This window comes from Cryptomeria japonica, chromosome 9 (genome assembly GCF_030272615.1).
Source record: "Cryptomeria japonica chromosome 9, Sugi_1.0, whole genome shotgun sequence".
In the NCBI taxonomy this organism is placed as follows: Eukaryota; Viridiplantae; Streptophyta; class Pinopsida; order Cupressales; family Cupressaceae; genus Cryptomeria; species Cryptomeria japonica.
In genome coordinates, this window is record NC_081413.1 from 389665369 (window position 1) to 389737457 (window position 72089).

The 72089-nt window shown below is 37.8% G+C and overlaps 1 protein-coding gene across 1 annotated transcript; it reads left to right on the top strand.

Annotated features, from left to right (window-relative positions):
* Positions 1-6525: 6525 nt before the first annotated feature.
* On the top strand, positions 6526-56983 carry LOC131858109 (peptidyl-prolyl cis-trans isomerase CYP37, chloroplastic-like). The gene is made up of 3 exons (XM_059211103.1): positions 6526-6648; positions 56247-56296; positions 56540-56983. The coding sequence occupies exons 1-3, from the start codon at positions 6574-6576 to the stop codon at positions 56652-56654; spliced, it is 240 nt and encodes a 79-aa protein (XP_059067086.1). The 5' UTR covers positions 6526-6573; the 3' UTR covers positions 56655-56983.
* The last annotated feature ends 15106 nt before the right edge of the window (positions 56984-72089 follow it).

Genomic DNA, 72089 nt, shown 5'->3' on the forward strand with positions numbered 1-72089 from the left:
AGGCTGAAAAGGAGTTAAGTTGGCAAATCGCCTTTCTAGACCGCAAATGTAATCACCTGAAAATCGCGCAATATGTGTGATATGAGCCGAAATCATTCAAGGAGGAAAATCGTGCAATATATGTGATATGAGTCAAAATCATTCAAGGGGAGCTAAAATCACGACTTTCCTTTCAATGCCGAATTTGGACCAGAGAAACCCAATGTCAAATTGAGTTGAAGGCGCGCGTTTTGCTTCAGATACCTGATTTTCAGAGGGCAAGCAAAAGACCGAATTCGTGAAATCTCACCAAATAAATCAGGAGGCCGAAAGGTAAAACGTTTAACCTCCCCCATTCTGGCCGCGAATATCAAAGGAAAGAGGCTCACCATATTGGCTTGAAAGCCCTCATTCTAGCTAAGAGAGGAAGGTCAAAATCACATTTTAAGGGTGAAAATTCAGAGACCAAAGTCAAGACGCCCTCTAAAATTGTGCGGAGGAAGGACACCCAAGACAAGCTCAGCGCTGCCAGGTAAGTTTGATTTACTCCTTCGAAATGATCTAAATTATGTGGACTAATAGTGTTACTTGATCTAGGGTTTAAAAAATGCAAGGTAAAATTCAATTTAATTTTGAAGACTTAGCACCCAAGCAACAACATTCAACTACCGTAAACTATCAAAATCGACCCTCTGGCCACAAATTCAGACTTAGGCAAATTTAACAATTCTGGTCAAAAAACTGCAAACAAAGAGTTGTCTTTTCAAAGCGCACATTCAACACAATCAGAGCAATCATTGAAAATTTAAACGCTTATTCACAAAAGCCAATTGTATTGGCAACTTTCGATCGTCAGCAGCATAGGAAGCCGCATGTTGAAATTTTCTCAAACCAACTAACCAAAGAACCGACCAATTTTTAGTGTCTTGATCGTGTTTAAAACGCATAATTATAGTTATTTAGGAGGTATGTTCAAAACGCTTTCAAATTTCAAAATTGTTTGGCTGTTTAGCCATTTTTATACTAATGTCGTCTGTGGGCATTACTAACCCATATTTTCACATTAAGGCTTGCTTCGTAATCCGTGTCCGGGTGTGTGGGATAAATGCCTAAATCGGCGACAAAGTCTTCAAAGGAACCCGACATGCTAGGAGCATCATAGACCTCCAGAGTCGACATCCCCTGCAAGCTCGAGAAAATGAAATATCAGTACGAGGGGGGAGTAATCAAAGAGTCAAAGGTCCAAAGTGTGTGGGACAATATAGGAGATATAGACCTTGGGCATATCGACATTCAGGATTTCAGGGACAGGGTGTACTCACCTAACGCCTATGGCAAGCCCAGACGGATGTTGGAGAGTGGTATTGCTCAGGCTGCTAGTTTCCCACCGGCCGTGCAGAATTATGAGTTGGTGGTTGAAGCCGCTAAGCATTATTAGCCGAAAACTAGATTAGTGGTGGTAAAAGGAATGGTGATGGCTGATTTCACACCTGAGGCTATTGGGGAAACCTTCAATATCCCACTTCCTAAGCGCGCCACAGCAGTAACCATTGATGAAGCCCAAATTGCTTATGACACGAATCCTAGTCAGTGCAAAACACTGATAAATGAAGAGTGGTTTAAAGAAAGAAAAGCCCCGAGCACTAGGAATGGCAAAAAGACCCACAAAAGCGAGTTTAACAACGAATATGGGGACATGGTTACCTTGCTTAGCCGGCTCATGGGACTTCCACATTCCAACCTATTTGAGGAATGGATGTTTTACTTTACCGAGCAAGTCTTCGGTGGGAAGCTAAGTTTGATTGGGCTCAAATCATTAGTGATAACATTCATACACAGTTGGTTCAGCTCGAGGAGAAAAAGTACTTCACCATGACCTCCTACTTAGTCTATATGTTTGCTTGACACCAACTGCTACCAGGATTGATCAAAAGGGGTGAGATTGGGAACGGGCCAAATCAAGTGAAAGTATATGAGTGCTACCCCCAGCTGCATTACTATGACATAACTCAAAGAGAGAAGAACAACATTGCATATGTGATTGGTCAGTATGAGCGTATAAATGATGCTTTTACAATGTGCATGGTCAGGTTAATGCAAGGAGGGTTACATATAAAATTATCAGAGTAGGCTACCACCCTGATTTGGAAGTATGGTGCATGGTTCATTCAGTTCCCTAGATTCTCCTACATCAGAATATCAGGCTTTGAGGGAACATCGTATCGGCTTCCCCATTACCCATCAAACAGGTTGGTCCTCATGGAGGTTGCAAGATAGGCGCACCCAACAGGCAGCATACTTAGGTATAGAAAACGGTCGGGATTCACATTCCTAATGATTATGGGCAACCTTGATGTACTCTTCAAAAATTCGATGAAAGTCGAGGAATCATTCAACGAACTGGCGTCATATTGCTTACATGAGCACTTCGCTAGGAAATGCTTTGATCCTGCCGGATTGGGAAAGAAGGCCTACGACATGCATTACAGAGCCAAGGCATCCATAGAGGACTACTGGAGCAATTGTTTAGATGACTTTGAAGTCCGCCGGCAGGAATACTCAAGATTGAGTGTTCAACAAATGCGGCTTTATGAGTACCTCCAGGTCTTAGATCAGGTGGCTGACTATGGGAATTGCTTGCAAGTCCAGGAGTTTGGGGTAGTCAAAGACCTCCCGCCAGCCATCGATTGGGCTCAGGACCCAATCATGGACTTTGAAGCTGTCATGGAGGGCTCAAGAAGATAGACAGACTACTGGCTAGCCCAGCAAATAGAGAGGCTAACCCACGAGGGAACCCAATTTACGTATAATATGATGGGTAGTCTGGATTCCCAGTTTTCAGAAGATGAAGGGACATCAAGCGTGCCAAAAGAGGAGGTTGAGATACCTGAAAAAAAAGAGAAAGAAGGCAAGGGCCAATAGGGGAACCCGGACCTCAAAAAGGACAAGAAGAGAAAAGATACCAATCAGGCAGTCGGAAGTTACTACCTCATCCAAGGACCCCAGTTCAGAGGATGATGTGGTTGAGCTTGATCACCTACCAACTCCACCTCCACAAAATGATCCAATTGCATCAGAGGCAAATGATCCGCAAACTCAAAGTGAACATGAAATAGAGAGAAGGATCATTGGTTTGGAGGGACCTGAAAATCAGGTCGAGGACGGAGAGATTGCACCAGATCAAGGGGTTGACAAAGAAGAGTCCACCCAAGGGAGCAAACATGGGTTGCTGCAAGAGGAAGGTGGCAACAAGGATGATACCATAGTTGAGGGAGAAAAGGAAGAAGATAGAACCCAAGAACCCAGTAGAACTGAAGAGAAGCCACTACTAGAAGCTACCCAACAGTTGCTCAGTGAGGTGGGAGAAAACTCAACAGTGAGTAAAGGATTGGACACTGCACCCATTCCTCCTTCTATGTCCGATCAGTTGCAGATAGGCAGTGAATCGGCTGGGGCATCCAAAAAACAGAGTGGGGATTTGGTAGTCACATCTGGACAGACCATCCCTCATGACTGGTTGATAGCTCAAGCACAGCAGAAAGCGAATGTCAAGTCACCGATTAACCTGGAGGATATCTTCTCTCAGATAGGAGAAATAAAAGCTAACGGAAAGAAAAAGCCAAAGACTTACTCTAGGATTACCAAGGATGAGCAAAGGAATCGGACGATTCATATCGCTGCCCCACCTGTAGACAAACTGGCAGATCAGGTTGCATTGGCTGACTATAGCGTCACGTCCATCCCAATAGGGTGAGCAACCAAAGAGTAGGAGAGGGAAGAATTCAAGGATTTTGTGCAAAATGTGCTCAGACAGCTAGATGAAATAACTGCTGAAAGGGATATATACCGAGCTCGTGCTGAGCAAGCCGAGGGATACATAGATCACCTGTTAAGACCGCTGCAACATACTGCTGAGTCCCACATTCCTCCATTGGCGTTGGCACAAAAGACTACTGCTGAATTCGAAGGAGTGCGTGACACCGCCAAGGCCGTCAGAAAGTGGATCCAGGACATTAAAAGAAAAGGAGAGAAAATCATTATGGATGTGCAGGAAATGGTCGGCAACCGAGAGTCCATTCCCGTCAAAGTGGTTGAGGTAAAGAAAGAATGTTTCAATGTCCAGGAGATGGTTGGCATGGTTTTGCCCATCATGAGGGCCCTATTTTGGACCCAAACTCAAATTCCCACATTGCATACTATCCTAGATCCCCACGACATCAACACTTTCAAAGAGTGGTTTTGGATTGTCAACATGAAAAATGATATGACGGACATCATAAGAAAAGTGCAGGAGGAGTGTGAGGATGCTTTGGCTGGCATTGAGAGTATTGGTGAAAAGATCCTCAACGCGTTGGTTCCTGGTTGAAATAGTGGCATGAAAGATAACGATGTCAGATCACGGTGGGAGGATAAACAAAGAATTGATAAAACCACGTACTCCATAGAGGATCTCAAATTTGCCAGTGAGCTGCATGCAGACATACTGGGTTTTGAGGCTCATCGGTCAGTCTAGAGCGAAGAGCTAAAGAATGTGGATCGCCATCGAGAGGGTATGCAGTACAAAATACGTAATCCTCCTATGCCTCCTAGCAAGGAATTGTTCCAATTGTGCATAAGATTCCAGGATTATCTTTGGGTAGAACGTACAGTAGGTCGAGACATCTGGAAGGACTACTTGTAGGGGGAAGTTGAATTTTTGGAGAAAAGTCTGCCTCGGGGAAAGAAAAAGTGCTTTCTTAAAAGTATTTGTTTCCTTTAAATTTTAAATGCACTTTTTCCGGATAAAGTTTCTTTCCAACTACCCAATGTCATTGCAGATTTCAAGCTCCGTGCAGGTGCACTTTTTGGGGAGCAACTTTATGTTGGGTAGTTGGTAGTTATTAGTTAGTTGATAGTTAGTGGGGGATATTTTGTTCCTCATTAATAGGTATGGGTAGCCATATTTTGTAGGATGAATCTGGGCCACTTGTAAGAATAGATCTTGGCCATTCATCCATTTTTGAAAATCTATATAAGGGATGGTTTCTCCCTCATTTTGTAAGAAGTTTAAGATTGTTGCTTGAACTCTGGCAAAATTTATGCAGAATTAATGGATATTAAAGTTGTCTTGTTTCCTTGTGAGTGCATGGTCTCCTTCTTCACCTTTTACTTTTCCTATTTTTTAATTTTGATTTCAGATGGTATTTGTAGGATAATATTTGATAGAAACCTTAGCGTTCATACCATTAAGGATTGATTGATTGTCATTTCCTCTTGCATGGTTAGTTTGAACCAAATTTTATGCTTTTGTTCGTTTGTTAAACATCAAATGAATGGATGCCTGATTCAGTATTTATGTTTAATAACATGAAAATCCAACTCCCTTCGAAGATTGCACTAGATTTTACAGAATTGTGTTTTAATTAGCTGATAATGTTTAATTTGGTTTTTTCAAGGTTTCTGTCTATTTTTTTGAACATGCTATCTTAGGTAGATTACTTAGATTTTCTCTCTCTTTCCCTTTCCTTTTTTTTTTTTATCAAATTGGAGTTTAAACAGCATCATGTTAAGGTAAAAATCTGATGAAATCAAAACCGTAGAGTCCTAGGGAACTCGTACGAACAAAACCGATTTTGTCTAACTGTAAGTCCCCTTTGTGTATCCAGCAAAGCACATCATACCGTTGAGTTATCTTGCAGTCATGATCTGACAACCAAAACATTGAGGTCACGCCCAAATGATCAATCCAAACAACATTAGGGATCTCCTTATTTCAAGAGGATAGGATACTTAGCTAGTAAATTCTATTCTATGTTGGCCGATAGAGTTGTAGCGATACGCGACTTTAGCCACGTCAACAATATATATATATATATATATATATCACGTGCAAATACTATGCTTTTTTGCCATTTTGGTCATGGCTCACTTGTATATTTGGTGAACTTACACTACGAAACATTGTAAATCTGGAATTTGTTGTTAGTTTATTTATTGTAATGTTTTTTAAAGAAAAATCAATGCTACAGGATAAAAATAATTCTGAGAGATCACAAAACTTATGTATTTTGGGCAAAAGTATTGCACTAAAAAGGAATGATGTTATTTATACGCATAGTTTTCATCAGTAGAATGGAATTACATTTTCTTACCTCTTTTCTAGAAATATGATATAATAAATAAAATTTGCTAGTATCGTTCTTCGTTGAGAATGTAAAACAAAAAGAAAAAAAATATATTATTATTTAGTTTTACTCTTTAATTGTCATAAAATTAAAAAGAAATGATCATTTTTTTCCAGAGACTCAATATAAATAAAAAATTTAATTCATTGAGGAAATCATATGAATACAAGTTTAATGACTCTTCAAACACTCAAGGAACCACATTTCTGTGTTTTTAAGTTTCTCATGGAGCATGCGTCTTATGTTTCACAAAAGATCTGTAAGAGTATAATTATAAATGCATATTCATTTATCAGCTAATCAATCCTTTCTCAATATTAAAATGAGGAAACAGAGTTGACTATTTTTCTTCTAACATATTAAACTTGGGATTTTGTTGAAGGATGGTGAATTGCCCGTGCTTCCTTTATCTGTATATGGAGCAGTTGCAATGGCACACAACCCAACAGCAGAGGACTATTCAGCACCATCACAATTTTTCTTTTACCTATACGAAAAACGCAATGTAAGAACGATTGAACCTCAAAAGTTGACAACATTTCTCGAATATTTTCAATTACTCTATTTTTCTTAAAGGATTTGTTTTTTCTTGATTTTTTCCTTGTTGGCATAGTTGAGGGAACTAAACAGTCCTTTGAGTTAATGATTGTGTAATAATCAAATGGAATTACAAGAAAGCATTTCTAAGTGGAAACTATTAATTTTATGAAATTATGTCTAGAGTATGTTTTGAGGTTAAGTTATATTGCACCCCCATGAAACTTTTGCTATTTAATTATAAGGTAAAGTGGGTTTTGAAAGGACCCAAACCCTTTTGCAATGATCAAAGAATAAACATGAGAGCTTACATTCATCAAAAAAGCACAACTGACCAATGGATCAAACGATAAAACAAGGCTGAAAGCAAACAGTGAGAAACCAAATGACAACAAGCTAACAAAATCATGACAGTAGGTCCTCAAAGCTTACAGTTGGGCAGCAAAGAGATCCTTCAAGCAGATAATAGTGTCCTATGTTAATGATGATAGCTTCGGTCAGATAAATATAATCATGAATGAGACTTACATCATTGGAATGATTTATATATGTATACCAATATACATAATAATAATAATTGAGTTTATTATTATTATATATATTAATATACATACATTAATAATCATGTTATGAATAAGCATAAAATCGATTGAATGATCAAATGGCTGATCATACATCGATCATCATCACTAATGTTCTTCCAAGTATAAATCTGTGTTTACCAATCTGCATCGAATATCGTGCATGATCTAAACCCAGTCGATAGTGTGTATCGACTGCTTTCATTGATTCACTATAATCGATAATGTGTATCGATTTACCATAATCGATAATGTATGTTGATTAATGATTCATCATTTTAACATATCGATTATGAATCGGTTGTGTTAAATGAATTGCAAACTATCGATTTGAATCAGTTTTGTAAATGAATCGGTTTTGTAAATGAATCGGTTTTGTGTTAATGGATTATAAACTACCGATTATGAATTGGTATGATGTTTGTAATAAATAATGAATGGACATATTGGTGGAGAGACATGTCTCCACATGTGTGGAGACATGTCTATCCATCAATATGTCTTCTCATCCATATGTATAATCCACGAATAGATTGGTGAAAGGGTGTACAACAATCCATTAGTGCATGCCTTTGAAGATCTGTCCATTCTCAACACTCAGCAATATAATCATACTTGGTGAATCAGCTTATTGTGTGCATATACTATTTCCTCTTTATACTTGCAGCAACCTGCACAATTCGTAGGTTAGTAAGAGCATCATTTGTGAAAATTAAAAGATACCTCTATTTCTATCTATTAAGAAATCTAATCTACATTAACATGGTATCAGAGCAAGGTCAAGGAAGATCGGATTAGATTTGAGATAGTAGATTATCTAGACTATCATTTTGCTCTTAAGAAAAAAAAAATCACATTCCTTTCTTCATAATGGCAAGCGGAGTCAGATTCAAAGATCATCTTGAAGGATTTTCTAACTTTGTATCATGGAAGTTTAGGATCATGCTTACCTTGAAGGAAAATGAACTAGATTCATTTATAAAGGGAAACATACCTGAACCAGACAATGATGTTGAAAAATTCAATGGAACAGGACCAATGGAAAAGCCATGAAAGTGATCGTGGATGCAGTTAGAGACCATATAGTTCCAGTTATTTCAAAGTATGACACAGCATACTGCATGTTCAAATCACTTGAAGACATGTATGAAATAAACAATACCAGCAGAGCTCTCACATTGAAAAGACAACTCCATCATGTGAAGATGAATAAGGGAGAAAGTGTCACATCATATTTTATGAGGATCACTGAATTAAGGGACCAACTTTCTACAATTGGTCATCTAATTGAAAACAAGGAATTAACGTTGATGGCTCTAAATGGACTCCCAACATCATGGGAATCATTTATTCAAGGAATAAGTGCACGTTCAAAGCTCCCCAAGTTTGATCGGTTGAAGACGGATTGCATTCAAGAAGAATCCAGATTGATCACCAGGGGGATTGACCAAAATATCACCAATGAAGATATTCATGTGTTGAACTCTCACTCTCACAAGAAAGGGAAAAAGAGGAACTTCAAGAGGAAGAAGGACAAGGGCACCAATAGAAAAGGCTCTTCCAAGAAGAGGAGAGACATATCCCAAGTGCAGTGTTTCAGATGTGATAAGTATGGACATTATGCCGTGAAGTGTCCGGATAGGCCAAAACAAAAAGCCTCCATTGTTGAAATTGAAAAAGCTAGCATGGAGAATGAACCCGAGAAGTTTGTCTACTATTCAGCCTATCAAGCCAAGTCTCAACCAGCCTCAACACCTAGGTTATTGATAGTGGAGCCTCGCGTCATATCACCGGATACAGAGAACACCTAGACACTATGGTGGACAATTCTGATGAGGAAGTAACCATTGGGGACGATTCTAACTACCCAGTCAAAGGGATTGGAACCTCTAACATAAATCTGAAATCAGGCATATCTCTACAACTCACATGAGTATTATTTGTGCCAGGGATAAAGAGAAATCTAGTATCCATTTCTGCACTTGAAGACAAAGGGTATAGGATAACCTTTATGGAAGGCAAAGTTCTAGCATGGCCAAAGAACTCCACAATCAATAAGGCTCATACTATAGGAGTTAGACACGGATGCCTTTACAAACTATGCACTACTCCCACTCAAGCCCTAATTCATGAGACTTCAAATTCAAACGAGATTTGTTACAAAAGATTAGGGCATCTCCATTTTCGTGCTCTGCCCTCCATAGAGAAAATGGTGACTTGTTTGCCTAAGCTAAATCAAAATCATGAAGGAACATGCAAGGGTTGTGCCCTAGGAAAGAATACAAAAGGAACTTTCCACAATAGTAATAGCAAATCAAAAAATGTATTAGAACTAATTCATTCTGATTTATGTGGACCCATGTCTGTAACCTCTATAGGAGGATTCTTGTACTATGTAATATTTGTAGATGACTTCTCTAGGAAAACTTGGATATATTTTCTTAAATGTAAAGAGTCTGAAGAAATCCTTATGAGGTTCAAGGAATTCAAAGCTCTTGTATAAAACATATCAAGGAAGAAAATCAAAACATTAAGGATAGACAATGGGGGGGAATATACTTCAGACATTTTTAAGGAGTTTTGTGTAAATGCTGGGATTAGGAGGGAGTTTACTATATCTTATAATCCCCAACAAAATGGGGTGGCAAAAAGAAAGAATAGGACTATAGTAGAAGCTACTAGAGCTATGATGTATGATCAAAACACAGAAACTTTATTTTGGGCCGAAGCCTCTAGGACAACTGACTACATCCAAAATAGATGTCCTCATTCACTTCTAGACAACAAAACACCTGAAGAAGCATTCACTGGCATCAAACCTGATATAAGTCATCTAAGAATCTTTAGTTGTCCTGTCTACTTACATATACCTAAAGAAAAGAGGTCTAAGTTAGAACCCTCAAGCAGGAAATGAGTGCTTGTAGGCTATAGTGAAACATCTAAAGCCTATAGGATATACATACCTGGTCAAAGATTAATTGAACTTAGCAGAGATGTCATTTTTGAGGAAGACATCGCTTTCAGGAGATCCAAAAGCTCGCTTGAGATAGAAGATTAAGATCCTCCTAACAATATGGAAGAGGATCATGCTCCTAAGATTTAGAGGGAGACTCCTAAAGAAATTGATAGTGAAGATCAAATTGCTCCCTTAAATGAACCCAGTAATGAAAACTGAAAGAGACCTCTTTGGGCTAGGAAGATGATTCTAGAAGCCAAGAATTATACAGCACCAAAGGGAACCTTCAGGGAAAGCAAGAGACCACATAGATTCGCTAGTTATGTTGCCTTGATGAGTCAGATCATAAATTCAGAACCATCCTGTGTTGAAGAAGCTCTCAATCATCAAGTGTGGAAAGATGCTATGTCAGAAGAGTATCAGTCCATTATAAAAAATGATGTTTGGGACATCGTACCAAGACCTAAAGAAAAATCTGTTGTATCATCAAAATGGCTCTTCAAGATCAAACATGCTAAAGATGGTAGCATTGAAAAACACAAAGCCCGGTTTGTTGCCAGAGGTTTGTCTCAGAAAGAGGGAATTGATTATGAAGAGACTTTTGCCCCTGTTGCCTGATACACTTCAGTTAGAGCCATAATTGCTATTGCAACATCGAAGGAATGGAAGATCCATCAAATGGATGTGAAAACTGCATTCCTGAATGGCACGATTGAGGAGGAAGTCTATCTAGAGCAACCTGAAGGATTTGTTATACATAAGGCTGAATCACATGTTTGCAGATTGAAGAAAGCTTTGTATGGACTCAAACAGGCCCCTAGAGCTTGGTATGAAAGAATTGTTCACTACCTCTTGGGGTTAGGGTTTTCCAAGAATGATGCAGATCCAAACCTCTACTTTAAGGTAATTGATGGTGATATGTTAATTCTTATTTTATATGTCGATGACCTGTTAATCACAGGAGAAGATCACCTAATTACCCAGTGTAAAAAGGAGTTAGCTTCAGAATTTGATATGAAGGATTTGGGTATCCTACATTACTTCCTTGGATTAGAAGTTTGCCAGCAGGTAGATGGCATCACTTTGAATTAGGGAAAGTATACTATTGACATTTTGAAGAGGTTTGGAATGATGGAGTGCAGACCCATGTCTACACCTATGGAAACAAATCTGCACAAATTGAAGGAAGCAACAATAGACTCAGAATTTGCAGATCCCACTCTCTACAGACAGATAATTGGATCCTTGATGTATTTGGTCAACACTAGACCTGATATTTGTTATGCAGTGAATGAACTTAGCTAGTTTATGTGTGAACCAAAGGAGATACATCTTGTTGCAGCAAAACACATTCTGAGATACCTTCGAGGCTCAATTGGATATGGCCTTAGATACAAACATGTAGACCTAGATCTACATGGATACACTAACTCAGATTGGACTGGAAGTGTGGTTGACAGGAAGAGCACATTAGGATGTTGCTTCAGTTTAGGATCAGCAATGATCTCATGGATCAGTAGAAAACAATCCTAGTTGCACAGAGCTCTACAAAAGCTGAGTACATTGCAACCTCCATGGGAGCAAGAGAAGCAGTGTGGCTTAGGAAATTGCTTGTAGGACTGTTTGGTCAGCCCCTGAATCCTACTGTCATCCATTGTGACAACCAGAGTTGCATCAAACTTTTAGTGAATCCAGTGTTTCATGATAGATCAAAACACATTGAGATTCCTTATCACTATGTTAGAAACAGGGTAGAAAGGAATGTGATCCAATTGGAGTATATTAGTACAAGTGATCAAACAACTGACATCCTCACCAAGCCACTCTCCAAGATAAAGGTTGAACACTTTCGAGATAAACTTGGTATGGTTGAAAATGTAAATTAAATTTGAGATTGAGTCTCTCATTATTTTATTTGTACTAATATTTAAAGATGTTTAACGTGTAAACTCTTTTATTGTCATGTGTGTGACTCCATGACTTCATGGGCCCCTGCATTGTTGAAAGGTGACGATTTTTCAATAATGAACATTTGTATCTAATTGATGTTGTGAGGTGATGACTTTACAATGATCAATTTTACTATCATGATGGATATCATGTGACTTGATATCCGTGGACATATCAAGATAGTTAATATCTCTTATGGTAGATATCATGAGACTTGATGTCATTAAATAAACCATAAATAACTCTGCAAGAGATCATCATGGTGGATATTATGAGTCTTAATATCCGCGGATATGCCATGATCTGATATCCATTATGGTAGGCATCATGAGACGTGATGCCAAGTGCACATACCATAAAGATGGATATTTATGAGATATGGTAAATATAACATGACTTGATATTCTTGGTTATACCATATCTCCTGATATCTCGATAAGGTATCTCTCTTCCTACACAATTAATGGGTCTGTTGTGTTATACTCTTGGATAGACTTTATCCTCCCTAGCTAAGAGGGAGTGTTAATGATGATAGCTTCGGTCAGATAAATATAATCATGAATGAGACTTACATCATTGGAATGGTTTATATATATATACCAATATACATAATAATAATAATTGAGTTTATTATTATTAAATATATTAATATACATACATTAATAATCATGTTATGAATAAGCATAAAATCGATTGAATGATCAAATGGCTGATCATACATCGATCATCATCACTAATGTTCTTCCAAGTATAAATCTGTGTTTACCAATCTGCATTGAATATCGTGCATGATCTAAACGCAGTCGATAGTGTGTATCGATTGCTTTCATCGATTCACTATAATCGATAATGTGTATCTATTTACCATAATTGATAATGTATATCGATTAATCATTCATCATTTTAACACACTGATTATGAATCGGTTGTGTTTAATGAATTGCAAACTATTGATTTGAATCGGTTTTTTAAATGAATCGGTTTTGTGTTAATGGATTATAGACTACCGATTATGAATTGGTATGATGTTTGTAATAAATAATGAATGGACATATTCGGTGGAGAGACATGTCTCCACACGTGTGGAGACATGTCTATTCATCGATATGTCTTCTCACCCATATATATAATCCACAAATAGATCGGTGAAAGGGTGTACAGCAATCCATTAGTGCATGCCTTTGAAGATCGGTCTATTCTCAACACTCAGCAATATAATCATACTTGGCGAATCAGCTTACTGTTTGCATATACTATTTCCTATTTGTACTTGCAGCAACCTGCAAGATTCGTAGGTTAGTAAGAGCATCATTTGTGAAAATTAAAAGATACCTCTATTTCTATCTACTAAGAAATCTAATCTACATTAACATCCTATTCCTCCCTTAAGAATTCTAAGCAGTCTTCAATCATATCACTATCCAAATCAATCACCATGCCCTCATATTTCATGTGGCTCTTGGTTCTCTTGCATGGATTTGTTTTCCACTCATGTTTCTTTCTTTTCAACATATTATTTTAGAGCATGGCTATCCTAGCTGCTGAATTTTTAATAGTGGTTCTACGCAGGAGGATAATCTATTTAGAGACACCTTCAAATCCTTGTGGTATTTGTAATATCCCACCCTGTTCTGGATATTTTTTAAGGTTTTGTCTTTTCTGATTTTTTTGTATGTTTTTGAAATTTCTGATTTTTTTGTGCTTTTTTCATATATTGAAAATGAAAAGTAGGAGAATAACAAGGAACAACTTCTGAATGCTAACTAATAAATAACTTAACAAACTCGGGATTTTTAATTGCAACAAATGTAAATTTGGAACATACCCTATTTCCAACACTGACTCAGGCCAGGCAATATACATCAGCATATGATAGCAGGTCTGATTTCATTCTTTAACAGAAGCAATCAATATTTCATAATTCTAGAAATCCAGTACTAGCCCTGATTTTTCCAATGCCTAGTGTTGCCAAGCAACCCAAATCCAAACGCCTAACTAGAGGATGATAAATTGCTGATGTATAAGGTTATTGTTGATGGAACTGTATGATCTGATTTTTTTGTGAGAATCTGATCCGAACTTGCCGTAAGAACCCACACGACTCCCTGGAACAATTACCTTGCAGGCAAAAATGGTACGGCTAGTAAGAACCAACAATAAGTTCCTCAAAACTGCTGATAAATCTACTCTGAAAACCTGCCCTAAAATTCTCAACAAATCTCTTTCAAATCAACACCAGAATGTATCAATTGATGCACCAGCAAAACCCCTGAATGGAGTCTTTAGCAGAGTATTCTTGGGTGATCTTCCACACCTGCAAATACTGTTCTCTTCAGCAACCTACAAACCTTACTTTGTTCTTCTCTTCAAATTATCAAAAGCAATTGAATGATTGAAAAAGAAAATAAAATTCTTTTTATACTGCATCCTAAACCCCACAACCAAGTTGGCTTTTTTATCATTTAAATGAAGTTTGCTTTTAATTTTTTCCTTTTCTCATAGTTGGCGGCCACATGAGGAATAACAAAGTCACTTATGAATTTTAATGAAAAGTTACCCTTATAACTTCATTTCATAAAGTCACATAAAATAATATGAATAACATTAAATGACATAAAGTTAAAACATTGGTTTAACTACAAATATTTTGTTATTTATTATTAAATCGCATAACCATGATAAATGCCAAATAATAGATGATTGTGACAATCTGCCAATATTTCTCGATATAGAAGTCGCCAACTGAATGATTCCCCGTGACTTACTATAAATAGTAAGTATGAGCAACATAATCAAGTGGCTTACTAAAAATAGTAAGTGTGAATAAAGTGGTCTGAGAATGCTCAAGAAGGCCCACTGCAAAACCCTTGGGAATACTGAGCTAAGGAATACTGAATTAAGCACAAGATGGTTGATTGAAGAGCCATAGAACACCCTTAGAAGGGTCCCCTAACCACCATGTTAATCCACGGGGACCAAGTGATGGACTAACCTCTGTAATTGATAACTGCCTAGGAAAAGGGGACATTACAGTTTCTTTTTAGTCTACACAAGCAAGAGTCAAATTATTTTGAAGCATTTCTTAACCCGCAAATGTTCTTCAAATTGCTCGATTTATCCTCACTAAATTCCATTTCGACCTTAGCTCGAAAGGGATTGCCATTCACCTTTTAAGACAGCTAGTTCAATCTATTCTTCAATCTTTGATTTTCGTTTATGAACCACTTTAGTATGCCCTATTTGAGAAGATAGTCTTTCTCCAAGGAGTCCACTTTGCCAACAAGGTTCTTGATATAGAGCTCCTCCACTACAATATTAGCTCTATCCTCCACCTTATCCTTTTCTTAGTAAACTTTAATTTGTTGCCATCCATTAACACTACACTTATCCCAAGGTGGTTACTTTTCAAAGGCTGCACCTCCACTTTCCTCTAAAAAATGTGGGCCTTGATACTTTTTCTGTACTCATCAACTATTGGAGGGGTCTCCTTCCCATCTTCATCCTCGAGTTTCTCCATCTCATCCTTTCCAACTGCAACACATCCTTGTCCTTCCTAGCCCTAGTTCTAGGGCCTTGAACCTCCATCAAAACCTAGGGGATTTTATTGGTGATAGAATTAGGGATAAGATCTTTCTTGCACAACAAGGGTTTAGAGAGGCCAGCCTGCTACCATGAGGACTCCACAACCTTAATCTTCATGGAAGATTACCTAAGCACAACTTTGGCTTTGAAAATTGGTAAAGAAAGAAAATCAAGCCTTGATGTAGTGGCATTTCAGCCTTATTGAACCATACATCAACAAAAAACAGCTACAAGGTGATAAGCAAATATAATAGGAAGCTAACCAATCACCTATGTCTAAAATCAGTTAGGTAAAATGGTATGAAAAAACACATTGGTATCTACCTTCAAGTGTAATATATTTTATCAATTGTATGCTTACCTTGTCTTGGGCAGGAATTCCCTAAGTTATCCTGCTTGAAATCTCTCTAGTTTTTACTTCCTTTCAAGAATGCATTCATTTCTTCTTTCTTCTTGGTTTTTTGAGTCTTGAAGGTCTTCAACTCTACCATAGATAGCCCAGTAGCCGTTGGATTATTATCATTGATGTCAAAAGACAAATCAGTTTGCTGCCAAAAGACATGGATTGCTGAAGCAGATTGAAGGCCAAACGCCACAAATCATTCCACTCTAAGGACAGAACTTATCTTCACAAAGGCACAAATAAACAATGATAAAAATGGATTAAATTCATGCTGTCCAACCCATACTTTGCCTTGGGAAAGCCCTGGAATTAATTAATCAATTACTATGGTGGGTGGCCAACCCTAGAAGAAAATTTATCATATTTCGTTTTTAAATTATCTGCTGGCCGACCCATATGTTGGAGCCCACAACTGGATTAAGTTAAAATTAAATTAATATTTATAAAGTGGCCCAACTCATGTCTAGCAGCCATCTTTAGTTATGAAGAGGAACTCATATAAATAAGAGTTGTCACCTTTGTAAAATAGATGTCTTTGCAAGAAGACACCCCCTTCAAGCATTTATAAATTTAGTTTGTGAACTGAGGTATGCGGAAGAATTAGAGAGATATATCATTTAAACACATAGTAGATTATGTGAAGAAGTTATAGCAGATCTCAAGGAGGTTTGTGAGCAGATCCAAAATGGCTTTATGAGCAAATTTATGGGCAAGGAGGTTTGTTAGCAGATCCAAAATTGCTTTATGAGCAAATTTATGGGAAGAGTTAGAGCAGATTTATGAACAAAATTATAGTAGTTTATGAAAGAGATTTATTCTCAAGAAAACAAAGACATTGTTGTTACAGGTTGGTGCCTGTCATTAGAAGAGATTTGTGTCTCTTGTTGGGTTGGTGCTAAATAGTGGCAATTGGTGTCTCCAGTGGGTTGGTGCCTACAAAATAAGTGGGGATTGGTGTCTCCAAAAGGTTGATGCCTACAAAGTTTGTAAGAGAATGTAATGTCCCCTTCCCAAATTGCACTAATTTTTACCTAAAAGCATAAATTACACAAATTAGGGTTAGGTTTGAACTTGTCAATCAATGACTTGTTAAACAAATGAACTCTTGCATGTAGATCTTGCATATAAAGCATAAGAACAAATACAAATACATATTCATCTTATTGTTAGGGTTAAACAAACACTAAAACTATAATATATAAGAGTTGGAGAGAAAGAAACATGAAGGTTTGCTTTGTAATGTCCTGTTTTCTGCTCTAGTTTGTTTTGGGGACTGTTGGCCAATTCCGAGACCCATTGGTCAGTTAGAGGCAGAAATTAGGGTTTCGTTTTTTCTAGGAGGATGCTTTGGCAGTTTTGGTGGCTTGCATGCTGGAATTTTACAGTTCTAATTTTGGATTCCTTCTGGGTTTTCAGAGAGCTTCTCGATGGTGTGACATGCAATTAAATTTGAGGACTTTTCTGAACTTACTATTTTTAGTAAGTGGGGGCGAGGACAACTTATTATTCTGGGTTTTCAGAGAGCCTCGCGATGGTGTGACATGCAAACGAATCTGAAGACTTTTACGGACTTACTATTTTTAGTAAGTTGTGACGGCTTCTCAGAATGTGGTTAAAATTCATTTGGACACACTATTTTTAGTAGTATGCTATTTTTAGTAAGTACTATTTTTGGTAGGTTTCGGTGGTCCATTTCAGAGGCTATCTCTGGCAGTGCAGTTTTCAGTATTTTTGGGCCTTTAGTTCACTTTGGCAGTTGTTCAGCACACATGGAAAAAGCATTTTTAATATTTTTTAATGCCCCCCCCTTGGCCTAGGCATATGACTTATGTATTTTTGGTTATGACTTAAGGGGATGACTTGAGGTGATAAAGTATTATTTTATATCATAAGGTTTGGGTGATTTATTGTTGAGGGAAAACATTTTATAAAGTGAAATATTAATAAGGCAAGATGGATGCCTTATGGAGAAACAAGTTAATTTTTTAATATATTTCACTTATCTACCTTGGGTGCCACATTATTATTTTATTGTCATTTTTATAAAGTATATTGCTTCTATGTGAAGGTCGACTTGGAAAGGAAGGGAAATGAAATGTAATTTCAAAATAATGTGAAGTGAATGTGCATTTGGGTTTGGCGTCCATTTGGAGGGAATGTGAATTTGAATTTGGAGACACAGAGTCTATAAATAAAAGTGTTGGGCTCTTGTTTTTGGCATCCATGAATGTTTGATAACGAAGTGCTGCTGAATCGATTTCAGAGTCTTGGCTTCGGGGTTGCGCGCCCTCCTTGCTCATCTTCAATTTCCAGTTTGAAAGATAACTCCTAGCTGACAAAGTGATCTCATTCAGAGATTACCAGTGGATTTCAAGAAGTTTGGTGTGATAAATTGGTGAAGAAACCCTACAACTGATCCACTTTTTTGCTCATTTTGGTTGGAGCTTTCATTCGAATTTTGTGGGTACAGATTCAAAAGTTCATATGCTCTTGGTGCCCATTTGCTCAGACTTTGGTGGATTTTGGTGGAGTGGTTGATTTTATATTTCAAATCGAACTTGTTGCTGTTTGCCCTAGTTCAATTTTCTGTTTTGGAGAGTGTGCCCTTGCCAAGACCCCTTTGGTGGCGTGTTTCCTTGTCCCTCCTTGGCCTCCTAGATCTTGTGCTTCATCTGGAATTCACTGGAGCTCATTCGAAGGTGTTTTGATGGAGATATGGGCTTCACAGTGCTGCTGGTCTGATTTTTGGTAATGCTAATATGCTATATCAGATTTGGTAAAGTGTTCTTTTTGGCTTGTGTTTTCTAGTATTCTTGTTTGTGGCTTCTTGGAGTACTTTCTTGTATCCATTAGAGGTTGGAGCTTTAATGTATTGACAGTATCTTGCAGAGTTTTCTTATTGTAAGACTGTATTCAGTAGTACTAAAACGGTCCATTTTCATACTACATTATACTTATATTGCCCATTGCATAAGTGGAAGAGGCTAGCTTTGCCGCCTATCTCTATTTCATTTTGTACTCCTGTCCTCCCGCCGAATAAGTGTTTGAGTGATTGTCTTTATTCAATTTCAGTTTTCTTGGATTTGTAATTGGCTGGTTATACCGCCAAGTAGTTGTTAATTTCCAGCATTTCTTTATCCCGCTGAAAAGTGGAAGTGGCTGGTCTAACCGCCAATATGTATTGCTCTTAGTATTTCATCTTGCTAACGCTAATGGGTGAAATTATTGTGTTGAAAATTTGAAAAAAACTAAGGGGGACATTTCATGCTTGGAGCCATTTCTACACCAAGCCCAAGAGAGGTTGCCTTCTACAACCTTCTTGCTTCACTTGGCGGCTCACACTTGCTTGCCTATCAAGTCCGTTCCTCCCATATTATCATGTCTTGTGGGGAAATGGGTAGAGAATGTAACCGGGTTCCTTGACTCCTCTGTGTAAGGGCCCTCCAAGTTCTAGATGCCACTTTGGTCCTCCTAGAATGGCCTACTTACGAGCCCCCATTACCCCTTCATTACATTCCATACCCTTCCCCCACAAGGGTGCATTCCTATGATGTAAAATATTTGAATATTATCTAAGGAAGCATATATTATATTTATAATAATTATTCATATTTAATCATGCCTGATTCCCAATAAGGTATTGATTGATTCTAATGTGATACGTATAGTCTTTCCTAAGCACATTATACCCATTAGGCAGATATGATAGGAATATAATAGAATGCTGTAAATAAAGTAATGCATTTTCATTATATTACTAATATGACAGCAGAGATGTATCAACTAATACAGCATACCCATATTAATAACTGTTGGCGGATTCCTTGTTCTTTTTGCAATGGCTGTGATTAGACATGCAATTTCTTCTCCTTTATTTCTCGCTTAATGAGTGATGTCTTGAATGAATGATGGGCTGGTCTTCTTATATCTGCATCCTTGAATGAGGGGTTACATTGGATAAGACATGTCTCATATATTTTGGGTAATCGCACCATTCATAAACAATTCTAATCGTACCTCATTAAATAACTAAATAGCTTTCAGATCACACCTTTCTATTGTGATTAATCTCCAATCGTTAATTTCTTTTGTTAGTTTGCAGATTAATGACACTTAATGTAGTTTGGTTATTCCATCGATCAAGTTGCTTGTTAATCAATCTGATAATCGAATGCCTTAATCAATATTTGATTGGGAACTTACTTGAACTTTGATACGGATTATTGAGTCTTATTAGCGATCTGCTTTGTGAGGATAATGTTTCTCGATACTTAGATCATCTTGGAAATAGAGAATGGTTGATGTCAATGTGTACGTGGTGATCTACATTTACTTATTATTATAAGGATGGAACTGATATGCTTGAATTGATTGTTATCTCTTGATAGTCGAAGGGTATTCTACAATTCTATATTCTGAAATGATGTTACTTATTGGGCCCGACTACTCCTTCGTATGTAATGTTGATTGGTTGTTTGAATATGATGAGTAAATAATCAAATAACAATACAAATATTTATACTATTATTTTTATTAACAATAATAAAGTCAGCAAGATTAAAGAGATTTGGTCTCGTTAAACAGAGACATATTATTATTACAATATAAAGGATCCATTATACTTGATCAAAGGGAACGGGGCATGATAGAGAAGGATTTATATAAGAAAATATTTTTGCCATGTTTTTCTTTTGAAATGGTTTCCATGTAAATTTTGTGTTCCTTGTGTTCTTAATTGCTAGTGTTGTGCAATTGAAAGGGTTTCCATCTGAGACGACCTGACAGTGAACGATGCAATCATCCATCTTCTTTGAAGACTGCCAAGGCTGTTGGCATATAACTTCAATGACCTACAAGATCTTTGGGAGGAAAGGGACTAAGAGGAATATTGGCAACAAATATTATGATGGTGCGAGGAAAGGAACTGGAGGGAGGAAGAAGAGTGTGATACAAGTAGATGTCGTACCTCCAGCAATTAATGCCCCTAAGGCCAAATAAGGGGAGAAGACGTATTGCAAACATCTGAGAGGAGGGAGAGGGATCGGTAAGATCTCTTTGACTTAAATAGCAATTAGCAAAGTGAATGACGACGACGGTTATAGAAAATCATCGAGGAATCACGGAGTCTAACAAGAAGTTAAAGTAGAAGTGTCAGCCAAAGCCATAGTCGAGAGAGACAAAAACTGTCTAGTGATAGAGACACAACACCTCGTACATGGAATGAGTGGGAGGAAATTGCCAGAAACCTAGCACTCCCCAACGAAGTAGACGATGATCCTACCATCCAAGTAAACAACCAATCCGTACCATCAGTGTCGGACAAAGAAGACTTTGGGAGTGAGTCCACAGAGAGTAGTTCGTTTGTACAAGATGTGACGAAGAGGATGAAGGAAGGAACCTTGAGAACAAAGTTGCCGAAATATTTGAAAACAATTTGCATCTTATCGAGAACCTATATATAGAAGAGGAATCGAGAATAGGGGGCTTGAGTCGAAGACCCCAAGGAGGAGGGAGTCTAGAAATGAGGAAGGTAATCAAGGTGAAAAGATGCAAACGATGGACATGTAGAAGGCTCGCATGTGGCTGAGAGTGCAAGTGTAGCATCGGAATGCCAAGAGAAAAACAATCCAATCTGGTCTTGGACATGTTGTGACCTATTTCACACATCGCCCCATTGCAAATGGGGACCCCCTTTTTTTTGCTTTTAGGGTTTTGCTTTGGCGTCGCAACTGCTAATCACCAATTGTTTTGCAAATGAGGAGTTGGAGTTTTGGGGTCATTCCGGGCCAAATTGAGAATTTATGCTCAGAATTGAATTTGAGTGTTGTCAAAGTGTTCAGAAGGTCCGAAGGACGAGGATTGCAATTGCTTTGGGTCATTTCTGACAACCTGCTATTTTTAGAAATTTTTGTTTTCTCTGCTTTTTTCTACTTTTATGAAACTCGCATCTGGGTTTTGTTCTTTGAGCTATTTTATTACTACCCATTTTGTTAGAATTTGAAAATCTTGCCTCTAGATATAAAAAGTAGGGCTTCGAAAATTTTTCTTTTTTCTGAGATTAGGGTTTTGTTCTTTAGGTCATTTTGATCCTGCCCATGTCTTCAGATTCAAAAAATTTTGCTTCTAAGTGTAAAAAGCAAGGGTTTGAATTTTTTTCTTATTTCTAAGATTAGGGTTTTGATCCTGTTGTGACCTTTTCCACACATCGCCCCATTGCAAATGGGGACCCTCTCCTTTCCTGCTTTCTAGGGTTTTTGTTAGTGCCCGTGGCTTTCGCTTCAAGTTCTGCTTGGTTCTGTCAAGTTTTGAACGGTTTGAAGGATTGTAAGTCAGTTTTTGCAAGCCAAGTGATAACAGAGTCCGGATACCGGCGAAGTGCCCAGAAAGGCCAAAGGACGAAGAACGCAATTGATTTGAACAAATTTGAACAACTTTCTATTTTTAGAAAGTTTGTTTTTTTGCTCTTTCCTATTTTTTAGGAAGTTTCGTTTTTGGCATTTTTAGCCCAATCCTTGGTATGGCTATTTTTAGAAAGTTTTCCCTATTTTTTAGGGATGCTTGCTTTTTGCTTTTTCGAAGTAGGGACCTAGGGTTTGCATTGATACCACTGACCTGCTTCGATCGCGATCAAGAAATTCCAAGTTTTGACCTAAAAAGCTAAGTTCCTACATTTTAGGGGTCATGACACTTCAGATGGTTTGCCTGAGTATGGATTTCAAATTTCAAGTTAATCTGGTTAAAATTGAAGAAATTGTGGAATTTTGAAGTTTTTCCAAATATTTTCTAAGTCTGGCTAATGATTGATGGTGAGTGTTATGGTAGGTGATGAAAAGTCCACCCTTGGTGAAGGCTTCAAAGTCCGTCTTGGAGGTAGCCACTAAAAAGTTCGCCTTGGAAGGAGTCTTCAAAAGTCCGCCCAAGCATGATGATGGAGGTAGTCTTAAAGTCCGCCTATGATCATAAGAGTCAAAAGTCCGCCTTGGAGGTAGTCATTCAAAACTCCGCCCAAGCATGATGATGGAGGTAGTCTGAAAGTCCGCCCTTGAAACATGTGTCTAAACTACGCCCTATGGAGACATATCAAAAGTCCGCCCAAGTGGTGGTCTTTCAAAAGTCTGCCCTAGCCTTGGTGATCTCTCAAAAGTCCGCCCCTTGGAGGTAGTTTTAAAGGCCGCCTTGAAACATACCATTCAAAGTCCGCCCTAGTCTTGGAGGTAGATTAAAAGTCCGCCCTCTTGAAGTCTTCAAAGTCCACCCTGGGGGATTGGTAAGTAGTAAGTGGACCTCAAAGCAAGTCTAAGGCAAAGAAAAGTCCGCCCTTGGAGGCGATCACTCAAAACTCCGCCCTCTTGAAGATCACTCAAAGTCCGCCCTCATAGAGCTGCTTCAAAAGTCCGACTTTGCCTTGCAACACAACGAGAAAGATGCTTCAAAAGTCCGCTTTGGAAAGTATGATGATGGAAGTTGGCCCAACATTGCAACAAGTTAGATCCATGAGCTAGAAAGTCCGCCCTACACTTGGAGGTCAAGCAAAGTCAACAAGAAGTTCGAAATTGAGTATAAAATACAAGTGATGTCATCAAATCCATAAAAGAATTCGAACTGCTAACTGATTTTGAAAGTTTAAAAAAAAGAGATATTTGAAGATGAAGTTCAAATATGAACTAGAAAATCAAAATAGAAACTTGAGTTTGTGAGAGATTCAAACCATGAATCAAAATTAGAAAGAGGATATTTGCAGATTGAGGCAATTTGAGACTGAGTTCCAAATTAGAAACCTTTTGGAAGATGCCAATCTATAGGTCTAGTTCGAATATGAAGTGGAAAAACAAATTAGAAAGTTGGAGAGTGAAGAATTCAAACTTAAGGAAGATGACAGTACAACTCAAAATCAAATTGGAAACTTTCTCAAGGTTGAAATCGAATTAGAAACATGAATTGGAAAAGATTTGAGTGTTTCTAATTGCAAAATCAAACTTCATTACAAATACCTTCTTCACTTCTTCATTCTCACACAAAAGTTCAAACTTTCTGAGCAAGCTAAGAGAAATACTGAGAGTTATTTTGCAGATTGAGGGTTTATTTCGAAGAAGATTTTATCATCAAGTATCTGCAGATTTTTGGAGTTGAACCAGCTGATAGAAGGCAGATTTGTCAAATTTTCTGAGTTTTCTTGAAATTCCTTCTACCTTCTTGTCTTATTCTCATTCATTCAAAGGTGAAGTTGGTTTTAAATGCAGATTTATTACATTTTCTGAGTTTTCCAGATTCGTTGGAGGTGATTTTTGTGTAAGAAAGATCATGTTGGACTTAATGGGTTGAGGGTTTTTTAGAGTTATAAGACCTGGTTTTTTTTGGATTATAATCATAAATATGCCTAGAGTGTGGAGTTTACATGTGAAAATTCCATTTTTATGACTAAGTATGAAAACGAAGTAAAAGCTCCAAACACTTAGTCATTCGCAACCTCAAATTTTTAATCTAAGTTCTGATTTTTAACTTAAGCTTCATGTTTATTCGCAGATTTCAGGCACGATGAAGTTCCAAGTAGACAAGGATGCTCCTCCTGAATCGAGAATGAACTCAAAATGGAAGAATGTCAGCGATACCAACCTCGGGCATATCAGTCTGAGGGAGTTCAAGAAGCGGATGTTCGGCTTATATAACCTTGTGCCTACCGTGACCGCACGAAAGATGATGAAGAGTGGTATCATGCATGCTGCCGGCTTTCTCCCTACCATGCAGTGCACAGAGTTGGTAGCTAAGTGCGCTAGGCACTACAACCCTCTCAGTAGGGATATTGTCGCACTAGATGGAAGAGTGTTGGCAAACATCAGCGATGAGGCCATAAGGGAAGCTTTCAGAATTCCAGAATATCATAATGCTATATATGTGACCAAGGATGAGGCTGATCGAATGTATCAAGATTAGTTGGAGGAGTACGACGCCATCGTTAATCATTCCTGGCTGGACAAGCCAAGGAAGGGTGCCTCCAAACTACAAAGGAAGAGATTGGTAAGGGCGTATTTCAAAGAGGATATTGAAGATATGATTGTCCTGTTGAACAGGATAATGGGTAATCCCCAAGGCGCTCCATTTGAGCCTTGGATGTATTATTTCATAAACGAAATAATGAGCGGAGTCAAGATGATAGACTGGGCTCAGATGATAAGCAATAACTTGGACAGCCAGCTGAGAAATCTGGAGGCGGATAGGACCTTTTACATGAGCTCATACTTGTTCTATTCCCTGGCTAGAACCTACAGATATAGAGGCCTCACCTGTAGAGGGGAAGTGGGAAATAAAGAGAATCAATTTCCTGTCTATGATTGTTATCCCCAGCTACACATGGAAGAAAAGTTCCATTTCAAGAGGGTAAATGATACATTTTTGATGCACATCACACGAACACTGCAAGGTGGATTGCATCAGAGGCTCTCTCAAGAGTCTATGGACTTCATAAGCAGATTCGGGTATTGGTATATTCAATACCCCAAGTTCACCTATATTAGAATTCAGGGGTTTTCCGGATCTCCCTATAAGCTCCCAGCCTACCCTACCAATCGAGTTGTGCTACTGGAAGTTGTGAGGCAACTAGAGGGCTATATGACAATTCAAAGAGATAAGCAGAAGAAGGCAGGAACCTCCTCTCTCACGATTGGAAATGGACTAGAGACGTGCCCATCATCACAAGCCGCTGCCATTGCAGAGAAAGAGCTGGCTTGGTACCCTTTCTACCAGCACAAAGCAAGAAAGAACTTTGATCCATTCCATAAGATGAAAAGGGTAGAAGGGATGACATTCGAGCACAAAGCTGATTTGGAAGATTATTAGGCTAATGCAGCCGATAGTTTCGAAATCAGGAGAAGATTTTGGTCAAGGATTCCCTTGAGCATGGTGAGAGCAATGGAAGTATTCAGAGTTGCTGATCAAATAGAAGACAGTCTTGAGCTTCAGCAGCTGGGCTTTGAGAAGATGAGGAATGAGCCACTGGCCTTGGTTGATTGGTCAGAAGGAGAGAAATTAGATTTGGTAGACCTCATGAGATAAGTGGTCGAATACTCCAAGTGGTGGACATCTGAGAAGACGAAACAACTGAAGTCCAAAGGTGTTGTCCTGACTTATGATTTAATGGGAATAGATGATTCTCTGTCCTCCAACCCTTGTATCTTTGTAGGCAATGCTTGGAATACAGAGAGTGTTGGGTCTCAAAAAATGAAGGAATTAGTTGGAAGCTCTGGAAAGGCCAAGGGAAAGAAAGTTGTTTGGGAGAGACGTGAGTCCAACGAAGGTCATTCCATTCTAAGTGCCGCATCTGCTATGCCTGACCAGAATGTAGTTGAAGAGCAAGAGATGGACACAAATATGGGGGATACTGAAGTGAGAGTGCCTTCTCCTTTGATCGAAGAAATAATGAGAGAGATGTCCAAAGCTCGGACAAGGAACAAGTTTTAAATGCAGCCACAAAAGTTGAAGAGCCTGAGCCCCCAATAGTTTTCCTTGATGGTATAGTTACTAGACCAGGAGGGACAAATGATGGATTTGATCAAAATACTATGGAGCAGTCAACCATTCCTGATTGGTTGAGAGAAAGGATAAGGGCTAAGGTTCCTAATGAAACCCATTCTGAAGAGAATACGGTAGCATTTTTGGCAAAGGTGAACAAACCAGTTGTAGTTAAGCCACCTAAGCCAGCTAGAAAATTCTCTTTGATTCAGAGGGATAGTGCAGGGTTTAGGACAATTTAGATAGTTGTGTCAAAGGAAGGAAAAACTCGGGACAATATTGCTCCGGAGGATTGTAAGATTACTACTGTAGAGTTGGGTAAGCCTACAGTAGAAAGCCACCTAAGCTAGCTAGAAAATTCTCTTTGATTTAGAGGGATAGTGCAGGGTTTAGGACAATTTAGATAGTTGTGTCAAAGGAAGGAAAAACTCGGGACAATATTGCCCCGGAGGATTATAAGATTACTACTGTAGAGTTGGGTAAGCCTACTCAGGACCAAGAAGTCCAGTACTTTGATGACTCTTGCAATGCCCTCAAGGCAAGGCTAGCCAAGGAGAAGGAGAAAAGAAAGAAGGTTGAGGAAGGGAATCAACAGTGAAGGAAATATGTTCTCCATCTAACCAGGCCACTCAACCATGAGATACCAGTCACCCCTCTGCAGCCTCTTCAGCAAGAGTCAATGAAAGATTATGAGGACATGAAGGGCACATTCACACAGGCTAAGGAATGGATCTCAGATGCTTCGGCACGTGTTGACATACTTGTAGAAAATTTAGTATTAGCACATGAGTCGGCTTCTTCATTGGTTAGCCGAATTTAGGACTTAGCTAGAAATTGGGAAGATGTTGAAGAAATCCAAGATGAAATACTTCCACAATTGAGGGTTATCTGAGGTCTGTCAAAATGAAGCTTGGTAGATGCAGGTGTCATATAGGCTGGGGATAGGTATGACTTTAACACTTGGTATTATGCTTTGGTCACCAAGATTGAAGTCCTGAAGAAATCCAAAACTAATGTTTTGAGACAGAGGAAAGTGTCAGAGAAATTTTGAGTAAGGTGTTTCGTGTAGCATCAAAGATCTGGAAGAAAGAGGGTATACGAGAAAAACACCTGCAGGTAGAGAACCCGAGAGCTAGAATTCAGTCGAGCTTTTTCAAAGACTCGGGGATGATTGATAAGGGCGATCTCTCAAGGATTGCAAGTTTTCTCCTCATTGACGAGAACTTTCTTGTCAAGGCAGTTGAGTGCGAAGGCATCCTCGCCACGTGTACGGATGATGTGGACATCGTCGACTTCCAGATTAGTAACCTGCCAAGTGTCACTATGGAAGAAGTTAGGCTTATCATGTCCAGATACATTGAATCTACAAAAGGGGAAATTGGACACTCATCTCAGTGACAATAGCAACTATGCCACTTGTCATGTTCTCATTCTTTCAAACTGATAGAGTCTTGGGAAACCCTAGTTAGGGTTTGTAACTTTCAATCTAGACCCTTGATCACTGTTTTGATCTCGGTCGTTCATTGATTTCTAAAAAACTATATAAGGCTACCTCCTCTCATTTGGAGAGTGTGAGGTTTTTGATATATTGTTGCGTGAAGGTCATATTTTTCAAATAATATATTGCATGTGCGCTTTCTCTTAAGGCTTTGTAATCTCTGCTATTTGAGTGATTAACATGGTTTCAATTTCCTCAACACATTAGTTAAAGTTAATTTAGATTTGCTTTCATGTTGTTAGAGTTGAATGAAGGATTTGATAAGTGTTAATTGACAGTGTATCTCTGCTCATACTTTTGGTGAATAGATGATTTCCATTTCACTGTGCAAAGTTAGTCTAAGTCTATCCTCTGTGCATGCCAACATTTCGATCATAAGCACAACCCATTGAAGATTGCACCTGCTTTGTGTAGTTGTCCTCAGTGTGGCGAAGAAATGTGTGGTTTCTCAAGAACACCTAGTTAATACCGTCTCCAAAATTCATAGGATTAGATCAACTTTCTGAAACCCTATCCCTTTTTCCCTTTTTGAAAGTCTAAATCCTGGAAAATCAAAAAAAAAAAAGAAAGAGCCTAAAATTGATAAATCTAAGTCCAGAAGCTTAAAAAGACATTCATAAACGTAAGTCCCCCTTGATATTTTCAGCAAACACTACCCGAGTAGCTATCCCACTAAAGTCGCTTGTTTGCACATATAGACCTTGGAATCAGTAGTGATTTTTCAGGAGAGGATAGAATAGCTTCGGGTATCTTACTCTAATGTTTGGTAGATGATAAAACAAACACCAACAGATCCCCATGCCAAATTATTCCTACCCATGTTCTCAGATTTCAAAAATGAGGTCTCCAAGTGCAAAAAGCAAAATGGAAATCCAGATTAGGGTTTTTGTTCAGATCAACCAGCAAGGTATTAGCATGGCATGAACACTGTTAACCAAGTCAAAGGAAGGCAAGTGAAATGGCACATTAAAAATTTTGCCCAGGTTGAAGAAATAAAAATGGCAGACAAGTTCAACAAGGTTCAAGGGTAGAATGGCAGACGATCAGTTAAAATGTGGAAGAAGTTTGAGCAAGATCAATTTAAAAATTGTCCAACAAGTGTTAAACTCCTACCAAGGGCTAACTAACTCATGGAAAGGGTTACTTAACTCATGCCTAAGGTTAAGTTTATTCATGCACCAAAAATGTCTAACAATTTTCAAAGTGCACCTCATGTCCAAGCTAGAAATTCTTTCCAAGTCCACTTTAAAAACATGGCACAAGCAAGAAATTCTTTCCAAGTCCACTTTAAAAGCATGGCATAAGGAAGATGTGCGAAATTCGCCAAAGCTTGAGAAAGAATGTAGGGCCCACTTAGGCGAAATTGAAGATGGCATAGAACAAAAATGATATAAATTTCCTAGTTGGCAATAAAAGATGACATGGCATTCCAAGAGAATTAAAGATGGCAAGTATGATGACTTGGCCTTTAAACCATTAAAGTCACAAAAAAATTAAAAAACTTGTGAGATGCCTTCTTCAAATTCGAATTTCTAGAAGAAGATTTAAAACAAATAAAATTTCTAAAACATGATGGAAGTTTCTAAGGATAAAATTCCAACTTCTTAGAGGGAGGATAAAACAATAGAACTTTCTAATTTTTGAGAATCTTCCAAGCTTCCTTTTAAATTTCCTAAAGATAGAATAAAACAACAAAGCTTCTAGAAGCAAGTCAAGGCGCTATAAAGACAAGGTTTTACCATCACTTCTCTTTGCCAGATTCAAGAAAATTGCTAAGAGTAATCAGAGTAAGCAGCTCAAAAACTTCAAAGATTATCAGATTCATGCCAAAATCTTGTCATATTATCAGATTAGTCTTGCAGAGATAAATTAAATTCAAAGGTTTGAAGAAAAAAATTCGAATTCTTCAGAGGAAGCAGCTCCAAAGATTGATTAAGTTATCAAATTTGCAGCAGTGTTAGCAAAATTCGACTTTGGATAACAGTTTGAAGGTATAGATTCAAGGGTTTATATCCTCTTCAAATTCGCCATTGATAACAGTTTGAAGGCGTAAATTCTACTTTGATCATCTCCAGAAGGAGGAATAAAGCAGGTCCAAGGGTTTGAAAGGGACATTCAAAAGGTTCAAGTTCGCCATCACCAAGGTTTGCTGATAAAATTATGAGTTCACCATTTACCATCCTTGAATCTACCTTGGGAGAAAGAATCCAAATCTGCACATAAACTCCTCATAAATCTTTGAAATCTGCAAGATGATACATGTCAAGACATCATCCAAGTTCGCCAAAGTTGGAGCATAAGCCTATGCCCAAAATTTGCCAAGGATGAGCTGAAGTAAGCAGGTTCCAAACATGAAGAACATGGAGAAGCAATCAAAACATGATCAGAGACAGTAAAATTTGCCATGAAGATAAGAAACCAAGCATATCAAACTCAGAAATTTGCCATGTTCACAATAAATTCGCTTAATGCATGAGAAAGATGTTTGTGTGAAAGCCAAGGCAACTCTGTGCAAATTCTGTCATGAACAGCAATCAGGACAAGTAAATTGAATTCTCCAAGTTCAGAAATCAGATTGGCATAAAGCAAATTCGCTTGTGGCATAGCAAGACTGTTCAAATTCTATCCAAACCAGTCAAGAACAACAGTTAAAGATGAACACAGAACAGTAGATTGGCCTGAGTAATTTCTCTCAAGACCACCAAAATTTGAAGGGAAACATAATAAGGTTTGCATGATAATAAGGAGAGAAGGCTTGGAGAATGATCTTCTAAGCGCTTGACATGGAAAGAATGAGTAAAGCTTGGTGATCAGACCTCCAAATTTGATAAGAACAAAGAAAAGACAATATGTCTTAGCATATTCCAAGCCTTCCAAGTTTGTCTTGATCAAGGAGAAAATTGTCCAAGGTCTTGTCCAATTAAATCAAGAGCAAATTAAAAATTGTCCAAGGATATGTGAACTATGCCTTGCCAAGAGGAAAGTTTTCGAGCATGCCAAACAATCCAAAGCATGAAATTTGTCCTTCCAAGAACAAGATGGCCTGACAAATTGGAAGACAATTTGTCCGATCATACTTCCGAAGCCTGCCAAGATGACATGACAAAGAGCAAGACAATTGCCTGATTATATTTCCAAAATGTGCCAAAGACAAGAGGACATGTGACTGTCTGAACTTTTCTGATCCATCAAACATGAAGGATGATTGTTCGAGAATATTCCAAGTCTGAGGACAAGCCAATTGACATGAAGCATGCCAAGACATAAAGACTAACACAAATTTGTTCCAAGGCACAAACCCTAATATGTTAGACACATTCAAGTTCCTAGTTTAAGACAGCCTATGAGAGAGAAAACATAAATTGACACATTCACAGTCAGGACATAAGACAGGACTGAAAATTGTCCAAGCTTTTATCCAAGCAAGTTGATCAAACTCAGACACGAATTTGTCCAAGGCATAAATGGAATATGTGAAGATGCCGGATCAGTGACCTCAAAATTTGATCCATTAGACAAGAAGACAATCAAGTTGGCACACTATGAGGAAAGACAAATTTTGACAAATTCATATGAAATCAGACCAGCAATCAAGCAAGAAAATAAATTTGACAAACACATGAAATCAAGGGTCAATCAAACGAATGGGTTGATAAAAGTTTGATACATGAAAAATGGCTAAGTGTGGAATTTTCCACAACCAAAAGAATCAAATTTTGACTAAATGTTGGAGAGGAAATAGGAAGAAAGAAGAAGAACAAAGAGGAAAATAAAGAGGAGATGAATCAAATTCTTCTCCAAATTCAAGGCACTTGAAAGAGTCTCTAGGCATCAAGAAAGAAAAGTCTTCAGACTCGGTGAAAGTATGGAAATAAATTCCAGATTTCTTGAAGGATTTCATTTCTGAAGAGTCAAATACAAGCTCCCACGTGCAACATAAATTGGTGGTAAGAAGAGTATTCCAAACAAATTTCCATACTTAGGCAAATTTTTTGGCACAAATTGGGGAATTCAAGTCAACATGTCCAGGTTCATTGAACACACTACCTCTCAGCAGAAGAAGGGGGTGCAATCCTAAAAGATAGCATCCTGTGCCACTTGTCTCTCATCCGACGGATATTTGATCTATTTTGAGAAACTTTGATTAGGGTTAGGTTGTTTTAATCTCGGCTGTTGATTGGAAATCAATCTTGGCCATTGAATTGTAATTGGGGACCCTATAAATTGAGCTCACCCCTCATTTGTAAATTATGGGAGCATGTTGCAAAACATGTTGAGATAAGCAATTGTTGCTTAGAATTGCCAAAATAATAAGTAATACATTGTTCAAATTGATGGTGATTATTTCCCTTATTTTGGAATCTGCATGGTTCTTATCCCTCATCATAGTGTAGATTTTATTTCATGTATGTTAGATGAATGAAGGATTTGATAGTTTAGATTGGTAAAACTTTTTGCTCATACTTTTGTTGGATGGATGATTTTCATTCAATGTGTAAATTTAGCCTGAACTTTTGATGTGGATGCTTAACTTTTACTTTGAGTAATATTGTTCAATTGTTGGAATTATTCGTAAGTGTGAAAATCTTGAGCACAACCTTAGAAGATTGCACATGCTTTGCGTAGTTGTCCTAAGTGTGGCGAAACAAAGTGCTGTTATTAGTTTCACCCAGTCTTTACCGTCTCTTGAATTCTTAGGAATAGATTAGAATTTCTAAACCTTATCCCCTTTTCAATTTTCTTGAAATCCATGATCCAAAACCCAAAACGATAAATCTCCATTGTGAATTAAGCAAACCAAGTGTAATTCCCCCTTATATTTCAGCATACATAACCAAGGAAGGTATCCCACACAAAGTCGTCCATTCACACATATAGACCTTGGAGTTGCCTTGTGGTCTTTCTCGCAATCTTGGCACAAGTAGTGATTTTGTTCAGAAGAGGATAGAGTATCATTGGATATTTTATTCTAATGTTCGGTATATGATCAAATGTACACCAATAGGGCACAAGGTACATACTGATCAAGAACGATGGTGACCCCGCTCCCCATCTCCCCCCCTTAACGAGTCCAAGTGTTGACAGCCAGAAACTCCCCAAGTTTATGAGGAATGTATCGGAGGATCCTATAAGGCATTGCAAGACATGTGAAACTATATGGTTGGCAGGCACTCAAATTGATAAGGACTATTGGTTGAGGTCATTTCTCGATACTTTAAGAGTGGCCATTGACTGGTTCTCAGAATTGGCAGATGAACACACAGAATCCTAGGATAGGCTGAACAAGGCATTCTAGGAAGAATTTAAACTCCTAAGGGATGATAATGAGATTTATGTTGAATTAAAATATGAATCAAGGAAAGTATGAAAATGTACAAGCTTACAATTGTAGGCTCAAGCAGTTGCTAGGGAAGATAGAGAACTAGCCAGTCAATGTGTTTAAGAAAAGGTGATTCATTGAGAGACTAATTCCTTCTCTAAAGAAGAAAATGAAGGTAAAATCTCTGTTGGTTGAAAATTTTGTACACTTGGAGAAATATACAAAATTGTGGTTTCAACCACAGCACACGAGTAAAAACTCTCCTAATTAAGGGAAGGCTCCCCCTATCTAACTAAAACTGAAATAAAAACAGGATGGTACAACAGTCTTCCTTCTTTCTTCAAGAAAGGCAATATCCTTTTCTCTTCACAGAAAAGGATAGCAATTGAATATGAATAGCAGTAACTACTTTCAAGTGAAATGAGAGAAAGGAAATGAAGTTTCCTGAAAGCGCAAAGACTTCCGTCACTTCCTTCGGGACGGGATAGCAATATCAAGTTCAAAGACTTGACTATTGGAAGTCCTATCTACCCTTTGCTATACTAAATTTTACAAAGAATAAAAGATAACAGCTCAAAGACTGGAATAATCTATTCTTTCAACATAAAGACAATAACTAATGCAAGCTCAAAGACTTGCTGCTATTTCTTATCAAACAGTAATTTTTCCTCAAGAATAGACACAAGCTCAAAGACTTGCTGCTCCTTCAGGAGAGTTTCCTATTTTAATTAATCTTCTCTACTTGCAGCTCAAAGACTTCAAATCAGATTGGACTAAGCTCCTTTAGAAATACTTTGCATAGAAGAAATAAAAAGATTCAAACTCAAACATGTAGCTCAAAGACTCAAAACTTGAGTAATCCTTCTTTATTATTCTTCAAAACCTTCAATTCACATACTTCTTGCTGTAAATTGGGCAGAGTTTTTGCTTGCTTTCCCAAAAGATAAAAATTACAATAGACCCCTCAAGTATTTATAGAAGAGGAGCCTTGAGAAAAAGGTGGGAGGATCCTAACTAACTTGAGAGATTCTCTCAACCACCAAGACTCATTCAATAACTAACTGGGACTTCATTAACTAACCAAGAGTTACTCCAACTAACTAAGACTTATTCCAATTACAGTCCTCATCGGACACAACTTGTAGTTGTCTTACATGTAATTATAAAAGTGCAAGTAATGTGTAACTTGCATTTTACAAAAAATACTTTTACATGTAACTTGTCAAAACTAAATTACAACTAAAGATTACAAAAGAGGGAAAATTCAACTAAGTGTTAAAAAACACTTAAGTTGCATTTTGTGAAGACACAAATCCTTGAAATTTCTGGATGCTCGCATGTAGTTCATCGGGATTCGGTTCATGGGTGTTCTTGGCAACAACCATAGTCTTCACAATAGTGTCGTGATAGCGGAGGAGCGCAGAATTGTTTTTATCCAGGATAGACTGGATTTCATGCAGAAAGGCTTGGTGTTTCATCAATGCTTGAATCAAAGTTGCCGAGAATTGTTCCCTCCTCCATTCATTATGAATCCTCATCTGTAAATCAGCAAGAACTTCTTCTTCTGGAATCAGCTCTCCATCCTGACTTACTATGTTGCAAGTGGCCCTTTCACAATGTGAGACAATATCTCGGTAAACATCACCCCGGAATCTCCTTGCATCACCGATCTCCTCAATGAGGGATTTAAGAACAAGGGTCTTGTTTTCTAGGAGTTCTTCAAATTCCAAGTACATGACCCTGGAAGAGATGATGGCATGCTCCTGCAAAATACTCAGCTGTTGTTGGGGCATGGTATGCCAGATTGTCAGACTTTTTTCAACACATTCCAGATTCTTTTTGAAAGTGTTAGAAGTCTGATCTAGTTTCTCCTCAATGGTCTCTAGTTTAGACATTATTTGAAATATGTCTTTTATTAATTGTACACATTGATCATGAAGTTGATCAACCAAGGAATCCAGTGCTTGTACCTTTTGAGCAGCCCTTTCCACTCCACGAATCGATTCTTGGGAACAAGAAGAACCTATGGAGTTACTCCGTTCAGCAGCAGGTTTTGTGATTTTATGAATGGCTGCCATAAGTTGTCTATTTTCCTCTTCTAGCTTGTCTTTCTTTGCTAGAAGATCATCACAGCTTTGGACCAATGAAGCAACAAAAAACTGAGCATCATGTTTAATGACCTCATGCGTTTGCCTGCCCAACTCTATCCTCGTAACCTTATAATCAGCAGCTGACATTTCATCAAGTGGCTTATCTGCAATAGGTTCCACAATTTCAGCTACTTTCATCTTGTTACTGTCAACCGTTACTCTGGAGATAGTCTTGGCCTTCTTAGCAACTTTAGATCTGGACTGTTTCAGTTGCTGATAGTCAAAGACATCAGGTGAGATCTCTTGCTTCTTCCTTTTCGGGGTGAAAGAACTAAGCCATGGAGGCAAAGTCATCAACTCTCTTCCAGTAGCAGCCGTAGGCAAAGGAAAGCAGTTTCTGTTTGAAGTACCGTGGTCATCCTAGGAGGAATATCTGTTTGGACAGCGACCACGGTTTGCTCAGTTACCAATGGGCATGAAGATTGCCTCATGAATTCTTCAAAACCAGAAGTGGAAGTATCAATTTCTGATAAGACGATGCAAGTAGGAATATCTTTAGAATCTTTCAACACACTTTCTTGTTGATGATCAGGAGATGGCTCGTATGCTGAAATGGGAATTGCATTCTGAGGAGACTCATCCACAAGCAAATCAGGAGGAGAAAGAGGTGTCTCAATGGAAACTGGAGGAATGGCCTCATGAGGCGAGTCTGAAACTGGAGACTTAGGAGCGTCATGAGATTGTTGCCCCTCTTCTGGATTATCCAGATCGATCACTTGAACATGGACTCATGATTTTTCCTTCCCAGGAATAGTCGTCTCCTCAGGAGGAAGCACTACTGCACGACTGACTCGTAACTTGATCCTTGTGCCCGAAGATGAAGCACCCTCCTTGTTGTCAATCTGAATCTCAGATTTCCGTCCAAGAGGCCCCATAGAATCATCTTCTTTACCAACCTTGATTTTGATAAGTCTAACAACATTACTTTTCAGCTATGCGTTAGTGTTGGCCAAGATAGGCTGAAATCTGTCAAGGATGGAGATGCACTCTTTGTGCGACCATTGGATCAAAGGAAGTGGAGCTTCCTCAACCCTTCGTGAAGTGTATTCAGGATCAAGTATATGCCCGTCATCAATCATCCCTTGTGGGATATCCGCCAAGTTCAAATCAACGATTTGCTCAACAGTGAGCCTGCAATAATCCATCTTGAGGACTTCGGCTTCTGTACGGAGATCTACCCAGATGTCTTCAATGCAATGAACATGCACAAAGGATTTCTTGATTTTCTCCTTCATACCTCTGTAATCAAAATCAGCTCTAGGTTTAAACCTTTTGAGCTTGATTTCTTGCAATTCAGCCTCCATGGCCTTAGCCTTCACAGATGTGACAAGGGAGTATCGGCCAATTTTCAATGGGTTTGTGGTAGAGATCCCCATTCCAACCTTGTGTGTAGCAGACTAAAAAGTGTGAACAGCTATAATCTGTCTTCCCAACTCCATAAGAATTATCTTATCGGTTGGGTATCTCGGAAGCATGTATGGCTGACCATCATAGTATCCTATCCTCATATAGGTGAAGGTGGGAAATTGCAGAAACAAACACCCATACTCAGACACCTTGACCCATGCCTCATCTGATACTCTCTTGTTCCTGAGATTTCTGTCAAACTGACACATGAAATATCCGAAGAATGCATCTTGGACCCTTCTGAAATATCCCAAGATGGGGAATTAATGAAGTAGCTGAAACAGCAAGAGAATCAGCTCTATCATTGTATTCACGAGGAACAACTGAGATATTGAAAGAATCAAAATCTTTAATATTTTCCCATACCAAAATTGTGGTAATGCTTGAGTCTGTCATTCTTAGTTTGATATATGTTTCTCACTTGACAAACAATTAATTCTGCATCACCTTGGGCATAAAGATTTCTGATTCCTCTTTTCAATGCAACACTCATTCCTAACAAAAGCGACTCATATTCAGCCGTATTGTTAGTATTAGCAAATTGCAACTTGAAAGAGTAAGGGAAGATCTCTCCCTTAGGAGATATAAGAACTACACCAGCTCCGGATCCATTTGTAGCGCAGTTGCCATCAAATTCAAGAGTCCACACATCATTTGAACTGTTGTTTTCATTGGAATGATTAGAGCTGCCTTCATCCGAGATGGGTGCATTATGGAAAGAAAAGTTGTCATCTTCTTCCATAGGAGAAGATGAACTTTCCTCTTGAGTAGATGAAGAGTGAAACTCATCTTGTCGAGAAGATAATGGAATACTGGCATCAGCAACAAGAGAGGAGACTTCTTCAACCATAACATATGAGCTGGATGACCCATCTTTTGATGCTTGATCCTGATCAGTATCAACAAACTTTTCATTTGCTGAAAGTAGTGAAATGTCGGAGCTACTTGAAGGATAATCTTCAGCAAATTTTGAAATTTCATCTATGTGGAGATAATAATTCCCGAAACCTGAAGATTCGAAAAGAATCTGAGCATGGGGATCATTAGACTTGACAACTATGTACTTGGTTTCTCTTTCAGGAATTAACTTCTGCACAACACCTTTGACAGGTATTCTTGCTTCTGTCATATCCATGTTGAGTTCACCTCCAACATCTTTACAAAAATTACAGCCAAGTAACATTCCATATGACGCAGGAACGTCAGCCACCAAGACAGTCATCTTTATTTTATTATCCGGAAAAGCAGCAAATGCAAACTGAGCATCCTTGATTTGCCCAATAAGAGGCACTTGTTTGTTCTCCATGGAATAACAATGACCAAAAGTTTTGGTCAAGGTCAGCCCCAAAGCTTGAGCAACTTTTGCGGGCATGACGTTATCAAAAGCACCAGAATCCAAGACAATTGCTCAACTGAAAACCATTGATCAATAGGGAAATGTAAAAAGGTTCTATTTTTCCCTGGGTGGTAGATGGAATGGTCACCAAATGATTGGGCAAATTCTTGGGTTCTTGTGGGATAGTGTTTTCAAGTATAGGATGAGTCTCCTTACTTTTAACAAAATCAGCTAATCTATCAAATTGATCGGGATTAGCTTGTAAATACTCAACTTCGGACATTTAAATCTTAGTCTTCCTAGCATGATCAATAATATCAAAGGCTTGAAATGAACCAGCTAGAAAGGGATTAACATTGTCCGATAGTGGTTTTTGGGTTGGGCAAACTGGGCTTGGGATCAACAGATGAAGCAAGAGGAGGACTTTTGTTACTTACTTGGATTTTTGCTGCATCCTTTGGAATATAGGGCAGCGGTGTTCCTCTTTTAGTAATAATAACAGGTGGTTGTAAATCACTTGCGATCTTTGCAGCTTCTTCTTGTTGGGCCAACCGGGTTTGGGATCTTGTCGTTACAGCAAATGCTTGGCTATGAGTCCTTTCGGCAGCAACAGAGTCATCATAGTGCATGTAACGTATAGTAGAGTCGCTAGTCACTTCTTCTTCTTCTTGTTGAGGAAGAGCAACTTCGTCCGACTGATAATCAAAATAAGAAGACTCATTTCGATCAATCTCGTAATAGCCAACTGCTGCCTTTGAAGGAGGTGGTTCAAGTGCAAGTCTCTCCGGAGGGGGAGGCAACTTGGGTTGATTCTTGGCAGCATAACTGGCAGCAGTATTAGGATATGTCCTTCTTGGGATATCCTTGTATGGTGCGGGGTAGGAATTCTGAGATACTTTCTTCTTTAGAGCAAGTAGTTCATTTGCTAATTTCTGTACCATAGGATCGGTAGAACCAGAAAATGAACCATCCACATGTGAACCTCCTTTGGACCAATTAGAATCCTTTTTGATCTTACCAGCTAGGATCAAATCGTCCTCAATTTCAGTAGCCATTGATTGAGCAACTTCTAAATCAGCAGGATATGCTCGCCTTAAGAAGAAACTGACCTCGGGCAACTGAGTGTTAATGAAAAAACACTTGAGGTTCTTAGGAGTAGGCTTAGAATTAACAGGAATTCTATTTGCTAATTTGTTAAATTTAGCAATGAATTCACGCATGCCTTCATGCATATCTTTCTTCATTTGTGTCAATTGGGCCAACAAGGCGTGCTCATCTTCCGCAGGCTTCAAACGTTCCTCGAACTTGTCTCTCAACGAGTTCCATGAAACAATCGAACCAGCAGTAAAATTGAAAAACCAATCTGCTGCAATACCTTGAAGAGTCTCTATGAACAACCGAACAACAACATCTTGATGTTCAACTCCAAGAACAGCACATGCCATATAAAAAGACTTGACATGTTTGTCAGGATGCTGTTTTCCGTCTCCATAGAACTTGGGAAGATTTTTACGAGAACCTTGTGGAAGTGGATGAAGAGGTGGGGTTAAAGCCAAAGGACCAAAAGCTACTCCCCATGGACCAGGAGGAGGAAGCGGAGGTGGATTACCCATATTAGATAATGAAGGTATTAATGGTTTGAAAAAGAAAGAGGAATTTTCACTTGGGATAGATTTCTTCTTTCTTGAGGGAGGATAACTTGTGGTTCGTGATAAGGAAGATGTACTAGTGAGTAAAAAGAATCTAGCTCTTTCAGCAGGAGATATTTCTTCTGAATATTCACCTTTCTTCCGACGAATGTAACACGCAAACTTTCCAGCTTAAAGAAATGAAAGAATTTCCAAGCTCTTCTTTCAAAAACAGCAAGATACTAGTCTTCAAACAAAAGCGTGAGGCTTCCGAATGTGTCTGTGTCTCCAGCAGAGTCGCGAAAAAACTATTGGTTGAAAATTTTGTACACTTGGAGAAATATACAAAATTGTGGTTTCAACCACAGCACACGAGTAAAAACTCTCCTAATTAAGGGAAGGCTCCCCCTATCTAACTAAAACTGAAATAAAAACAGGATGGTATAGCAGTCTTCCTTCTTTCTTCAAGAAAGACAATATCCTTTTCTCTTCATAGAAAAGCATAGCGATTGAATATGAATAGCAGTAACTATTTTCAAGTGAAATGAGAGAAAGGAAATGAAGTTTCCTGAAAGCGCAAAGACTTCCGTCGCTTCCTTTGGGACGGGACAGCAATATCAAGCTCAAAGACTTGACTATTGGAAGTCTTATCTACCCTTTGCTATACTAAATTTTACAACGAATAAAAGATAACAGCTCAAAGACTAGAATAATCTATTCTTTCAACACAAAGACAAGAACTAATGCAAGCTCAAAGACTTGCTGCTATTTCTTATCAAACAGTAATTTTTCCTCAAGAATAGACGCAAGCTAAAAGACTTGCTGCTCCTTCAAGAGAATTTCCTATTTTAATTAATCTTCTCTACTTGCAGCTCAAAGACTTCAAATCAGATTGGACTAAGCTCCTCTAGAAATACTTCGCATAGAAGAAATAAAAAGATTCAAACGCAAACATGTAGCTCAAAGACTCAAAACTTGAGTAATCCTTCTTTATTATTCTTCAAAACCTTCAATTCACATACATAAGCTCAAAGACTTCTTGCTGTAAATTGGGCAGAGTTTTTGCTTGCTTTCCCAAAAGATAAAAATTACAATAGACCCATCAAGTATTTATAGAAGAGGAGCCTTGAGAAAAAGGTGGGAGGATCCTAACTAACTTGAGAGACTCTCTCAACCACCAAGACTCATTCAGTAACTAACTGTGACTTCATTAACTAACTAAGAGTTACTCCAACTAACTAAGACTTATTCCAACTACAGTCCTAATCGGACACAACTTGTAGTTGCCTTACATGTAATTATAAAAGTGCAAGTAATGTGTAACTTGCATTTTACAAAAAATACTTTTACATGTAACTTGTCAAAACTAAATTACAACTAAAGATTACAAAAGAGGGAAAATTCAACTAAGTGTTGAAAAACACTTAAGTTGCATTTTGTGAAGACACAAATCCTTGAAATTTCTGGATACTCGCTTATAGTTCATCGGGATTCGGTTCATGGGTGTTCTTGGCAACAACCATAGTCTTCACAATAGTGTCGTGACAGCCGAAGAGCGCAGAATTGTTTTTATCCAGGATAGACTGGATTTCATGCAGAAAGGTTTGGTGTTTCATCAATGCTTGAATCGAAGTTGCCGAGAATTGTTTGCTCCTCCATTCATTATGAATCCTCATCTATAAATCAGCAAGAACTTCTTCTTCTAGAATCAACTCTCCATCCTGACTTACTATGTTGCAAGAGGCCCTTTCACAATGTGAGACAATATCTCAGTAAACTTCACCCCGGAATCTCCTTGCATCACCGATCTCCTCAATGAGGGATTTAAGAACAAGGGTCTTGTTTTCCAGGAGTTCTTCAAATTCCAAGTACATGACCCTGGAAGAGATGATGGCATGCTCCTGCAAAATACTCAGCTGTTGTTGGGGCATGGTACGCCAGATTGTCAGACTTTTCTCAACACTTTCCAGATTCTTTTTGAAAGTGTTAGAAGTCTGGTCCAGTTTCTCCTCAATGGTCTCTAGTTTAGACATTATTTGAAAAATGTCTTTTATTAATTGTACACATTGATCATGAAGTTTATCAACCCAGGAATTCAGTGCTTGTACCTTTTGAGTAGCCCTTTCCACTCCACGAATCGATTCTTGGGAACCAGAAGAACCTATGGAATTACTCCTTTTAGCAGTAGGTTTTGTGATTTTATGAATGGCTGCCATAAGCTGTCGGTTTTTCTCTTCTAGCTTGTCTTTCTTTGCTAGAAGATCATCACACCTTTGCACCAATGAAGCATCAAAAAACTGAGCATCATGTTTAATGACCTCATGCGTTTGCTTGCCCAACTCTATCCTCGTAACCTTATAATCAACAGCTTACATTTCATCAAGTGGCTTATTTGCAATAGGTTCCACAATTTCAGCTACTTTCATCTTGTTACTGTCAATCATTACTCTGGAGATAGTCTTGGCCTTCTTAGCAACTTTAGATCTGGACTGTTTCAGTTGCTGATAGTCAAAGGCATCAGGTGAGATCTCTTGCTTCTTCCTTTTCGGGGTGAAAGAACTAAGCCATGGAGGCAAAGTCATCAACTCTCTTCCAGTAGCAGCCGGAGGCAAAGGAAAGCAGTTTCTGTTTGAATTACCGTGGTCATCCTGGGAGGAATATCTGTTTGGACAGCGACCACGGTTTGCTCAGTTACCAATGGGCATGAAGATTGCCTCATGAATTCTTCAAAACCAGAAGTGGAAGTATCAATTTCTGATAAGACGATGCAAGTAGGAATATCTTTAGAATCTTTCAACACACTTTCTTGTTGATGATCAGGAGATGGCTCGTATGCTGAAATGGGAATTGCATTCTGAGGAGACTCATCCACAAGCAAATCAGGAGGAGAAAGAGGTGTCTCAATGGAAACTGGAGGAATGGCCTCATGAGGCGAGTCTGAAATTGGAGACTTAGGAGCGTCATGAGATTGCTGCCCCTCTTCTGGATTATCCAGATCGATCACTTGAACATGGACTCATGATTTTTCCTTCCCAGGAATAGTCGTCTCCTCAGGAGGAAGCACTACTGCACGACTGACTCGTAACTTGATCCTTGTGCCCGAAGATGAAGCACCCTCCTTGTTGTCAATCTGAATCTCAGATTTCCGTCCAAGAGGCCCCATAGAATCATCTTCTTTACCAACCTTGATTTTGATAAGTCTAACAACATTACTTTTCAGCTATGCGTTAGTGTTGGCCAAGATAGGCTGAAATCTGTCAAGGATGGAGATGCACTCTTTGTGCGACCATTGGATCAAAGGAAGTGGAGCTTCCTCAACCCTTCGTGAAGTGTATTCAGGATCAAGTATATGCCCGTCATCAATCATCCCTTGTGGGATATCCGCCAAGTTCAAATCAACGATTTGCTCAACAGTGAGCCTGCAATAATCCATCTTGAGGACTTCGGCTTCTGTACGGAGATCTACCCAGATGTCTTCAATGCAATGAACATGCACAAAGGATTTCTTGATTTTCTCCTTCATACCTCTGTAATCAAAATCAGCTCTAGGTTTAAACCTTTTGAGCTTGATTTCTTGCAATTCAGCCTCCATGGCCTTAGCCTTCACAGATGTGACAAGGGAGTATCGGCCAATTTTCAATGGGTTTGTGGTAGAGATCCCCATTCCAACCTTGTGTGTAGCAGACTAAAAAGTGTGAACAGCTATAATCTGTCTTCCCAACTCCATAAGAATTATCTTATCGGTTGGGTATCTCGGAAGCATGTATGGCTGACCATCATAGTATCCTATCCTCATATAGGTGAAGGTGGGAAATTGCAGAAACAAACACCCATACTCAGACACCTTGACCCATGCCTCATCTGATACTCTCTTGTTCCTGAGATTTCTGTCAAACTGACACATGAAATATCCGAAGAATGCATCTTGGACCCTTCTGAAATGCAGTCTGCTGGGTTTCAAGGGCATCTGGTTATAATATTCCCAAACCGGTATAAGTGAGCGATCACCCTTGGTTGAAAGACCTGGAAAGTGTCTAAGTGATGCTGCTAAATATACCAAATAGGAATTCATGAAGAAGGTCATGGTGGTGGGAACTGCTGCAAGTTGTTCGCACAAAGCATCGCTGATGACTTCCCCCCATGAAATGTGATGTGACTGTCGTATGAACATAATGAACTAATACATCCATGGCACAAAGACATTGGAATGTTCAAGGCCCATCATCCTGCTGAGAAGAGTGATGGTGTCTCCTATCTCCCTTTTGAAATCACAATGGTACAACTTTGCCCACCTTGAGAAGGAAGGTCGTGGCTCTTGGATCCACCTATTGATGTGCCGCTTGCAATCTTTTTCCCTCTTCAAGTAATATTCCGTTGCACTTTCTTTGGTGATTTCCATATAAACAGGTGCAGGAGGTATTCTGAAGACCTTCTCGATTGTATCCGCATCGAGACGAATTATAGCTTCACCATCATCATTTTTGATGACTCTTGATTCCTTGTCAAAATGATGGGCGCAGGCAAGAACCAACTCAGGTTCTAGGGCAGCCACCGGGAAGGAAGATGCATGATGGATATGGCTGTCCAACAGCTGCTGCAAGTTATTATCCTGTGGATCTTCTACTCTATTGACGAATTCTGCCATATCAACGTGCCCTATCTCCATGTCTCTGATGCGATCCAAAGGGGAAGAAACCTGGGAAGGTGCAACCTCATGCTGATATTTGTCATATTTGTATTTCATTTTCTTTGGAGTTGGAGATGCTGGCAAATTTGACATTGATTGTGAACCTGGAATGTTGTGATGAAGACTTAAGAGAGTTAAGGCAACATCATAGTCAGCTGCAAATATCATTCTTCCTTCTCCAAATGGGTAAAACTTTTATTCTTGAATTTCACGATTTTGTGAGAGGAAGATGGGAAATATGTAGAAATGGGAAAATCTTGACTTTGACCAATTTCGGATCTTGGGAGAATTTTCGCAAGTATACAAGTTGGAAAGGACATACATGCAATCGGGGTTTTAAAACCCGAATACAAGTACACTTGTAAATTCGAAAATGGAGAAATGGACGAAAAATGAGATTTTGACTTTAGGGAAATGATGGAAACGGAAAGTACAGATATGGGGAACATGAATGGATAGAAATGAGAAAATCCGGGAAAGTCATTTTCATGAAAATGGGAAGAACTATTCAACATGTAATCCGGTTTTCAAAACCCGAATTTGCAAGGGAGGGGTATTTCACATTTTTTAGTTTGGAATTTTAACAAAAAATGGTTAAATTCCTTAACCATAGGGGAAGAACAAGAATTTCCAGCGAACTTGTAATCGAGATTAAAAATCCTGAATACAAGTAAGGAGGGAATTGTAAGCGAGGAGGAAAATAATCCTTTGCAGGAGCTCAACAAACTCATTCTCATAACTCCACATGAATTTACTAGGTGCCAATTGAATTATTCTGATACAACCATGGAGACTTCTGAAAACTCTTACAGGTCCCACTCCAAGCACCTCAGAAAGGTGAACCAAAGAAAGCAAAGGTTCGTTGTCCCAACCATAAGAAGAAGAAACGGCATAAGGATAACCTCTAGCTAGAGTTTGAACACTTCCCATACACGGATACTGATTGCCCCAACTCACCATACCTCTCACTTGAGACCATAAACCCGTCTTGCCAGGAGACTGTGAAGTCTGAAAAAGAGTACACCAACAGCCCACCAAGTCTGAAATGATTGACTTGAGATCCGATTTTAGGAAAATCAGCATCCAAGAAGATGAACAGCTGCTGCAACACAGGAAATTGTCATCCAAAACAACACATTTGTTCACGTCCAAGGTTGAAAATATCTTCTCTAGTGACTCCAACTCCACATAGAACCATCCTTTGCTCAAAATATCTTCCCAATCCACTAGTTGATGAGCAGAAGGAACCATCAAACACATTTGTTGATCCAAATTTGAACTCATGTGTAAGTTGATCAGATTGTGGACAGTAGTGCTAATGCTCATTGTCACAACTCCAAGGCTCTCTGAAATATGAGCCATAGCATAAACAAGTTCACTGTCCTGGACCAACTTTGGAGGTAAACTGTTAAAGTTTACAACACAAACCTTCATAAAGAGAACTCCTTGAGTTTGGAAGGTCTGAAATAAATAACTGCTGCTGTAAATGATTGAAATCAATGAAGTGCCATCTGATTGAAATTCTCTACATAGAGGACAACAGTAGTAGCAATGAATTTTCCAAGTATAAGCATGAAAGTTGATCATTCCAATGCCCAAAAATAAATCAAAAGTGGCTGGAAAACACCTCCAAGCAATCTTCAATTGAAAACTATTACTTGCATTACCAAAGAAATTGAACAACTCCCTTGAATGAGAGCAAACCATAAAGTGAAGTGATTAATCTACATCCAATCAGCAAGCCCAAATCTGAAAATCTGATCCATTCTTTTCCAAAGAAGATGCCCAAGAGTATGCATTTGATCAATGCTTCAATTTTGAAATAATATCCCATGGCTACAAATTGCACCTAGGTCCCAAACTGTGCAATGTGATCCACCCTCATCACTGAAGTCAAAAGGAATTCTAACATCCAACTTGAAAAGTGGATTAACAAATGTCCAATCAACATCTGTATCAAACAACGGATTATCAACTTGTTGATTACTATCATAGTCATGCTCCACCCAAACATTTTGCTGCTCCAAAATCACTTTTTTTTTATCTTAGGGGACAAAGAGCAAGATCATACTCTTCCTGAATGCAATCAAGCTCCTCCATTATTTGATTGATCTCCTTGGCCATTTCTCTATTCTCTTGCTCTCTTAAATGTTTGGCCTCATGGAGCTGATCATTTGGTTCAAGAACTCTTTCTTGGATACTTTTGAAAGCAAGCCTAGTGGAATCAAGCTCAATGGTGAGCTCACTAACCTCTCCCCTCAATTGCTTATTCAAAGACAAAGTCTCATCTGCAAAATTGGTGGAAACATCTCTATCATGCATCATGTGTAAGAAAACCAATTTTATTCCTTCCATTGTGTTCTTGATCATGTGCAAATCAGCAAGGGGAACATTTTGTTCACATTGGTCTCTTGGTGTCATGAGGATGAATTTTTCAACTAGGCTTCTAATGTCATCCAATCTAGATAAAGTGTGTATTTCATTTTGAGCAGACACCAACAATTCATTCTTCCAATCATAAATCATGCAAGGCAAATGTATTGCTATTATAATGAATACCAAAATCACAACTATCACACTGGGCATCAAAGTCTTCTAGGCTGCCACAAATCACCTATGCCTCTTCTTTATCACCCTCAACAATGAACTGCGAATCTAGATCAATGAGGCCACTATGTCTGCTCAAGATCAGCAACATGCATTGATAAATCAGTCATGTCATCGACACCATCAATTCCATCTTCCATGTAAACATTGTTCTTTAAAACCAATACAATATTAGGATCAAAAGTAAATTCATCCCATGTTGGATCCTCTTCAAACTTAGTTTCTTTTACACCTGGATCCCAAATGCTAAAAGACTGATTAATTTGTTTAGTTAAAAAGTGCTTACCATAGCTCCAAGTATCATCCAACTTAGATCTTGAATCTTCTCTTGGTTTCCACACATTGCTATTCTCACCAAGAGCAATGCTAGAACCGAGTGATGTTCCATCTTCCCACTCAAAAACTAGATTGTCATATGTCTTCTCTATACCCATCTCAAACAATGGGTTATCATTGGAAACCACAAACTGATTTTCCAAGCTACTATGATGAATACCAAAATTAGAATCTTTGTCATACCTTTCAGCGGTGACTCCATGGCTGCCCCTAGTCTCATGTACCTCTTCAAAGCTTGTCTCATCATCATTTTTAGCTAATTGGTGAACATCATCATAATCAACAAATCCCAAACTATGGTTTGACTCCTTGCCAGGATAAGGTGAAGGTGATGAAACAACGCTAGACTCAATTAGAGGGGAACCAAAAGAATTCACACCTCCTTGTGGCTAATCTAACATAGCTGGTTCTATAGTACCTTCTTTAATGTTCATCTTCTCTTCTTCTGGAAGCACGTGAGTGCATTCAGCAGCGTCACTAGCTCCATAAGAAACATTATGGAACTCATCATGCACAACCTCAGCTACTGATTTTTCTTCTTCTTGAATGACAACCTCATCAATAGTAGTTGCATGCATCACCAAAGAGTCTTCATGAAGCACTATCTCAAAGTTATGTGTCAGAGCACCACCTCCATCATTTGGCTGTGTTAAAGATATTATTTTCAGACCCTTCCTTATGTTTGGATTTTGAAAGAACCTTTACCAACCCCCTTCTAATATCTCGATCCTTCATCAAATTAATCAATCCTTGCATTAACTCACACATAGACTTATCTGTGGTAGACATTCTTCCAAACCTTGATATACAACCAAAAAACCACGACCCAACAGGATTTCAAGGAGAACTTGTGCTCTGATCAACTGAACACATAGGCTGGTAGGAAAACCAGCTCCGATACCATTGCAATATCCCCTTACTTTTTTTTCAATTATTTCCAGTTACAAACATCACAAAGCACTCGTTAAGGTTAAGAAAGATAATCACAATACTGTTGAAAGATAACACTTCCACTTTTTGATCACCAAGAGCCCAATGTTGGAAGGTGAGAGCATACGGTGAACATGGGATCGTTAGCTCCAATAATCAACTAAAGATACAATGTTGGGTGGCAAGCCAGCCCCTTCCACTTGTCCAACGGGCAAGAGCAACTTAAAGTAGAAACACTCAACCACTTTTCAATGGGAGGACAATCATTACAATTCTGAAAAATGGATCACTCTACCACTTTCCAACGGGAGGACATTTATTACAAACATGGAAATAGATCACTCAACCACTTATTCAGCAGGAGGACAGTTATTACAAACATGGAAATAGATCACTCAACCACTTATTCAGCAGGAGAACTATGAAAACTTCTGAAAGTAACAAATAGACGGCTAGGCCATCCTCTTCCACTTTTCAGTGGGAGTACAAAATGTAAAATGCAACTAAATAAAGGTTGATCATTACTACTGAATTCAGCGTTTCAATGAGAGCATTAGCTTGCAGATTACAATAGGAAAATGATATCTAGACACACCAAAATGTTAGTAATCAATCCTCTAACAAATAAGAACTATCCAACATATGAAAGTACTTAAACAAGTAATTAACTGTAATGTCCCCATTTTTAGCACTACGCTTTCCAATGACTATTAGCCTATCCTTGAATGCCCGTAGGCCCGTCAAATACAGAATTAGGGTTTCCTATTTTCTAGGAGGATTCTTTGGTGTTTTTAGGGGTGTATAAGTTGGATTTTTACAGTTCTGATTCTAGATTCCTTCTGGGTTTTTAGAGAGCTTCAAGATGGTTCGACATGCATCTGCATCGGGTGACTTTTTCCGGACTTACTATTTTTAGTAAGTACGACTGCTACTCAGAATGTGGTCAAAATCACTTTGGAAACACTTACTCTTTTTAGCATTATGCTATTTATAGTAAGTACTATTTTTAGCAGTGTTGTTTTTGGCAGGGGTTCTGCAGCTCATCTCAACGGTTATTTCTAGCAGTATTATTTTTGGCAGAATCCTGTGTTCGAACTCAAATGACTATTTTCTGCAATGCAGTTTGGTTCCTTGGCCCCAACTCTTTTTGGTAGTATTCGGTATTTGGAAAGTATTTTTTAACACTTTAATAATTCCCATGGTCTAGGCGTAATTTGTGTTATGACTTAAAGGGGTCGACATGGTGTTTTTAATTAAATTATAACTTAAGGCAAGTTGGACGATTTTCTTAGTTGGATTGCCTAAGTTATACTATTATTTAAAAGTCATTGTTGAGCGCTCACTTAATACATTATTGGCACTTGGGCGATTTGGGAAGGAGATGAAATGAAATGTAATGCCAACGCCAAATTAAGATGAAATGAATTTGCATTTGATTTGGGCGCCATCTGGAGGGAATTTGAATTTGAATTTGGCCTGGTGAGAGGTTATATATAAAGGCCTTGGGCTCTCATTTTGGTATCCATTATTGCTTCGATAACGAAGTGTTGCCAAAATGTTGTCAAACTCTTACTTCGAGGAATGCATAACTCCAAGTGCCTCAGTTTCGTGCTTGAGAGATAGTACCTAGCTGAATGTATGACTGTTTCTCATCCAAAGGAGCAGATTGGACTCAATGTGGTGAAGATTTGTGTGGATTTCTTAATGTTCTTGTTGCTGGTCATGGAGTGTGCTGAAGTAGATTCTTGGTTGTAGGTCTCAGTGTGCCATTCTTCTCATTCTAGGTATTTCTTCTATCTCTCTTTGTGGTTTGGGCGATTCATTTTGTGAGTTTGTAGAATCTATAATGGTGTTTGGGATTTTCTTTTTGCAAAATCGTACCCTAGCTAGTCGTACCATGTGGCTGAGTGCATAAATTATTGGGATTAGTTTGCCATGTTTTGTTGTCCTAGGATTGATCGCGTACCTCCTAGTGATCACATGCTTTCAGTTTCATGTCATTTGGTTAAGAATTGGGCGAGTTGTGAGTGTTGTAGTGGGATTTAGTGTTGCTAGTCTGTGTGTTTTCAGCATGCCCAGTATATCAGATTTAGAGATTTTCTGATTTGGAGTGTCTTCTTGTGTGGAGTTGGTTTTAGGGTGTGTGGGTTCTTTGGTGTGGAAAGAAAGATCTTGGTAATTGTTTGCAGTTGTTGGTTCTTCATTTTTATTTTCTATGATTCATATTGTAATGCTGGTAGTAGTATTAACTGCAATTTCTATTGATCTTTCTTAGACCCACTGCAAAGTGGAAGAGGCTGGCCTTGCCGCCTATCTATGGGATAGTGATTTTTCTTAATTTGTAATCCATATTGTGCGTTGTAAAGCTGGTTAGTAGTACTAGCAGCTATCTAATTGGATTATTGCTCTTAGTCCCACTGCATAAGTGGAAGAGGCTGGCTTTGCCACCTACTTAAAATATTGTAATACTATCCTCCTCCTACATAAGCGGTAGAGTTGATTTGTAATTTCATTTCTAGTCCTCCCGCTAGATAAGCGGTTGAGTGATTGCTACTTCAGTTTCTTAGCTTGTTCTTGGCTGGTTTACCGCCAAGTGATCTTTCAGTATTCTCATTATTCCGTTGAAAAGTGGAAGGGGCTAGCTTGCCGCCCAAGTATTGTAATCAATTTCAGTTTCTTGCATCTAACGATCTCCTCAACACTGTATGCTCTCACCCTCCCAGATTGGGCTCTCGGTGATCAAAAGGTGGAAAGGGTTACTTTCAGTGATTTCATTTTCTAACCCTAACGGGTGTTTGTGTTGATTGTAAACCGAAATAATTGAAAAAAATGAAGGGAGATATTACATTAACCCAGGTCTGATATGAAAAACAACAATCTGAAAATACAAACCAGCAAGACTATAACTTCACCTAAATGCTCATAACTTCGTCCTCGCAGCTCCGAATGATGTGAAATCAAATGCAAAGGGACCCGAGAGACAAGGCGTCCACTCCCAAACCAATAGACCGCTGTAACTTGGATCAAATCGTCACTGCATGCTTTCCAATACACTCTCCAGCATGGTACGGCCTGGGAAGTAGGTAGATTTTCTCTAGAAAATCTAAATCAACTCCAAAACCCACGCAACTTAGTAAAATGAATCGCCTCACAGAGGAAGACATAGGAAAAGATACCCAGAAACGGCAATTGGACTCCCAGAGACTTATGAATGAATTTCACGATCAGCTCCATACCAAACAACAGACTCTAGCACTAAAAGCAACACTCCAAAAATCAAAATTATCAAGTAACTTCATCTTCCTTAAGCTCAATCTGCTCCTTTGAGTGAGAAATAGTCACAATATTCAGCTAGGGGCTATATTTCAAGCTCGAAATTGAAGGAGACTAGGAGGTAAGCATCCCTCGAAGCAAAGTCTGAAATGATTTCAGCGACACTTCATTATGATAAGAAATAGATAGTCTCAAATGAAGGCCAAGGCACTTATTTATAACCTTCTCCCAAATCGAACCTCCTTTGCCCTCCAATGTGGGACTGAACAATGACATTCAAATTCACTTTAATTTGCATTTCATTTCATCCCTTCACCAAGTCGTCCCATTTTGCCTAGACAAGACACTTTATTAAAATGCAAATAACACATAATGTGAGCGCCCAACATATAATTGAGAAAATGACTTTAATATAACTTAGCAATCCCTTCAATAAATCGTCTATATTGCCTTAAGTTATAATCCAACTTTAAACAACATTTTCCAACAAATCGACCCCCTCAAGGTAGCAAATATACTTCATAAAAATATCAATAAAGTGTGTTATGGCGTCCAAGGTAATAAAGTGAAGTATTTCATAAAATTAACTTATTTCTTTCTAAGGCATCCATCATGCCTTGTAAATAATTCACTTATAAAATATTTGTTCTCAACCATGAAGTCGTGCAACATAAGTTCAGACTTGCTAAAATAGCTCCAAAAATGCTGAAAGACCAACTGCTCAAACTGACTTGCCGGATATAGCCATCTGAACTGACCTGCTAAAACTCTGCTAAAAGTAACACTTAATAAAAATAGCATACTGCTAAAAATAGTAAGTGTCCAAATGCATTTTAACCACATTCTGAGTAGCCGTCACAACTTACTAAAATAGTAAGTCCGGAAAAGTCTTCGGATTCGTTTGCATGTCACACCATTGCAAGCCTCTCTGAGAACCCTGAAAAATAAGTTGTCTTTGCCCCCACTTACCAAAAATAGTAAGTTCGGAAAAGTCCTCAGATTCAGTTGCATGTCACACCATCACAAAGCTCTCTAAAAACCCAGAAGGAATCCAAGATCAGAACTGTAAAATTCCAACATGCAAGCCACCAAAACTGCCAAAGCATCCTCCTAGAAAATTAGAAACCCTAATTTTTGGCTCTGATTGACCAACGGGTCTCAGAATTGGCCAATAGTCCCGAAAACCAACTAGAGCGGAAAAGGGGACATTACAAACTCATGAATTTAGAACAGTTGATCAATATTTTAATTATTAGATTCTTACTTTTAAGTAATTAACTTATAACTGAGGATAATAGAGTGTTATCACTTATAAGGAGAAATGGTAAGTATGTTCTGCTATATGAATATATGGAACCTTGCAAACATGTACAGTGGATATATTAAACAATATATATTTAAACTATAATTTTGATACAATGGATAATATTCAGGTTTGCATATAATCCCTATCAATGCGATAAGATGAATATTTTGCTATATCTGATATGCTGTGGGAACTATGCAATGTGTATATTCAGATCGGTACTTAGTACCGCCGTTGTCTCTGATAGGGCGGATTATGCTTGCAGCGATACGAGTTGTGTCTGATGAATGATCCGTTTAAGATGTGCTACGATATTTGGCCTTCGTCCTTGTATGCTTCACGGTAACTATGAAGGATGCCATTTCTGATTCGTAATATAAATTCTTGCAATCACTGGGTGCCTTCTCGAATATGGAATGTATCATATACTTGAAGTCCGTGCTCAGACTGAGCTTATCCCATGGGATACAAATAAAATAGATGATAAAACAACGATGCTATGCAAATAGTTTGGATGATCATTATATACGTTGAAGGAGGGACCCCAAGAGACACTTCTCTTGTCTCTTGAAATCATTCATCTTTTCCTTCCATTGATCGTGCCTTGTCAATAGGTGATTAATTGCACATTTTAATTATTGGTTTTGCTTGCTTATAACTTAATCGGTTTATTAAGTGTATTGGTCTCCCATCAATGGAAGGTAGCTATCATTGCGCCACTTTATTATTGATGACACATTATTGCTGATTTATCATTAAGCCGAATACTGGAAATGACTTGTCAATCCAAAGGATTATGAATGGGATCTCCAAGCTCTTCATCCCTTGACCAATATGGCTATGATTGACACCCATGATTATCTGGTAATGTTATGCTGATGTATTTCGGATTTTATTATTACACGTGCTGCTTGATATGCTGATTAATAAGCTGACAACTTGTGTTCTTGCTTATTCAATTCGGATGTAGATGCATAATTCTGAGCTTCATCCTTGATGCAATTTTGTTATCATTCATTAACTGGATAAGTCTGACTTACTGATCTTCCTGGTTACTTATGAATAGATACATGTATACCTTCCGATGATGTGCATCATTGTTGTCTTGATGATTGGTTTGGAACAGCTCCTTGAAGTTATGCATCTAGCATTGGTTAAGTTGATCAAGGGTCATGGTTTAGTATGTTTGTTCCTTTTTAATAGTAAGTTTAAATCTTTCATTGAACTTACTTAATCGTTAATCTTTCAAATTCTGGATTGGGGACATTACATGAGCCCTCAATTGGCTCTCCCACAAAGGTGACTCATGATCTCCATGATGCAGGTTGTGTATACTCAGAAATTTTAGAATCATTACTATCCTCATGCCCATGCAAGTCTGAAAGTTCCTCCCGTTTGGCCATCTTAAGGGGTTCTCCCCTCAAACCATGAGTACCACTCTCATTCCCAAGTGTATGGCAGCTATAGAAGTCTGGTTTCCCGCTATGGATGATGATGACTGAACCAAGCTCAATTCTTCATAGAGCTCATCAATCTGAATTTCAGATTCTTGAAGGGCCATCTAAGTGCTCTTTAAATAATCCTGAGTAACCATAAGCTCATCAATAAGCTTATCTACCTCCGCTTCTTTCCCTTTCAATGTATCAAAATAAATCTCACCAAGCATGAGAAGGTGATCTCTATCAGAAAGTAACTGTAGGTAATTAGTCTTCATTATCATTTATGCATTAATGCTTCTTTCAGTACCTGTGAATCTGAAAGGGAAAGTTCTCACCGAGGTCCATATGTATTCCTGAGGACCTCCAACAACATTTTGCCATCAACTTATGGGCGTCATCAAAATGTTTAATGGCTGCAATAATCTGGTCTTCATTTACCTTGAACTGTCCTGTCAAATGATGGGACATCTAAGACCTATCAAGTATCAACGCCATCTAAATTTTCTGATTTATAGTCAGCATCATGCAACACTAAATCAGATAGTGATGAAAATCCTCCATTAGCTCCATTAAGGTAGCTTGCACCCACAAAACTTTTAAATGTCAGAGTGCTTGCAAGTTTCTTTTTGTTCACCTATCAAAGTGTGGCAAACTGAAGTGTTATGATTGTTCCTTTGTTGCATGTCCTACTTTGAGCAATGTTTGCCATTTTTATAGTTTGGTTGTACTTTGTCATGGTTGTGTGCAAAAGAGAAGGTTAATGAAGTCATCATTCAGGACATATGATGAAAATATGTCTAGCTTTGAAAGGTGGTAAAGAGACAATAGGAGAGAAAATATGCAGATACCATATTCCAATGAGTGAGAAAGGAAATATATTAAGAGAACTCGATAAAGAACATGAACAGTGAATATAACTCAAAAGCTTTAAAATTCAATAATATAAAATGCTGAATTATTAACCGGCAATTTCTGAAAGAAATGTTAAAAACACTTCAGAAAATTGAACACATTTTTCCTTAGGAATTGTCTTCATTATATTTGAAGCCTTCTTGAAGGAAAGTACAAGTAGCAATCATGCTTTAATTAGATTAGTTAATAGCGAAAGGATATAAATTTCACTACATTCAAGATAAATTATTTCAACCAAAATATTCACAAGTTTTATTGGGTCTTTATGTGTCTCCTACAAGCCCTCCTATTCCTGAGAATAATTCTACAACCCGTTGGAATTGCAAAAAATTCACTGGCAATAGATGCATTTATTTTCACATAGGAAGAGGATGTTCTCTAATTGGAAAGCAACAAAAAAATTGCAATTTATTGGGAGCTTTTTTATTATTTTATTCTAATTTCCAACATAGGATTGATTGTCTTGCTTGCCAGTATGCTTAAATTTCAAATAGGTTAATATGTTATCATAGAACTTTCATTATGGTTAGAATTTGTTTCTTTACACCTCTTACAGACCAGCTTTTTCATTTAAACATAAAATTTATGTAGGCTTTTGTATTGCTCAAATTTGTTACATTGTTAACGTTAATTATTCTTTTAACTGTTGAAATTGTCTTGGATGTTCCTCTTCATAGTAAATGCATTATTTGATATTTTGAACAAGACATGTAGTACAGTTCTTAATGGCTAACACTCTACTCACTGCGGCTGCTACAGGCTGGCCTCGGGGGTCTTTCATTTGATGAAGGACAATTTTCTGTATTTGGGTAAAGCTTTCTAACCAGTTTTTTCTTCAAATCACAAAGTTAAATTTTGATAACAGCAAATGCATACATATAAGAAAAGTCTTGTAAGCACCAACTTGTACTTCCCAAAATTTGAGGTTTGTGCTTTTGCATAGGAATAAATAAGAGAATAAAAAACCAATGTTTTTCATACCTTTAAAACAAGAATTTGAACTCTTCCCTGAAACAAGTTTTTTTTCCTTTTCTTGTTTTTGGTTAGAACAGATACGCTACGAGTGGAAGGGAGATACTTCCACAATTAAAAACTGGCGACGTTATAAAATCAGCAAAATTAATAGAGGGATACGATCATCTTGTGTTGCCAGCTTCAAATCCCTAAAGTATTTCCTTAATGTTCAACTCTCTTCATTCAAATTCAATTTTAACTAGCGTGATATTGAATTCTACTGTTGCTATTATCACTTTTTAACAATGTTAATATTGGATTGAATGAATGTTATTATCACTTGATCAATTGTCAACAAAAAAATAGAGGCGGTTAAGTTTTCCAATTCATTTGGTACTCAAATTTATGTGCAGCTTAGCCAAATGTTGTACGGTTCTGGCTTAATGTTGAGAATTGGGTTGGCCGACCTGGATTTTGCTTTGTAATGTAACGGTTGTATGAGATAGTGATGTCAAAAGTATTTATGGAATAGATTTAATCTATAGATAAGTCTTATTAGGGCATAAATTACAACTAGCAACTAATAAGTGAATAAACTCTTTAACAACAATCAAGCAAAATAATATTTTCTAATGTTAGAAATAAATATTTGATCATGAAAAGTAAACATGTTTTATAGATATGTAAAATAACTATTTTATGTTTAGTGTGATTGGACAAAACATTTTGTCACCAACCAAGAATTTTTTTAATAAGACTAAACTATCTCATGGGTGGCATTATAATTTTTTTAATAAGACTAAACTATCTCATGGGTGGCATTATAATTTATAAATTTAAAGTAAAAGTTTAAAAAAAATAAAAATTGACTCATGTAAAACTAAAATATAGTTATTTTATTTATTAAGATTTTATTTTTAATTTTAAAATAATTTATTATTCTATATTTTAATTTTTTATATATATAATATAAAATTAAATTTGTTAAAGTATGAGAATTAAACCTAGAAAATAATTGAATATTAATTTTTTATTTTTTAATTAAAGATAATAAATATTTTATTTTATTTTTTGACAATAATAACATAATATAATTAAGATAATATTATATTAAACTAAAAATTATATTATATAGAAAATTAGAAATATATAAATAAAAAATTATATTATATATTAATATTATTATTATTACTTATTATAAAATATTAATGTATTATATAATTACATTATGATAATGATAATGATAATGACAACAACAACAATAACAACAACAACAACAACAACAACAATAATAAGAACAACAATAACAACAACAACAACAACAACAACAACAACAACAACAACAACAATGATAATGATAATGATAATGATAATGATAATGATAATGATAATGATAACAACAATAAGAACAGCAACAACAACAACAACAACAACAACAACAACAACAACAACATTATTATTATTATTATTATTACATATTTCTTAACTATTAGTACTTAATTATTAAATTATTTTTAATTATGAAACTAGGGATTACGGGCCTTGATCTTATACAGGAGGAGCAAAACAAGGGTGCACACTCCAAAGAACAGAAGAAGCCACAACAAGGCCCTCACAACACACGAGTCCAAATGGCCATAGACAACATCAGCTCAAAGGTTGCAGAAGGAAAGAGGCTACAAAAACGTACAGCCCCAAGGCCAACAAGGCCTAAACTAGCACATAATCAAAAGACTTCTTGTAAGGAACAATAACATGACAACCCACAGGGTGGGGCAACCTTACAAGGGGGATGAGAGGCTCCCCAAGTCAACTAGAAGATCACATTGGTCACCCCCTAGTCGGAAGTCAAACTTCCTTCAACAAAACCCCTTTTCACCTAAATAGAAAAGGAGCCCACTTCAATAGGAGCAAAAAAGGAGAAGACCATCTAACTGGAGAGCCAACCAGGAGGCCATCTAATAGCCAAACCACCACAAAGAAGAGAAGACCACCATGAATAACCATCAACCTCTTTCACGAAGCCAGTCACCACCTCTATAGGGGACGCATCCACCTCCATGAGATTTGCAAAAGAAGAAGGGTATCGGTGAAGCCAAACTCTCATCCTTGCGAATGAAACACACCCCACCTCAAAAGGGGAAAAATCAAACTCCAAAGTAGCCTCAAAGGTGAGCACAATCCTAAAACTAATGCCAATCCATAACCAAAAACTAACATAGGCCAGAGGGAGCCCTTGAAAACTAACAGCAAGCCCTAGGCCATTGGAGATAACAAGACTATTGTCCAAACAAACCAAAATGGACAGTCTCATCAAGAAGACAAAATGCAACCCAACGATGTTGGCAGCAACCACCATTGTCCAACTCCAAAAAGCATAGCTCCTAACACTTGAATTAGGAATAGGCACCATCAATGGAAATATAGTGAAGAAAACACTTGGGGAAGAAGACCCCATTCAACAAACACCAAGAGCCACCCATAGGACCCAACGAGTTCCATGCGGGACATTCCCCCACCGCAGACCAATACAACACATAAGGCATTCACAATAAGGCAACTCCCAAGGACACTAGAGGCAATGCCCAAACACTAGCATGGGTCCAAAGAAACTGCCGCAACACCATCAAGAATGAACATACCAAGCTCGAGACCTCCAAACTGCAGGTATCCACACACTAAGAAACCAACCTGAACAAGGACAAGCCATACCTTAATGTCAAAGCCACCAATCTTCATAATCTAGAAATACACTGAAAACCTTTGCACAAGCAACACCTCCACAGTAGGTGTCTCCACCTGAAAGGTGACCAGAGAAAGCTCACCCCCATAGGGCTTTTGGAAATGGCCAAGGCAACAAAGCTAAGAGAAATAACTCTCTTCATAGAGAAGGGTAAGTAAAACAAAATTTGGGACCCATGTAGATCAATGGAGGGCCACAGTGTAGCACACCAACAGAGAATCTGAGCTCTTAGCACCCAAACAGTGGTTCTATGAGCACAAACCCCAACCAGCAGCCACAAACACCCTCCATTGAAAGCTATTAAATTTTTCATAAAATTATTATTAGTAGTATTTTATGAATTCTTAAATAGTTATCCAAAACAGTTTTAATAAATAGTTATCATAACCATCTTTCAATTTTTTTATCACATAACCTTACCTAAAAGTGAACAAACTCAACAATGTAAGCTCCTAGAGGAAGAAAATTGGCAACAATATGTTGGATTCCTCTAATGCAATATCCATGTTTCACTTTTGAAATTGTAAGAAGGCTATTTCAAGAGTTCAATTCCAAGAGAATGAGTTCAATCTTTATTGTTAGAAAAGGTTTTTGAATCTTTCAATTGATTGAATTTAATCTTTATCGTTAGAAAATGTTTTAGGTATTGGAAGAATGTTGAAAATATGTGCTTGAGAGATATTTGAGAGATGTGTTGTTATTGATGTCAACATATTTCTCTGTTTGTGACAGTGATGTAGTGAAGTTCAGTAAGTTAGTTTGTTCAACATAGTAAGTATGATTAAGATCAAAGTTTGTGGATTAAAGGGTTTTGTAGAGGGTTGTTTGTAGTTGATTTAGTTCAAGTTTCAAAGGTTCGCATGGAGATTTGATTGAGTTATGGGTATTTGTGGTGTGGTTGGTTTTTCAGTGGTGACAGAGTGACAATATTTTGATCTACATTGCTTCGCATTGTAATAACTCGTTCTATGGATTTGAAGGTATATTTGGGACGTTAGTGTGTGTCCTCAATTCAAGTGGTTCGTGGTTTGGAGGTCCACAAGTGATTTTTCAAGGTTGATAGTCATTGCATTTAGTGTTCTCAGGGTTCGGTATGAAGATGTTGATGATTCTAGTAATTTGTGTTTGTGCGGATGTTGCTATGGTAATTCATGATACTTGTGGATGTCTCTGGATCATGTGCCTCTTGTGTTGGTGGTCTGCATTGATTGTTAAACTCGTAATTGATGTTTTTCTTCAATACATTGGTGTTTTTCATATTCTTGGCCAACTTGATGCTTGTAATGTGTTGTGGATGTTCAAGGCGTAATTCTTGGAGGTGTAACATGTTCGAGGCGAAAGATTTGGGTCTTTGCTATGTCTTGACCGATATTGCTTGGTCTGCATGTAATATTGTATTGAGTGTGGTTGTATTTTTTTAATTAGGTGGTGATTGTTGAGGCGACCTTGATGATTTCTCCAAGGTTGGTGTCATGTATAAATAATTGCAATAATTTTGTATTCGAGTGTGGTGTGTGGATGAGTATGAGTGTGTATGTGCGCTAAATGTATACATCTTTTGAAGGCAGAGAAGAAGTGTGAAGAAGAAATTTGTTTTGTGTTTCAATGGAACTGAACCAGGCATTAAGGAGATGTTATTTCTCAGTTCATAATTTCTGGAAGTGATCTGTGATCGTTTGTACAGGCAGTGAGCCTTCCTTGGGTAGTAAACCTTATTATTTTGAGCAGTGAGCTCTAGGCAGTGAACCTAAATGCATTGCATTTCCCATTGTAATACTTGTAACAGAGTATACCTATATTGTGGGTGTATCCCCAATGTGGTTTTTCCCTAACAGGGTTTTCCATGTACAAAAATTGTGGTGTTATGTGTGTTTATGATGTATTGTTGATTTGTGCTTTTATGTTTAATTATCAAATCTAAAAATAAGTTTAAGTATAATTTTTTGAGACAGCTGATTCACCCCCCAGTTGTTTTCCCTATTTCCATCAATTGGTATCAAAGCAGGTTCCTCCGAAGAAGCTTAATCACTTGAGGTGATCCGAGATGACAACTTACAAGGACAGACTGAGACTTGATGACACCTACTCTCTTTGGAAGAATCGCATGGAGTGTCATCTAAGATGCATTGGTGAACCTTACTAGGATATTACTAAAAGCAAGTATACCATTCTTGTGAATGGTCCTTCAACTCTGGATGAGATCAAAAGTGTTGAATACAATATTAAGGCTAAGGAAGCATTGTTGAGTGCTTTGACTGACTCTGAGATGATAAATGTTATGGAATTGTAGATTGCTCATGAGATGTGGAAGAAGTTGGAAACCTTGTATGAAGGTGACAGTTATGTGAAGATTGCCAAGTTGCAGAGCCTAAAGGAAAAATATGAGATGTTGAGGATGAGTGAAGATGAGAACATCACTTCTTACATGCAGAAGGTGAATGAACTTGTGTGTAATAATAGATGTGCCAGTGGGAAATTGGAAGAATCAGAGATTGTTGCTAACATGCTTAAATCTTTACTTGCATCCTACAAGCATAAAGTTGCTACTATTGAGGAGATCAAAACTATGACAAAGGTAACCAGGGACATGTTGATTGGTAAGCTTTTAGCCTTTGAGATGAGTGAGTTTGGTGATTCTCTTCCTAAGGTGAAATTTGCATTCAAGGCTACTATTTCTTGAAAGGATAAGCAGAGATATGATCAGGGAGAAATTTCTTCAAGGGGGATGTCCAGATATGAGGAGAGGAAGAAAATCAAGATGAAGAGCGAGAGCTTGAGGAGCTTGAAGCACTTATTGCCAAGAGACTACCCAAAGGAGTCGGTAAGTATTAAGGAAAATTGCCTCTTAAATATTTTTCTTGCAATAAGATAGGTCATTTTGCCTCAAGGTGTCTAGAAAGAGTTTCTAAGTCAAAACCTAACAGACTTAGATTTTAGATAAGATGTAATTATGTTGTTGATGAAGGTGTGATAGATGATGAATCTAAAAAAATGAGGTACAAGTGATAATGAATGGGTGTTTATTGCTATCAAGGAAGATGATCCAATGCCTATTGACTCTGCTAGTTGCATGAATGTGAAAAGAGCTTTGGTTGTACAAGTTGAAGCGAAAGATGAATGACAATTGACAGTGGATGCTCTCACCATATGACAGGTGATAAGAGTAAGTTTGTGAGTTTGGAAAAGTATGAAGGTGACGTTGTGAAGTTTGGTGATGATAAAGCTAGTATAATCCGTGGCAGAGAATCCATTTCTCTTGATGGTAAGCACAATATTGATGATGTCTTGTACGTAAAAGGTCTAAAGCATAATCTCTTGAGTGTTGGACAAATGGTAAACAAGGGATATGATCTTCAATTCAAGAATGGCAAGTGTAGAATCTTGGGTAGTTCCAGAAATGAGATTGCATCAAGTACAAAGACTAAAGGTAATAGCTTTCATTTAAAAAGTGTTGGTAAAAGATGTTTGATTGCCCAAGTTGATGAAAGTTGGTTGTGGCATAGAAGAATGTGTCAAGTGAATTTTGATAACATTGTTAAGATAATTTCTACTCAGGTTGTGAAAGATCTTCCTAGGTTGATGAAACCTGCTAACATTGTGCAATGAATGTAAGTTAGGGAAACAAACCAAAGTTACTTTCATGAGTAAGAAGCATTGTTCAAGTGGATTATTGGATCTTGTGCATACTGATTTGTGTGGTCCTTTTAGAGTCAAAAGTTTGTACGGAGACATATATTTCATGTTGCTGATTGATGATTATTCTAGGATGATGTGGGTTACTTTCTTGAGGGAGAAGTCTGAGTCTCTAGACAAGTTCAAGATTTTCAAGGCTATGATTGAGACAGGGACAGGTTTGAAGCTGAAGTGTTTGAGATCCGACAGAGGTGTTGAATTCACTTCCGGTGAGTTCAATGCATTTTGTAAAGAACATGGGATAAGAAGATAGTTGTTTTCTCCAAGAACCCCTCAACAAAATGGAGTTGTGGAAACAAAGAACGAAACCATTCAAGAAACTATCAGGACAATGATGTTGGAGGTAAATGTTTCACATGTCTATTGGAGAGAAGTTATGAGTATTGTTGTTTACACTCTTAACCAAGTGCATATCAAAGGTGATACCGATAAGAATTCTTATGGATTATGGTTTGGTCATGCTCCTAATATAAAATATTTCAAAAAAAATGGAAGTAAATGTTATATCAAGAAGGATGAAGACCTAGGAAAGTTTGATTCTAGATGTGATGAAGGAATATTTTTTTATTATTCTACCAAAAGCAAGGCCTACCATTGTTATAATAAGAGACTGGGGAAGATAGTTGAGAGTGCAAATGTCAGGGTCGATGAAAGCAATGAGAGACAATGTAGATCTTGCAGATATGATTCAAGTGATCAAAGTGACAGTACAAACAATGGGAAGCAACCTCAAAACCTAGACTCAAGTCTAGAAAATTTCGGAGAATCCAATACCTCAAGGAGAAGGAACTAGTGCAAGTGCTGAAGAAAGAACACAAGAGTCTGAAATTCAAGAAAATCTGAAGACTCCTAGGTATATAAGGTTGAATCATTTTGAAAATCAGATCATAAGAGATAGAAATAAAGGTGTTCAAACAAGAAGAAGAATTGTTGAAGATCAAGCTGAGTATTGTTTGATTGCAAATATTGAACCTAAGGATGTAAATGAACCATGCAAAGATGAATGTTGGGTAAAAGAAATGAAAAAGAATTGATGTAGATTGAAAAGAACAATACATGGGATCTTGTTCCCAGACCTAAGGACAAAAATGTAATTGGAACCAAATGGGTCTTCCAGAACAAATTGAATGAGCAAGGTGAAACTGTTAGAAACAAAGCAAGACTTGTTTGTAAAGGATATTCACAAATGGAAGGAATTGATTTTGAAGAAACTTTTGCCCATGTGGCAAGAATTGAAGTTGTAAGATCATTTTTTTCTTTTGCTACTTACAAGGATTTCAAAGTCTATCAGATGGATGTCAAATCAACATTTCTGAATGGTGAATTGGAAGAAGAGGTGTTCATTGAGCAACCAGATGGATTTCAATTGTTTGATCAAGGAGATATTGTTTGTTGATTAAAGAAAGCTTTGTATGGACTGAAGCAAGCCCCAAGAGCATGGTATGCCAACTTGGATAAGTATCTGTTGAAGCTAGGATTTAACAAAGGTAGTGCTGATAGTAATTTGTACTTCAAGATTGATCATTATAACATTCTGATTGTTGAAATTTTTGATGATGATATTATCTTTGCAGGGAATGATAGTTTGTGTAAAAAGTTTGCTAATGAAATGCAAAATGAATTTGAAATGTCTATGATTGGAGAGATGAAATTCTTTTTGGGTTTGCAAATCACATAGTCAAAAAAAGGAATCTTTATATCTCACTCGAAGTATGTGAAAGAGTTGTTTACGAAGTTTGGTATGGAAGATTCAAAGGTGGTTGGTACTCCTATGGTGACCGCATGTAAGTTGACTAAAGATGATGATTCCCCTAAGGCAAATCAGACTAGATACCATGGGGGCTTCACTATCTAGGCAATATTATATCACATGCATTCATATTGGGGGGTTTAATATACCAAAAATGAGGGTACAATATATTGCCTATTGGTGAAAATAGGGGGGTTTTTAATTCGATCTATGAAAAAAATACAATATTTGGAAAAAAAATAGGGGTCTTTTAATTCAAGCTATGTATTAAGAGGGGGTGACAAAAAAGGAGTTTATGGCAATATTTTTTGAAAATAGAGGGATTCTTTAGTATGTCATGAACACACGTGCTATAACCCAGTTTCACTAAGTGAAGCCCCGGTGCTAGATACAGATCTATGATTGGTGTTATTTTTTATTTGACTCAAACCAGACCTGATATCATGAATGCAATTTGTCTTGTTGTTAGATTTCAAGCCGATCCTAAGGAATCTTATGTTGTAGCCATCAAAATAATTTTTAGATATTTGAAAGGAATAATTGATTTTGGTCTATGGTATCCTAAAGATGATGATTTTACTTTGAGTGGTTTTACTGATGTTGATTGGGCAGGAGATGTGGATGACAGGAAGAGTACTAGTGGTGGTGTATTTTTCTTGGGGAAAAGATTGGTTTCATGGTTGAGCAAAAAACATAATTCTATTTCTCTATCTACTGCAAAGACAGTGTATATTGTTGCAGCAAACGATTGTACTCTGGTGGTATAGCTGAATCAGATGTTGAAGGATATTAAAGTAGTGTATGATGAGCCTATTTCTCTCTAGTGTGACAATTCAAGCGCAATTAACATTTCTAAGAATGCAGTGGTGCATTCAAAGACTAAACATATATCCATCAAGTTTCACTTTTTGAGAGAAAAGATAAATGAGAAGGAAGTCAGATTGGAGCATGTGTCTACTAAGGAACCAATTGCAAACATCTTCATGAAGCCTTTTCTTAAGGATACTTTTGAGTATCCCAGAGGGAAGTTAGGGGTGATTGCCCCTCCTGATTAGAATTAAGATGCATTGGTATGCATCAGTCCGATGCATTGGTATGCATCAGTCCGATGCATTTCACAGTCATATCTTGTTTTGGAATGATGATTGGTGACTACTACTCAAGGGGAGTAGTCAGTTTTATGAGTCGGTTTTGTGGTTTGATTGCAAATATGTGCATTTTCCATTGATGTCAAAGGGGGAGAGTCATGTGAAAAACTGTGAAGAGATGAAAAAAGGAGAAGAGTATTGTGCAAGGTCTAAGGGGGAGCTATTGATTTTTTCTCTTCTTTCTTTGTCATTAATTGTGTCAGTGTTTTCACATTATATGTTGCCATCAATGCTAAAGGGGGAGATTGTTGGAAGAATGTTGCAAATATGTGCTTGAGAGATATTTGAGAGATGTGTTGTCATTGATGCCAACATATTTCTTTGTATATGACAGTGATGCAATGAAGTTCAATGAGTTTATTTCTTCAGTGTAGTAAGTATGATGAAGATTAGAGTTTGCGGATTAAAGGGTTTGTAGAGGGTTGTCTATAGTTGATTCAGTTCAATTTTCAAAGGTCCGCATGGAGATTTGATTATGGGTATCTGTGTTGTGGCTGTTTTTTCAGTTGTTCATGGTGATAGAGTGATAGTATTTTGATCTGCATTGCTCCGCATTATAATATCTTATTCTACGGATTTGGAGGTATGTTTGAGACGTTGGTGTGTGTCTTCAATTCAAGTGGTTCATGGTTTGGAGGTCTGCAAGTGATTTTTCAAGGTTGACAGTCATTGCAGTTAGTATTCCCGAGGTTCGATATGAAGATGCTGGTGATTCTAGTAATTTGTGTTGGTGTGGATGTTGCTATGGTAATTCATGATGCTTGTGGATGTCTCTAGATCGTGTGCCTCTTGAGTTGGTGGTCCACATTGATCGTTAAGCTCATAATTGATGTTTTTCTTTGGTACAATGGTGTTCTTCATGTTCTTGGCCGAGTGGATGCTTGTAACGTGCTGCAGATGTTCGAGGCATAATTCTTGGATGTATAACGTGTTCGAGGCGAAAGATTTGGGTCCGTTTTATGTCTTGACTGACATTGTTTGGTTTGCATGTAATATTGTATTGAGTGTGGTTGTATTTTTGTAATTAGGTGGTGAGTGTTGAGGCGATCTTGATGATTTTATATTCGAGTGTGGCATGTGGATGAGTGTGAGTGTGTATGTGCGTTGAATGTATACATCTTTTAAAGACAAAGAAGAAGTGTGAAGAAGAAAGTTGTTTTATGCTTCAATGGAACTAAACCAGGCATTAAGGAGATGTTATTTCTCGGTTTATAATTTATGGAAGTGATATGTGATCGTTTGTACAGGCAATGAGCCTTCCCTGGTTAGTAAGCCTTTTTTATTTTGAGCAGTGAGCCTGGATGCATGTGTATTCCCCATTGTAATACTTCTAATAGAGTATACCTATATTGTGGGTGTATCCCCACCGTGGTTTTTCCCCTAACACGGTTTTCCACATACAAAAATTGTGGTGTTATGTGTGTTTATGATGTGTTGTTGATTTATGCTTTTATGTTTAATTATGAGATCTGAAAATAAGTTTAAGTAGTGTAAGTTTTTGAGACAACTAATTCGCCCCCCCCTCCTCTTAGTTGTCTGCCCTATTTTCATCATTTGGATCTAATTGCAGTGGAGTTTTTGGAGACTAGTAGTGTTAAAAATTTCAATGGAGTTTTATGGAATCCTAAATCTCTTTTTAATATTATAAGAAAATTATAATTATTTTTTTTTCTCTTTTCTTGTACTAAACCCTCTTTTAAAAAAAAATAAAAATATTAAAAAGAAAGTGGACTCACAAGGTTGAACTATTTTACCTCGAACTTTAGTTAACATATATTTCTTACTTTAAATATTGTATACTTTGAGATATTTCCTTTCAGTTTTAGAAATATTGTTTGTAGAATATATTATTTTGGACTTTTAAAAGTACATATTTAATATTTTATGTCTATGAACTTTATTCATACTCAATAAAAAAAAACATTGCATTTATTTATATTGAAATGTAGATCATATTATTAACAGTTTTTTATAACTTCATTTATTACTACATGTTATATTTATATTTTTAAGAAAGAAAAATCAAATGTATAACAGTTTCTATTTTCTTTTAATTCATGAATTTTTTTATAAAACACTCTAATCTCAATTTTTGTTCACTGTAAAGAACAAAACTGTCGTGCCAACATTTGGCAGGAACTTTGCAACATTCTTGTTGGTTGTATTCTCCCACTTTAACAGTTTTTATGGAAGTCAATCCCCTTATTGAAAGTTCTTTTAATAACAAATAACAAGTAACAAGTAACAAGTAACTTGTTATTGTTGAGGCCACGGGGATGACTACCGAGGGTATGAAATTTTACAGGGACAGAGGGATATCAGATAAAGCTGCAGACAAGTTTCCTGTTACAGATGGTTAGAGAAGAAAGATGATCAAAATTGACAACTCCTACCACTCCCCGAAGAGAATTTGCAGGCCATGGAGGTTTGTCTTATTTGCTTCTATTGAATATATTACCTTAGATGGTAGGTTTACCAGGGCATATGGACATCACTTTGTCCTTCTCAACCATTTTCGTCATGGTGAAAGGGTTAGCCTTCCCTATTACCTTGCCTGTTCAATGGATCATACTATAAAGGAGATCCAGAAGGACCCTAAAGGTGATCATGCCCTCCACCAGGGGCTTATGGTCCTGGTTTATAAAATGCTAAAGGGGAAGTGCATTGAAAAGCCTATTAAAGGCAAAAATGTCAGAGATGAGACTACGGAAAGTAAGGATAGTGGTTTCAACTTTGATTCAGAGACTGAGGGAGAGTCGGAAGAAACTAGCAAAAAAGGGAGGATTAGGGCCAAGAAGAGGAGGATTATTGTGGAATCTGAAATGTCGGATTCTAAAACTGAATCCCTTGAGGAAAAACTTGTTAAAAAGAGGAAAGGGAAAGCCTCTGGAAAGAAGGCTCAGAAAAAGAACACTAAAAAGGGTAGCAATTTGATCTCAATTATGTTCTGGTTGAATCTGAGGAGGGTGAAGAAAATAAGAGGATTGATAGTCAGGACAAAGAAGGGGAGGGTAACCCGGTTAAGGATAATTTGGAGACCGTGGACACCACTAGTCTGCATAATGAGGAAAAAGGGGGTCAAAGTGATAGTGGTGACAAAGATACTCTTAAGGCTTTCTGTGAGACCATTGCTACTATGGTGAAGGATATTAATAGTTTGAAAACTGATACACAGGCCATGTCAAGAATTACAGTTGGTGACAAGCCCTTGGCAGAGCATGTTAAAGAGTTAGTGGCCGTTCTGCTAATGTGGAAGCTATTGAATGTATGGTTGGTAAAATCTTAGCAACTAAAAAAAAGGTCAATGAGATGGTAGACAGAAAGGAAATGGAAAACAAACTGAAAGATTTTGGCAGCAGAATTGACAAGCTGGAGCACAACATCATGCAGATTGCTGATCAAAATTTCCAAATCCTCAAATCTTCGGTGGACAACATGAACATCTTTATCAACAGGTTCGAGAATAATGCAAAGAAGGATGGTGATAAAGAGCAGGTGAACAAGAAGGGTCATGAAAGGAGGACCAGAGCCAACACAAAGAATAAGGTCGACATCGATGGTTGTGAGCTGGAGGATATGAAGACCTCAGCGAACAACATGAAACAAATGGTTGTTCATGCTGAGGAAATTCTGAATAGTATTTAGTTCCAGTTGTTGTCCTTGGTTATGTCTCTTTGTTGTCCTTGTGCTTTCCTTTTGCTTCCGAGTTTTTAATGTAATGATGTATTAAGTTGTTCCCTTCTAGTGGGTTCATTTTGTCTTTTTGAAAGTGATCAGGCACTTTTTTTTTAGCTTTTCTATTTTCCTGTCTTGTACAAGGTTTGGGTACCTTTCAAATACCTGCTTTTACTTAATCAAAACAAGTAACAAATAACAAGCTCGAAGAGGAAACATGGTTTCATCTCGCTCCCAAACTGCAAGTGTAGTTGCAAGTAGAAGTCAGACAGTAATTAGTTAAAGGAGGTTTTTTCTTTCATGGGGGATTGATGCAAGAGCATCATGTCAACTTATTTGTTTAGTGTTTTCATTAGCTTTATGTAGCCAAGATTCAGTTTGGATGGTCAAAGATCTTGTCGTTGCATGGGCAGGTAGGTGGACAAGATAAGTTAGTTGCATGTGAAAGAAGGAGATGAACATTTAATGCTAAGGAGCAGTTTAAAGATTCACTTATGATTAGTTTGGAAACAGTCATAAAGCAAAATGAAGAGATGTATATATGGACAAATAGAGAGTAGTGTGGGTTCGGTTGGTCTTTTTGGGGGACAAAAAAAGAAAGTCCCATTTTGGAATGTAGAGAGAGCTTGATCAGTTTGGGAGAGGAGAAATTTATTACAAAATGGTTGCAACGTAGATGGAAGGCTAATTGGTAGAGTTAAGTGAGCAGGCTAAAGGATCCAGATAGGTCGAACTGAAGGAAGGTCGAGGCATCAAAAGAGGCATAACAATGAAGAAGGGTTAAAGGAGGAGATTAATGTTGTGAAGACTTGGGCATCGTACAATTACAATGACTGAGAGAAGGAGGAGTGTGTTTACGGGAAATAGGGGAGGCTTGAAGGCGGCCAACAAGGTCTTAACATTCTAAAGGTAGAACCAAGGTGTAAAGCAAAGTGAGAAAGGCCATGGGTTGGCCAATACTTTTTATGTAATGTTTGTCGAAATAATAAAAATGTAGAGCATTAATGTGTATGTAGTGAATATTTGCATAATAATATTGTAAATTTACTTTTGAATTGATATTGAGGTATTTGTTGTGACACAATTAATTTACTGTATTTCTTGAAGTCCTCTCACCTTTTGGAAATTTATTTGGTTAAGAAGAATAAGTTGTTCATAGTTCTCATCTCTTAAATGTTTGTTACAAAATTCAGTTATTTTCTATTTTGTTCCTGTCACAAAACTGACAGGATGCCTAAAGAAACCAATTAAATTTCCTGAACTTCCTATCATTATTGCCCTACCATTTGATTGTAAGCTCTTGGAAGTTTTTTATGTTTTGGTGATCAGCTAGGCGTGCCATCAAGGATGTTGAAGAAGATGTTATCAGAACCATTGTTGGGAAGAATAATTTGTCGAGGGCACACATTAACAACATTAAGATCTTGGAGAGGTATGTCTACAACATAGTCCTCACGATAGGGAACCGAAAATACACAATGAATGTCATCAAACAATTGGTGCATCCACGGTTAAAAACATGGCTCTAGATGCGGTGAAAGGGAATTTTGTTGGAACCTGAATCATGGCTTATTGGTGACGCCATCTATGTCAAAGCTTGGAAGGAGATTGAGCAACTAAAGGATATCATCAAAGTTTTGTAGGAGGCTCTCGAAGATAACATAATGGATACATATGCCTATCTTGTATGCTTTAATGATGAAGCTTTTGTTGGTAACAACAATGAAGGAAAACTGAGAGGGGGGTTGAATCGATTTTCACCGGATTAAACAAATTAATGACAACTTCAAATCTGATCAACTGCAACAAGAACAAAGATAAGAACAATAACAACAAAACACATAACACCAAGATTTTGACATGGAAAAACCGGTTAAGAGAAAAACCATGGTGGGAACCTACCCACAATAAGATAATAGTTTGCAGTAGTATGTGTAAATATTACAATGGGGAATGCACATGCATTCAAGCACACTTCCTAGAGCTCACTACTCAAAATACAATGACCTGGAAGGCTACAACCCTCAAGGAAGGTTCACTACCTTACAATAACATTCGAACAACAATCTGGTTTAGATGAACTGAACAAATAACATCTCCAAATGCCCTATGACAGTTCCGGTTAAGCACATTTGTTTGCTCTACAACACTCTCTTCTCAACACTTCACACCGAAAGATGAATTCGCTTGTTTGCACATACACCTCTCTTTGATAATACAAACACAACACCAATACAGAAATTACATGAATATGACACCCATTTATACAAATCATCAACCTTGACTACAAGGTCGGCTGAACCCTCAAGACCTGATTACAAAATTACATCACATGATACATAAATCAACCACCAGACCAATACAATTCCATGACGACATAGAATGGACCCAAATCAAATCCTTGAACATGCAACATCACCAGAAATCTTGTCAAGATCATTTGCAACACGCTACATCGAAAATGCTGCATAACACGAAGAACATCACTGGACCCATAAGATCCTCAATAATGCGCACAATGGTCAATGTGGACCAACAAAACAAATAGGACACGATTAGAAAATGCCAAAAAGCACGTTAGAACTATCTGCAATAGCTGCACCAACACCACTTCATCAAATCTTCATCGATCAACACGT

Bases quoted from the DNA above. Each gene is read 5' to 3' on its own strand.
- LOC131858109 (XM_059211103.1), top strand. From the start codon at position 6,574: ATGGCACACAACCCAACAGCAGAGGACTATTCAGCACCATCACAATTT. The intron at 6,649-56,246 runs GTAAGAACGATT...CGGCTGCTACAG, and splicing joins ACCTATACGAAAAACGCAAT to GCTGGCCTCGGGGGTCTTTC. The intron at 56,297-56,539 runs GTAAAGCTTTCT...TGGTTAGAACAG, and splicing joins GGACAATTTTCTGTATTTGG to ATACGCTACGAGTGGAAGGG.